Source organism: Scyliorhinus torazame, chromosome 31, assembly GCF_047496885.1.
Source record: "Scyliorhinus torazame isolate Kashiwa2021f chromosome 31, sScyTor2.1, whole genome shotgun sequence".
Taxonomy (NCBI): Eukaryota; Metazoa; Chordata; class Chondrichthyes; order Carcharhiniformes; family Scyliorhinidae; genus Scyliorhinus; species Scyliorhinus torazame.
This window is the reverse complement of record NC_092737.1, coordinates 12,853,684-12,918,239: the sequence shown is the minus strand read 5'-3', so window position 1 is coordinate 12,918,239 and position 64,556 is coordinate 12,853,684. Positions and strand designations below refer to the sequence as shown.

Sequence of the window (64,556 nt, the reverse complement as noted above, 5' to 3'; positions counted from 1 at the left end):
GGTTCCAGGCTGGCAGTGTCCAGGTGCCAGGGGGGGATGCCAGGGCATCACCCTGCCCTGTCCCCCCCGCCCAACCCCACCGAGATGCCATCATGTACGGTCCACATTTGTGGAAAGCGGTGCTAAACGGCGCCCAGTCGAGGCCCCGCAGTCACAGCCCTGGAGCTGGATTCTCCGCTCCCGACGGGCCGAGTTCCCGACGGTGTGGTTCTAACCACGCATGGCCGGTCGGGACTCTCGCGCGGCGGCTGCGGGCTCAGACCACGGCCGCCCTGGTTGGAGGGGGGGGGGGCGGGGGGGATCGAGCACCGGGTGGGGCCTTACGGGCGGGGCAGCAATTGGGCCGGTCCGATGCAGCGGCGCGCGGCCGGACCAGGGGGGGCCTAGATTGTTCATGTTGGTCTGCGGTCTGAGTCCACCAAGGCGCTTGGCGCGTCAGCTGGAGGCCACTGCCGTGTGCATACGCGGATTCGGAACCGGAAATGCGGGAGCTCATGTCCGCAGCCAAAGCTGCGTGGAGCTCCCCGCGTCCCTGCTAACCCACTGCAGGTAAGTGAATCGCTCTTTATCTTTTGCAGGAACCTGGGGAGTGAAACTCCTGCGTTTGTACGCCGGCGAGAGGACATAGCCCCATTTTGGGAGAATCCAACCCCTTGTCTCCCAGGAGCAGGCTGAAATCGGATTCTGGGTATTTCAACAAGTCGAATGGTTTATTTAAATAAACTGATCTGGATCACGCCCAGCGATCTCATTTTTACGGTGCCTTAATTACCCTTTTGTAGCCACAGTATCTGCCTGTCTTTTAAACCAGAATTTTTCTAAAAACCTTACTTTTGTTCTTTTTTATAAATTTAGAGCACCCAGTTCATCTTTTCCAATTAAGGGGCAATTTAGCGTGGCAAATCCACCTAGCCTGCATATCTTTGGGGGAGATTTTCCAGCATTTTCTCTTTCGTTTCTGCATATCTTTGGGTTGTGGGGGCGAAACCCACGCAGACACAGGGTGAACGTGCAAACTCCACACAGACAGTGACCCAGAATCGAACCTAGGACCTTGGCGCCGTGAGGCAGCAGAGCTAACCCATTGCTCTTAAGTTCCTTACTGACGCAGATTTACACACACACGCTAACCCGGGCTTTGAACCGTTACTGAACCAGATACACAATATCTACCTGAAATTCCGACATTTAACTACATTTGCTCCACATTCCTGCTCTCAAAAGCTGTCAACATTTTACATGATAGCCTTGAAATACAATCTGCAAAGTCGGATACAGTTACCACTCACAGAGTCACAGGGAGCTACACCACCAAAAGAGGCCCCTTCAGCCCATCCCACTGGCCATCAAGCCCATTTCCCAGCACTTGGTGCTTGGCCTTGTTTGCTGCGGAGTTCCAATCGCTCATCTAAATGCTTCTTAAATGTTCTGAGGGTTCCCGCCTCTCCCACCCTTTCAGGCAGCGAGTTCCAGACTCCCAGCATCCTCTGGGGGAAAAGGTTTTCCCTCAAATCCTCTCCAAATCTCCTGCCCTTGACCTTAAATCTCTGCCCCCTGGTTATTGACCCTCTACGAAGGGGGAAAGGTCCTTACCATCTACCCTATCTATGTCCCTCATAATTCCGTACGCGCCAGTGACAAACTCAGGCAATAGCCCATAAGACCATAAGACATAGGAGTGGAAGTAAGGCCATTCGGCCCATCGAGTCCACTCCACCATTCAATCGTGGCTCATTTCAACTCCATTTACCCGCTCTCTCTCCATGGCCCTTAATTCCTCGAGAAATCAAGAATTTATCAACTTCTGTCTTAAAGACATTCAACGTCCCGGCCTCCACCGCCCTCTGCGGCAATGAATTCCACAGACCCACCACTCTCTGGCTGAAGAAATTTCTCCTCATCTCTGTTCTAAAGTGACTCCTTTTTATTCTAAGGCTGTGCCCCCGGGTCCTAGTCTCCCCTGCTAATGGAAACAACTTCCCTACGTCCACCCTATCTAAGCCATTCATTATCTTGTAAGTTTCTATTAGATCTCCCCTCAACCTCCTAAACTCCAATGAATATAATCCCAGGATCCTCAGACGTTCATCGTATGTTAGGCCTACCATTCCTGGGATCATCCGGGTGAATCTCCGCTGGACCCGCTCCAGTGCCAGTATGTCCTTCCTGAGGTGTGGGGCCCAAAATTGCTCACAGTATTCTAAATGGGGCCTAACTAATGCTTTATAAAGCTTCAGAAGTACATCCCTGCTTTTATATTCCAAGCCTCTTGAGATAAATGATAACATTGCATTTGCTTTCTTAACTATGGACTCAACCTGCAAGTTTACCTTTAGAGAATCCTGGACTAGGACTCCCAAGTCCCTTTGCACTTCAGCATTATGAATTCTGTCACCGTTTAGAAAATAGTCCATGCCTCTATTCCTTTTTCCAAAGTGCAAGACCTCGCACTTGCCCACGTTGAATTTCATCAGCCATTTCTTGGACCACTCTGCTAAACTGTCTAAATCTTTCTCCACTCCCCCTCGCTAACAATTCCTTTCATTCTGCAGTAGAAGATTATCTGGAAATAAATCTGATTCAAAACAATGGTCTATTTTTCAGACTAGATTTCCCAAGCAATAATCTGACAAAATTATTCCCATTTCACGAGGAAAAGCTTTGTTAAAACTCCAGCAGGGTTCTTGAGTGCCCCCTGGTGGTCGAGTGATTGGGATTTATTGAGACTTTATTGAAATGTCGATTTGCGGGTGATTGGATTGGATTTTGTTTATTGTCACGTGTACCGAGGTACAGTGAAAAGTATTTTTTTTTTCTGCGAGCAGTTCAGCAGATCATTAAGTACATGGGAATAAAAGAAAATACAAAATAGGGAAACCAACATACACAATGTAACTACAAAAGCACTGGCATCGGATGAAGCATACAGGGTGTAGTGTTAATGAGGTCAGGCCATAGGGTCGTTTAGGAGCCTGGTGACAGCGGGGAAGAAGCTGTTTTTGAGTCTGTTCGTGCGTGTTCTCAGACTTCTGTATCTCCTGCCCGATGGAAGAGGTTGGAAGAGTGAGTAAGCCGGGTGGGAGGGATCTTTGATTATGCTGCCCGCTTTCCCCAGGCAGCGGGAGGTGTAGATGGAGTCAATGGATGGGAGGCAGGTTCGTGTGATGGACTGGGCGGTGTTCACGACTCTCTGAAGTTTCTTGCGGTCCTTGGCCGAGCAGTTGCCATACCAGGCTGTGATGCAGCCCGATAGGATGCTTTCTATGGTGCATCTGTAAAAGTTGGTAAGAGTCAATGTGGACATGCCGAATTTCCTTAGTTTCCTGAGGAAGTATAGGCGCTGTTGTGCTTTCTTGGTGGTAGCGTCGACGTGGGTGGACCAGGACAGATTTTTGGTGATGTGCACCCCTAGGAATTTGAAACTGCTAACCATCTCCACCTCGGCCCCGTTGATGCTGACAGGGGTGTGTACAGTACTTTGCTTCCTGAAGTCAATTACCAGCTCTTTAGTTTTGCTGGCATTGAGGGAGAGATTGTTGTCGCTACACAACTCCACTAGGTTCTCTATCTTCCTCCTGTATTCGGACTCATCGTTATTCGAGATCCGGCCCACTATGGTCGTATCGTCAGCAAACTTGTAGATGGAGTTGGAACCAAATTTTGCCACACAGTCAGTGCGTGTACAGGGAGTATAGTAAGGGGGCTACGTATGCAGCCTTGCGGGACACCGGTGTTGAGGACTATTGTGGAGGAGGTGTTGTTGTTCATTCTTACAGATTGTGGTCTGTGGGTCAGAAAGTCGAGGATCCAGTTGCAGAGGGAGGAGCCAAGTCCTAGGTTTTGGAGCTTTGATATGAGCTTGGCTGGGATTATGACTGATTAACTTACTTACCTTGCAGGTCAGCTGTTTAGTTCGGGAGTGAGAGCTGGGACCTTAGAAACAGCGCGGGAGCTGCGAGGCAGAGGGGACCGTTTAAAAGGTCGCTGCCTGGGGTGAGGTAAGTACTGATTAACTTACTTACCTTGCAGGTCAGCTGTTTAGTTCGGGAGTGAGAGCTGGGACCTTAGAAACAGCTCGGGAGCTGCGAGGCAGAGGGGACCGTTTAAAAGGTCGCTGCCTGGGGTGAGGTAAGTACTGATTAACAACTTACTTACCTTGCAGGCCAAGTCGATTTCAGCAGGAGCGGACAGTGCGGAAGTGATTTCTGGGAGGTAAGTCTCTCCTTTAAATTTTTTTTTTTTAAATTTTAGTGTTTAAGGTGGGAACAGGAAGTCGACCCGCGGACTTCTGGGAAGACCCTCACCAATAAATTCTGGTGGAGAGGAAACCCATTGGTGTGAGGTAAGTACCATATTTTATTATTGTTATTAATATTTTTTTTTATATAAAAATTTAATTTAGTTGTTAGCCAGATCTTGGTAGAAATTAGAGGGATGGCAGGGAAGGGAGTGCAATGTTCCTCCTGCAGGATGTTTGAGGTGAGGGATGCCGTTAGTGTCCCTGCTGATTTTACCTGCAGGAAGTGCTGCCATCTCCAGCTCCTCCAAGACCGAGTTAGGGAACTAGAGCTGGAGTTGGAAGAACTTCGGATCATTCGGGAGGCAGAGGGGATCATAGATAGCAGCTTCAGGGAATTAGTTACACCAAAGATTGGAGATAGATGGGTAACTGTAAGAGGGACTGGGAAAAAACAGTCAGTGCAGGGATCCCCTGCGGTCGTTCCCCTGAGAAACAAGTATACCGCTTTGGATACTTGTGGGGGGGGGGGGACTTACCAGGGGTAAGCCATGGGGTACGGGCCTCTGGCACGGAGTCTGTCCCTGTTGCTCAGAAGGGAAGGGGGGAGAGGAGCAGAGCATTAGTAATTGGGGACTCGATAGTCAGGGGCACAGATAGGAGATTTTGTGGGAGCGTGAGAGACTCACGTTTGGTATGTTGCCTCCCAGGTGCAAGGGTACGTGATGTCTCGGATCGTGTTTTCCGGGTTCTTAAGGGGGAGGGGGAGCAGCCCCAAGTCGTGGTCCACATTGGCACTAACGACATAGGTAGGAAAGGGGATAAGGATGTCAGGCAGGCTTTCAGGGAGCTAGGATGGAAGCTCAGAACTAGAACAAACAGAGTTGTTATCTCTGGGTTGTTGCCCGTGCCACGTGATAGTGAGATGAGGAATAGGGAGAGAGAGCAATTAAACACGTGGCTACAGGGATGGTGCAGGCGGGAGGGATTCAGATTTCTGGATAACTGGGGCTCTTTCTGGGGAAGGTGGGACCTCTACAGACAGGATGGTCTACATCTGAACCTGCGGGGCACAAATATCCTGGGGGGAAGATTTGTTAGTGCTCTTTGGGGGGGTTTAAACTAATGCAGCAAGGGCATGGGAACCTGGATTGTAGTTTTAAGGTAAGGGAGAATGAGAGTATAGAGGTCAGGAGCTCAGATTTGACGTCACAGGAGGGGGCCAGTGTTCAGGTAGGTGGTTTGAAGTGTGTCTACTTCAATGCCAGGAGTATACGAAATAAGGTAGGGGAACTGGCAGCATGGGTTGGTACCTGGGACTTCGATGTTTTGGCCATTTCGGAGACATGGATAGAGCAGGGACAGGAATGGATGTTGCAGGTTCCGGGGTTTAGGTGTTTTAGTAAGCTCAGAGAAGGAGGCAAAAGAGGGGGAGGTGTGGCGCTGCTAGTCAAGAGCAGTATTACGGTGGCGGAGAGGATGCTAGATGGGGACTCATCTTCCGAGGTAGTATGGGCTGAGGTTAGAAACATGAAAGGAGAGGTCACACTGTTGGGAGTCTTCTATAGGCCTCCAAATAGTTCTAGGGATGTAGAGGAAAGGATGGCGAGGATGATCCTGGATAAGAGCGAAAGTAACAGGGTAGTTATTATGGGAGACTTTAACTTTCCAAATATTGACTGGAAAAGATATAGTTTGAGTACATTAGATGGGTCGTTTTTTGTACAGTGTGTGCAGGAGGGTTTCCTGACACAGTTTGTTGACAGGCCAACAAGAGGCGAGGCCACATTGGATTTGGTTTTGGGTAATTAACCAGGCCAGGTGTTGGATTTGGAGGTAGGTGAGCACTTTGGGGACAGTGACCACAATTCGGTGACGTTTACGTTAAGGATGGAAAGGGATAAGTATACACCGCAGGGCAAGAGTTATAGAAGGGAAATTATGATGCCATTAGACGTGACTTGGGGGGGATAAGGTGGAGAAGTAGGCTGCAAGTGTTGGACACACTGGATAAATGGAGCTTGTTCAAGGATCAGCTACTGCGTGTTCTTGATTAGTATGTACCGGTCAGGCAGGGAGGAAGGTGCCGAGCGAGGGAACCGTGGTTTACCAAAGAAGTGGAATCTCTTGTTAAGAGGAAGAAGGAGGCCTATGTGAAGATGAGGTGTGAAGTTTCAGTTGGGGCGATGGATAGTTACAAGGTAGCGAGGAAGGATCTAAAGAGAGAGCTAAGACGAGCAAGGAGGGGACATGAGAAGTATTTGGCAGGAAGGATCAAGGAAAACCCAAAAGCTTTCTATAGGTATGTCAGGAATAAGCGAATGACTAGGGAAAGAGTAGGACCAGTCAAGGACAGGGATGGGAAGTTGTGTGTAGAGTCTGAAGGGATAGGCGAGATACTAAATGAATATTTTTCGTCAGTATTCACTCAGGAAAAAGATAATGTTGTGGAGCTCCAGGTAAATAGATTAGATGGCATTGAGGTACGTAGGGAAGAGGTGTTGGCAATTCTGGACAGGCTGAAAATAGATAAGTCCCCGGGACCTGATGGGATTTATCCTAGGATTCTCTGGGAGGCCAGGGAAGAGCTGGACCATTGGCTTTGATTTTTATGTCATCATTGGCTACAGGAATAATGCCAGAGGACTGGAGGATAGCAAATGTGGTCCCTTTGTTCAAAAAGGGGAGCAGAGACAACCCCGGCAACTATAGACCGGTGAGCCTCACGTCTGTAGTGGGTAAAGTCTTGGAGGGGATTATAAGAGCCAAGATTTATAATCATCTAGATAGGAATAATATGATCAGGGATAGTCAGCATGGCTTTGTGAAGGGTAGGTCATGCCTCACAAACCTTATCGAGTTCTTTGAGAAGGTGACTGAACAGGTAGACGAGGGTAGAGCAGTTGATGTGGTGTATATGGATTTCAGCAAAGCGTTTGATAAGGTTCCCCACGGTAGGCTATTGCAGAAAATACGGAGGCTGGGGATTGAGGGTGATTTAGAGATGTGGATCAGAAATTGGCTAGCTGAAAGAAGACAGAGGGTGGTGGTTGATGGGAAATGTTCAGAATGGAGTTCAGTCACAAGTGGAGTACCACAAGGATCTGTTCTGGGGCCGTTGCAGTTTGTCATTTTTATCAATGACCTAGAGGAAGGCGCAGAAGGGTGGGTGAGTAAATTTGCAGACGATACTAAAGTCAGTGGTGTTGTCGATAGTGTGGAAGGAAGTAGCAGGTTACAGAGGGATATAGATAAGCTGCAGAGCTGGGCTGAGAGGTGGCAAATGGAGTTTAATGTAGAGAAGTGTGAGGTGATTCACTTTGGAAGGAATAACAGGAATGTGGAATATTTGGCTAATGGAAAAGTTCTTGAAAGTGTGGATGAGCAGAGGGATCTAGGTGTCCATGTACATAGATCCCTGAAAGTTGCCACCCAGGTTGCTAGGGTTGTGAAGAAGGCCTATGGACTGTTGGCCTTTATTGGTAGAGGGATTGAGTTCCGGAGTCAGGAGGTCATGTTGCAGCTGTATAGTACTCTGGTACGGCCGCATTTGGAGTATTGCGTACAGTTCTGGTCACCGCATTATAGGAAGGACGTGGAGGCTTTGGAGCGGGTGCAGAGGAGATTTACCAGGATGTTGCCTGGTATGGAGGGAAAATCTTACGAGGAAAGGCTGATGGACTTGAGGTTGTTTTCATTGGAGAGAAGAAGGTTAAGAGGAGACTTAATAGAGGCATACAAAATGATTAGGGGGTTGGATAGGGTGGACAGTGAGAGCCTTCTCCCGCGAATGGAAATGGCTGGCACGAGGGGAGCTAACTTTAAACTGAGGGGTAATAGATATAGGACAGAGGTCAGAGGTAGGTTCTTTACGCAAAGAGTAGTGAGGCCGTGGAATGCCCTACCTGCTACAGTAGTGAACTCGCCAACATTGAGGGCATTTAAAAGTTTATTGGATAAACATATGGATGATAATGGTATAGTGTAGGTTAGATGGCTTTTGTTTCGGTGCAACATCGTGGGCCGAAGGGCCTGTACTGCGCTGTATTGTTCTATGTTCTATGTTCTATGTTCTATGGTGTTGAAGGCGGAGCTGTAGTCGAGTCCGATGTAGGAGTCCTTGTTGTCGAGATGCTCTTGGGATGAGTGTAAGACCAGGGAAATGCCGTCTGCTGTGGACCGGTTGCAGCGGTATGCGAATTGCAGTGGATCAAGGCGTTCTGGGAGTATGGAGGTGATGCGCTTCATGATCAACCTCTCGAAGCACTTCATTACGATTGAAGTCAGGGCCACTGGACCATAGTCATTGAGGCACGTTGCCTGGTTCTTCTTTGGTACCGGTATGATGGTGGTCTTCTTGAAGCAGGTGGGGACCTCAGAGTGGACAAGGGACAGGTTAAAGATGTCCGCGAATACCTCTACCAGCTGGTCCACGCAGGCTCTGAGTGCACGACCAGGGATCCCGTCCGGGCCCGTCGCCTTCCGAGAGTTCACTTTCAGGAAGGCTGATCTGTCTTCGGAAGCTGTGATGGTGGGTATGGGTGTGTTGTGGGCTGCTGGGGCACTCGACAGCTGTTTCCTGCTCGAACCGAGCATAGGATGCATTGAGTTCATCGGGGAGGGGTGCGCTGCTGCCAGAGATACTGTTCGACTTCGCTTTGTAGCCCGTTATGTTGTTTAGGCCTTGCCACAACCGCCGAGAGTCTGTCTGTGACTCTAGCTTGGTTTTATATTCCCTCTTGGCATCTCGGATGGCTTTGCGGAGGTCGTACCTGGATTCCCCCGATTAAGAGCGGGAATGTGGGGCAGGTTCAGTGAAATGTTGGCGGAATAATTCCGAGCTGGGGTTTATACAGACAAGGAGCTGTAAGAGATGGGTCGCAGTCACAGGAGTTTCCATAGTGTAGTGGCTATCACGTTCGCCTCACCACGAAAGGTCCCCAGTTCGATCCTGGGTGGGAACATTAAGTAAAAATGCTCCATTTCCCACTCGAGCCACCCCTTCGATGCTCGACGACTGTTTTGCTGTCATGACAACCACATCGCCCATCCAGATTCCTGAAATACGAAGTGTGCAATGAGACGGCAGCTAGAGTTCGCTGGCCACAAACCACTTCTGAGAACGGGGGTGGATGTGGTGTAGGTTCCGCTCCACCTGATAACGTTACTTTCTGTTTGACTGCACAAACACGGCCTGGATTCTCTCTGGCCCTCACGCAATATACCTTAGAATAGGACTTCAGTTCGGATCAGTACCCAACTGTTTTTTTCTCCCCGCCTGGGAACCTGCCTCCGCTACTCCCCACTATTGACTCTGACCAACTCCTTCCCTTGCAAGTTGCTCTGGGGAGAGTGAAAATTCAGAGCGCCCCGCAGTCCCATCAATTCAATGAGTGATGCTGTTGGAGGAAGTGGTCGCAGGTTTAAGTGTAAATGTATCCTTACTTCCCTCTGAATTTAAGAAAATGCCCCTTGTTCTACCCTGCCCCATCAGCAGAAATTACCCCCATCGCTCCTCAGACAACTTTCCAAACCTCGCTCCAATTGCCGCCCAGCCTTGCATTTCCTGGAGTATCGAACAGTGTTTCACAAACTTTTTTCCCGGGGACCCATTTTTACCAACTGACCAACTTTCGTGACCCACGCCAGCCAACCTTCGTGACCCACGCCAGCCAACCTTCGCGACCCACGCCGGCCGACCTTTGCAACCCAAGCCAGCCAACCTTCGCGACCCACGCCGGCCGACCTTCGCGGCCCACGCCGGCCGACCTTTGCAACCCAAGCCAGCCGACCTGCGCGACCCGCCATTTCCTCTTGCCTTGTTTGCTGCTGACAAAAATGGAGGAAATGGTTTTGGGTCCCTTTGGCCCTCGTATGCGCTCCTCCAACGGAACCTGTTGGATGATGGTGAAGCCTTCCGGTGTCGGAAAGTATGGAGTCTCCAACTGTCCCGGCCTACACCAGCATCAGACCTGCCTCAGTTACCCTGCTTCATACGCTTGAGCCACCTTCCAGATTAGCCTGAGGGCTCACCTTTCCAAATAAGGAGATGGTGAGGCCACAGAGAGGAACAACCTCTCTCTAAATGCTGGAAAGACCAAGGAACTGATCGTCAACTTCAGGAAGCGTAGCACGGCCCACACTCCCGTCTACATCAATGGCTCCGAAGTGGAGATGGTCGATAGCTTTGAGTTCCCAGGGGTCACCATCACCAACAGTCTGTCCTGGGTCGCTCACGTTGATGCAACAGTCAAGAAAGCCCAACAATGTCTCTGCTTCCTGCGGAAGCTAAAGAAATTCGGCATGTCTGCATCGACTCTCACAAACGTCTACAGATGTGCGATAGAGAGCATCCTATCCGGCTGCATCACAGCCTGGTATGGCAACTGCTCATCCCAAGGTCGCAAGAAACTGCAGACTGTGGTGAACACAGCCCGACGCATCACACAAGCTTGCCACCCCCACATTGATTCTGTCTACACCTCCCGCTGCCTCAGGAAGGCAGACAGCATTGTCAGAGACTCCTCCCACCCAGGCATTGCCTTCTTCCAGACCCTTCCATCAGGCAGAAGGTACAGAAGTCTGAAGACTCGCACATCCAGACATAGGAACAGTTTCTTCCCCACATCTACCAGACTCCTCAACGACTCCCCCTCGGACTGATCTGTTCCCTGTAAGAACACTATTCACAACGCCCTATGCTGCTCTTGCTCATGTATTTGCTTTGTTTGGCCCCTTGTTCCGCACTGTAACCAATCACTGTTTGTTGATGCACCACTGTCAATGTACTGTCGATTATTCTTTTGTCTACTATGTACGTACTGTGCACGTTCCCTTGGCCGCAGAAAAATACTTTTCACTGTACTTCGGTACATGTGACAATAAATATCAATCAATCAATCTTTTTATTTTCCTGTTGGCCATTCGAGTGCTTTTTTGCCCCTATGCTGTGAGACTCACTTGCTGCTATTGCCCAATTGGCTCTCACCCGCATTTGCAGATATATCTCTGCGGACAGACAGGACAAAAGACCTCATTGTAATAAACGATCGAGGGAAACTGGTACTTCATAGAACGTAAAACATTTCAGTGCAGTACAGGCCCTTCAGCCCTCGATGTTGCGCCGACCTGTGAACCCATCTACACTATTCCATTATCGTCCATATGTCTATCCAATGACCATTTGAATGCCCTTAGTGTTGGCGAGTCCACTACTTTTGCAGGCAGGGCATTCCACAGCCTTACTACTCTCTGAGTAAAGAACCTACCTCTGACATCTGTCCTATATCTATCTCCCCTCAATTTAAAGCTATGCCCCTCGTGCTAGACATCACCATCTGAGGAAAAAGGCTCTCACCGTCCACCCTACCCAATCCTCTGATCATCTTGTATGCCTCAATTAAGTCACCTCTTAACCTTCTTCTCTCCAACGAAAACAGCCTCAAGTCCCTCAGCCTTTCCTCAAAAGATCTTCCCTCCATACCAGGCAACAGTCTGGTAAATCTCCTCTGCACCCTTTCCAATGCTTCCACATCCTTCCTATAATGCGGCGACCAGAATTGCACGCAATATTCCAAATGCAGCCGCACCAGAGTTTTGTACAGCTGCAACATGACCTCATGGCTCCGAAACTCAATCCTTCTACCAATAAAAGCTAACACACCGTACGCCTTCTTAACAACACTCTCAACCTGGGTGGCAACTTTCAGGGATCTATGTACATGGACACCGAGATCTCTCTGCTCATCCACACTGCCAGGAATCTTACCATTAGCCCAGTACTCTGTATTCCTGTTATTCGTTCCAAAATGAATCACCTCACACCTTTCTGCATTAAACTCCATTTGCCACCTCTCAGCCCAGCGCTGCAGCTTATCTATGTCCCTCTGTAACTTGTTACATCCGTCCGCACTGTCCATAACTCCACCGACTTTAGTGTCATCTGCATATTTACTCACCCATCCTTCTACGCCCTCCTCCAGGTCATTTATAAAAATGACAAACAGCAGTGACCCCAAAACAGATCCTCGTGGTACACCACTAGTAACTGGACTCCAGTCTGAACATTTCCCATCAACCACCACCCTTTGTCTTCTTCCAGCTAGCCAATATCTGATCCAAACTGCTAAATCACCCTGAATCCCATGCCTCTGTATTTTCTGCAGTAGCCTACCGTGGGGAACCTTATCAGACGCTTTACTGAAATCCATATACACCACATCAACTGCTTTACCCTCATCCAGCTGTTTGGTCACCTTCTCAAAGAACTCAATAAGGTTTGTGAGGCACGACCTACCCTTCACAAATCCGTGTTGACTATCCCTAATCAAATTATTCCTTTCCAGGTGATTATACATCCTATCTCTTATAAACCTTTCCAAGATTTTGCCCACAACAGAAGTAAGGCTCACTGGTCTATAGTTACCGGGGTTGTCTCTACTCCCCTTCTTGAACAAGGGGACAACATTTACAATCCTCCAGTCTTCTGGCACTATTCGTGTCGACAATGATGACTTAAAGATCAAAGCCAAAGGCTCAGCAATCTCCTCCCTAGCTTCCCAGAGAATCCTAGGATAAATCCCATCCGGCCCAGGGGACTTATCTATTTTCACCCTTTCCAGAATTGCTAACACCTCCTCCTTATGAACCTCAAGCCCTTCTAGTCTAGTAGCCTGAATCTCAGTCTTCTCCTCGACAACATTGTCTTTTTTCCTGTGTGAATACTGACGAAAAATATTCATTTAGCACCTCTCCTATCTCCTCGGACTCCACGCACAACTTCCCACTACTGTCCTTGACTGGCCCTACACTTACCCTAGTCATTCTTTTATTCCTGACATATTGATAGAACGCTTTAGGGTTATCCTTGATCCTACCTGCCAAAGGCTTCTCATGTCCACTCCTGGCTCTTCTTAGCTCTCTCTCTAGGTCCTTCCTCGCTAACTTGTATGTCTGCTTCACTCAATTGGTTGGAACCTAAAACTCTCACTGACTGGGTTTTGGGTTTGAACTCCATGTGAGGTCAATGCTGCCTTTCACGTGCAAACAATCATCTTTCCAACGGATAGCTCCAGCTCCCCATCTCCCTGTTGCTTTACTAAACCGGTTTAGCCCAGTTGACTTGTCAGCTGGTCCGTGACGGGGAGCGAGGACACGGGCAGCGGGTTCAATCCCCGTAGCGGCTGACGTTATCCGTGAAGGCCCCGCCACGGGATTTCCCATTGTGTCACTAGAACAATAGAACATTACAGCGCAGTACAGGCCCTTCGGCCCTCGATGTTGCGCCGGCCTGTGAAACCACTCTAAAGCCCATCTCCACTATTCCCTTATCGTCCATATGTCTATCCAATGACCATTTGAATGCCCTTAATGTTGGCGAGTCCACTACTTTTGCAGGCAGGGCATTCCACGCCCTTACTACTCTCTGAGTAAAGAACCTACCTCTGACATCTGTCCTATATCTATCTCCCCTCAATTTAAAGCTATGTCCCCTCGTGCTAGACGTCACCATCCGAGGAAAAAGGCTCTCACTGTCCACCCTATCCAATCCTCTGATCATCTTGTATGCCTCAATTAAGTCACCTCTTAACCTTCTTCTCTCCAACGAAAACAGCCTCAAGTCCCTCAGCCTTTCCTCATAAGATCTTCCCTCCATACCAGGCAACATTCTGGTAAATCTCCTCTGCACCCTTTCCAATACTTCCACATCCTTCCTATAATGCGGCGACCAGAATTGCACGCAATACTCCAAATGCGGCCGCACCAGAGTTTTGTACAGCTGCAACATGACCTCATGGCTCCGAAACTCAATCCCTCTACCAATGAAAGCTGACACACCTGCACCCCCCCCCCCCCACCCCCCAAACGCCGCGTGTCTCTCCCTCCCTCGCCTGTACGGCCCAGGCTATGCGGAAAGGTTCCCAGCTGCACATTCTGACTGTTTGCCGTTGAGATTATCGCGCGATTCACTGAAAGCAGCGGCTCGGCGAACAACAGCCGCAAGAGGCGGAGAAAAAAGGGCATCAATTCTTAACTCCACGGCCTGAGACTAACCCCACCAGCGTGGGTTGGTGAAGGGGTTAATTCCATTCCGTGCTTGCAGCAGCTCGTTTCCTGCTTGCGAAACAGGACAGTGTGCAGCCGATGGGATGATCTCAGGTTACACTTTGACTCTCTGTGCACTGTTGTCGAGAGGGAGGGACTGGTCTCGGCCAAACAGCGCTGAGGGGAGCAGAGCTGCGGCTCCCGGGGAGCGTCCCGCCCGTTAACCAGTCCGACAGGCCCGTGTGGGGGAAGAGGAAGAGGGTCCCGCCCTGAGGCCGGACTCCCTCCTCAGACAGACCCCGCTGACAGGGCCGGACAAGGCAAGTGTGTGGTTTATTCCGGATCTGATGAATGGACATGAAACCCTGAAGCATTCGATCGGTTTCACTTTCCACCAGCAATTTCCCTTTCTGATTGCAGCCCCAAGCTTAGGTGGAGTGGCCGTGCTAAAATTGCCCCTTAGTGTCCAAAGACATGCAGGTAAGGTGGGGCTAGGGGTATAGGGTGGGGAAGGGGGGTCTAGGTAGGGTGCACACGCGACGGGCCGAATGGCCTCCTTCTGCATTGTAGGGATTCCCTGGATGGATTCCCAGCATCCGCAGGTTTTTGCTTTTGTTGATATATTCCCTCCCGAGCCACGCCTGCGTTCCACGCTACTTCTGAGATTGGGGCCCACATTCGGGCCTCTTGCGACATGGTAAGAGTCGGCCTCTGGGCCTGGAGTCACGTGCAGGCCAGGCCGGGTGAAGACAGCAGGTTTCCTCCCCCAGGGCGGCATTGGGGAACCCGGTGGTTATTTTACAACGACCGACGATGGTCCTCGCAGTCGCCATTACTGAGACTGGTTTTCAAGTCCAGGCTTAGCCTGGAGTCCCCCCTGATTACCGATCCGGTCACCTGGTCACCGTGCGCCCTAAACTCCAGCGCTCCCCCCGCCCCCCCCCCTTAAACTCTCCACCTCTCTATCTGCCTCTCGTCTGAGATACTCTTAAAATGTACATCTTTCACCAAACATCTGATGGTCCCATCTGATGTCCCCGCTACCGCAGCTCGCTAAAACTCCTTTGACTCTATCTTGGGACGTGGGTATTGCTGGCTGGGCCGGCATTTATTGACCGTCCCTAATTGCCCTTGGACAGAGGTCTTGCGACACAGTGGGCAGCACCCCACCCCCTCCCCACCCTGCCTCTCAGTCGGAAGCTCCGGGTCCGAGGCCCACCCCAAGATCTGGCGGCCGAGGAATGTGCGTCGACAACGCGGTCGAACAGCTTGAGTGTGGCAGCCTGCAAAATCCTTCGAACCGCGCCATTGGCTGCCGGTAAGAGCGGGACAGATCGGACACCAATGATGCGGAGTGCCGCCCCCTCACGCTATAAGCCCCAGGCGACGGACACGCGGACCCCTTCCAGGAATAACGCGCGACGGAATCAGACCAAGGTCCGCCTGAGTGCATCAATCGATGTGGGATGAGAGTTGGAAAACTGTCCTTGAACGGAATGCCCAGTTCAGAGGGATTGTAAGAGTCACCCACGCACTGAGCTAAAGGCGATGTTCAAATACCAGCTCCTTCTGCCCCGCTAGCAAAAACAATAAGGCAACGATACTCGACGGGACAATGTGTCGCGATACACCGCAGGTTTTCTGATTGAACGTGTTGTCCCGGGTTACCACGGAATTTGTCGGCTTTCACTGTGATTCTGAGCCGGACGACCAACACCAGAAGAGAGGGGTCAGCACTGCTGCCTTCGCAGCGCCAGGGACCCGGGTTCGATTCCGGCCTCGGGCGACTGCCTGTGCGGAGTCTGCACCTTCTCCCCACCGTGTCTGCGTGGGTTCCTTCCCGGGGGGGGGGGGGGCTCCGGTTTCCTCCCGCGGTCCAAAGATGCGCAGGTTAGGGCGGATTGGCCGCGCTAAATTTACCCCTTGGCGTCCAAAGGTGTGCAAGTTTGGTGGAGTAGTTGGGATGGTGTGCGGGACATGTGCCGAGGTGGGGTGTCCTTTCCGAGGCTCGGTGCAGAACCGATGGGCCGAATGGCCTCCTTCTGCACTGTAAGGATTCTATGAAACAGTGTCGCGGGGCTGAATGGCCTCCTTCTGCTCCTGTCAGTACCGTTATAGATGATACTCAGGCTGCATCATTGTAGGGCGTGTCATTGTAAACGGGGAGGCTTGCGAGAAAAAAAGGTAAGCGAGCTGTGCGGGCTGCTGTCACGCCTTAGTTTACACATGGGAAGCTGTACAGGCCCCAGCGTTAGAGGAAATGCATCAGACGAGATGATTTGCACTTCCCTCTTCCCTATTTCACACTGGAAAACAAGCAGTCACGAGCAGTGCACATTTTGTCTTCCAGATTTAGGGGATCGTCAGCGTCGGTCTGTGATGCCCTCCCCGGTAGAAAATCAACTCTTTCGCTCGAATGAGCCAAGCTACATGAGGATTTGAGCAGGAGCGGCTGCCTGGTGTTCGTCCTCGGATCCAATCTCCTTTGCACCGGAATAAGGTCAGCTTGAGAGGACTTGTAGTTAAATGGGGCGCATTTAATATTGACGTTTAATGTCTGTGTGTCTCAAAGGTTATTATTGAATTGGAGAGTGGGATAGCAAAGGGAGGCCATTCAGCCAGTCGCGCTTTGGAATGGTGGCCTCCTAGTTCCCACTCCCCACCCCCCTCCCCCCCCCCCCCGCCTGTTCTTTCCCCCGTTGACCCCTTTTACAAGTATGCATCCCTTTTGAAAGTTCCTGTTGAATCTGCCCCCGCCGCCCTGTCAAGCAGCGCCTTCCAGCCCACAACAGATTCTCCCTCAGCCCCCGCCCCGATTCTCTTCAATCTCTGTCCCTCTGCTTGCCCACCCACCTCCCTGGGGAAACAGTCCTGAGTTACTCTGTCGAAACACTCGGGCTAGGAGAAGGAGGCCACTCGGCCCCTCGAGCTCCCTCCCCCAGTCAATACGATCATGGCCGATCTGGTTGTAACCTCGAGCGGCAGAGACCCGGGTTCGATTCCCGCCTCGGGTGACTGACCGTGTGGAGTTTCCACCCCTGTGCGTGCGTGGGTTTCCTCCGGGTGCTCCGCACAGTCCCAAGAAGTGCAGGTTAGGTGGGTTGGCCGTGCTAACCTGCCCCTAGGTGGAGCTGCAGGGATAGTGTGGGGTTTGGCCTTGGGTAGGGTGCTCCTTCGGAGAGTCGGTGTTGACTCGATGGGCTGAATGGCCTCCTTCTGCACTGTAGGGATTCGACGATAGATGATGTTGGCCGCCTCGATTAAATCTCCTCTTAACCTGCTCTGCTCCAAGAATAACAGCCTCTCCAGTCTGTCCATGTAATTGAAGCCCCTCATTAACGATATCATTTTACTAACTCTCCTCGTGTGGATACAGCAGGATATAGATAGGTTGGAGACCTGGGCAGAGAAATGGCAAATGCAGTTTAATCCCGACAAATGTGAGGTAATGCATTTTGGGAGGTCTAACATAGACAGGAAATATACCGTAAATTCTGAGGAATATAGAAAGTGAGAGAGATCTGGACGTGCAGGTCCACAGATCTTTGAAGGTGGCAACACAAGTGGACAAGGTAGTTAAGAAAGCATATGGAATGTTTGCCTTCATTGGACGGGGCATCGAGTATAGAAACTGGCAAGTCATGCTGCAGCTGTATAGAACCTTGGTAAGGCCGCACTTGGAATATTGAGCACAATTCTGGTCGCCATACAACCAGAAGGATGTGGAGGCTTTGGAGAGGGTGCAGAGGAGGTCTACCTGGATGTTGCCTGGTCTGGAGGGTGTTAGCTATGTGGAGAGGCTGAATAGACTCGGACTGTTTTCATTAGAAAGACGGAGGTTGAGGGGTGACCTGATAGAGGTCTACAAGATTATGAGGGGCATGGATAGAGTGGATGGGCAGGTTCTTTCCCAGGGTGGAGGGGTCAGTCACCAGGGGGCATAGGTTCAAGGTCCGTGGGGCAAAGTTTAAAGGAGATGTGCGAGGCAGGTGTTTTACGCAGAGGGTGGTGAGTGCCTGGAACGCGTTGCCAGGGGAGGCTGTGGAAGCAGATACATTAATGGCGTTCAAAAGGCATCGTGACAAACACATGGATAGGATGGGTATAGAGGGATACGGCACAAGGAAGTGCTGAGGATTTTGGCAAAGGTTGGTACCATGACCGGTACAGGCTTGGAGGGCCGAAGGGCCTGTCATGTGTTGCATTGTTCTGTGTTCTGTGTTCTTTATTCTTTGTTCTTTGTTCTGTGTTATTTATTCTTTATTCTTTATTCTGTGTTCTGTGTTCTGTGTTCTGTGTTCTGTGTTCTGTGTTCTGTGTTCTGTGTTCTGTGTTCTGTGTTCTGTGTTCTGTGTTCTGTGTTCTGTGTTCTTTGTTCTTTGTTCTTTGTTCTGTGTTCTGTGTTCTTTGTTCTTTGTTCTGTGTTCTTTGTTCTGTGTTCTTTGTTCTTTGTTCTGTGTTCTTTGTTCTTTATTCTGTGTCCTGTGTCCTGTGTTCTGTGTTCTTTGTTCTTTATTCTGTGTTCTGTGTTCTGTGTCCTGTGTTCTTTGTTCTTTGTTCTTTGTTCTTTGTTCTTTATTCTGTGTCCTGTGTCCTGTGTTCTGTGTTCTTTGTTCTTTATTCTGTGTTCTGTGTCCTGTGTTCTTTGTTCTTTGTTCTTTGTTCTATGTTCTGTGTTCTGTGTTCTGTGTTCTTTGTTCTGTGTTCTTTGTTCTGTGTTCTTTGTTCTTTGTTCTTTGTCCTGTGTCCTGTGTTCTGTGTTCTTTGTTCTTTATTCTGTGTTCTGTGTCCTGTGTTCTTTGTTCTTTGTTCTTTGTTCTATGTTCTGTGTTCTGTGTTCTGTGTTCTTTGTTCTGTGTTCTTTGTTCTGTGTTCTTTGTTCTGTGTTCTGTGTTCTTTGTTCTTTGTTCTTTGTTCTGTGTTATTTGTTCTTTGTTCTTTGTTCTGTGTTCTTTGTTCTTTCTTCTTTGTTCTGTGTTCTTTGTTCTTTGTTCTTTGTTCTGTGTTCTGTGTTCTGTGTTCTTTGTTCTTTGTTCTGTGTTATTTGTTCTTTGTTCTTTGTTCTGTGTTCTTTGTTCTTTCTTCTTTGTTCTTTCTTCTTTGTTCTTTGTTCTTTGTTCTTTGTGCTTTGTTCTTTGTTCTTTCAAATGGCACACTGATTCATTGGCGTCTGCTCTTTGATGTCTAGACTATGGAGATGCAAGACACTCTGCCCCCGCCGGAGAGTGAATCGCAGGGCTCCGACTCTGGCATTCACCATCAGCAGTTGGATGGCGCTGAGCTTCAGGCCTTAATGCCTTTCCTCAACTTCGACTTGACTAAGTTTGTGGAGGACATCGAGAGGGGCAACGAGGCCATTTCCCGGCAGAGGAAGAGGGGCTTCAACCACGGGATGCGGAGCGAGCTGAAGAGACTGAAGTCGTTCGAGAGCCTCGAGCCCTTTGCGAGCTGGAGCCCCGAGGAGATGGCGAGCGAGGGCTTCTACTTCACCGGGCTGAAGGCCAGCGTGCAGTGCTTCTGCTGCGGGGGGGTCTTCCACAGCATGGGCGTCACCAAATCCCCCCGATCAGAGCACCAACTGTTCGAGCCTGATTGTGGCTTCGTGAAAGCTTTGGAGGTTGGCAACATTCCCAAATACGCCGTGCGGCTCCTGCCTCCCGAGAATATTCCGCCGAACCGACGGGAGCAGCTGAGAGAGGAGCGGCCCAGACTGGAGACCTTTAAAGATTGGCCTTCCTACGTAAAGATGGAGCCCGATCTGTTGGTAGGGGCAGGATTCTTCTACACAGGTAATGATCAGAGAGCAATGCCTTCAGAGATCAGAACCCTTGGGATTTGGGGAAAAGGGCCAAGCCCTATGTTAATTCTCAGTGCATGGGCGTCGCTTGCAATGCCAACATTTATCGCCCATCACTAATTGCCCCTTGAGAAGGTGGTGGAGAGCCGCCATCTTGAATCCAATGGCAGACCCCTTCGGCGCCGGGGTGGGGGGGGGGGGCTTTTAAAACAATTCGATTGTCGCCATTATTGGTGTGAGCAATCTAATTCCAAACGCGGCGGGATTCAATCTCAAATCTTTCACGTATTAGTCCGTTTCTGTAAGCCCAGGACTGAGGCAGCCCGTTGCTTGGGAGGAGCAGGTGTTCCTCAGCCGACTGCTTCCAGAGCCCTCCACCGACGGGAGAACGCTTCGCCCAGTTGGAGACACATTGATCGAGATTGTACCGATGAGTCAATGACGTCATTACCATGTGACTATCGGCGCAGAATGAACGTGATGAAACTCAGTCCGTTCCGCTCCAGGTTTGCTCTTCGATCCCAGCGTTTCCTTGGAGAGTACAGTCCCGTCGTCAATCCCTCTTTGCCGCTCCAACACACCCGAACCTCTCCTTGTTTCCAATTCATTAATGTATAAAATCACACAGCGTCTACAGCAGCGAAAACAGGCCATTGGGCCCACACTATGAGTACCGGCTCCACTCAGCTCTCCTTCCCCATCTCACCCCGTCAACCAATCCTTCTATTCCTCTCCCTCCCCGGTGTGCTTCCCCTACAAATCATCGCACTCGGGGGATTTCCTTTTGATCAGGAAGTTTGTGGAAGTGAATGGGTCGGGGGACTGGAGTAAAGGGTGACAATCTCAAACCAGGTGTATTGAGAGTGAGTGGAGTGTTGGTCGGATGGCATTCCAGGTGCTTCACCTCCAGCTTGCTCATCCAACAGGGATCAAGGATAAAGTCCAGTGCTTTTCCTGCGATGGGAGCTTAGGAAACTGGGAAGAAGATGACGATCCATGGAAGGAACATTCCAAATGGTTTCCAGGGTAAGTCGACTTTTTCTTCCCTCGCAACTCCATTTTGGAGTTGGGGACCAAGGGCAATGTGTCCAAGGTTGCAGACGACACTAAGATGAGTGGTAAAGCAAAAAGTGCAGAGGATACTGGAAGTCTGCAGAGGGATTTGGATAGGCTAAGTGAATGGGCTAGGGTCTGGCAGATGGAATACAATGTTGACAAATGTGAGGTTATCCATTTTGGTAGGAATAACAGCAAAAGGGATTATTATTTAAATGATAAAATATTAAAACATGCTGCCGTGCAGAGAGACCTGGGTGTGCTAGTGCATGAGTCGCAAAAAGTTGGTTTACAGGTGCAACAGGTGATTAAGAAGGCGAATGGAATTTTGTCCTTCATTGCTAGAGGGATGGAGTCTAAGACTAGGGAGGTTATGCTGCAATTGTATAAGGTGTTAGTGAGGCCACACCTGGAGTATTGTGTTCAGTTTTGGTCTCCTTACCTGAGAAAGGACGTACTGACGCTGGAGGGTGCCCAGAGGAGATTCACTAGGTTAACCCCAGAGCTGAAGGGGTTGGATTACGAGGAGAGGTTGAGTAGACTGGGACTGTACTCGTTGCAATTTAGAAGGATGAGGGGGGATCTTATAGAAACATATAAAATTATGAAGGGAATAGATAGGATAGATGCGGGCAGGTTGTTTCCACTGGCGGGTGAAAGCAGAACTAGGGGGCATAGCCTCAAAATAAGGGGAAGTAGATTTAGGACTGAGTTTAGGAGGACTTCTTCACCCAAAGGGTTGTGAATCTATGGAATTCCTTGCCCAGTGAAGCAGTTGAGGCTCCTTCATTAAATGTTTTTAAGATAAAGATAGAAAGTTTTTTGAAGAATAAAGGGATTAAGGGGAATGGTGTTCGGGCCGGAAAGTGGAGCTGAGTCCACAAAGATCAGCCATGATCTCATTGAATGGCGGAGCAGGCTCGAGGGGCCAGATGGCCTACTCCTGCTCCTAGTTTCGTATGTTCTTATGTATCGGCTGATGGAAAGTTCCAGAATGTTTCATTTCACCGGGAGAAACAGCAGCCCGTTTAACGGCGTACGTCGGCAGTCTCTCTGGAGATGGTGTATATTCCCTCGTAACAACTGGTTCACTGAACGTTGGGGCAACAGCTCGGATTATTCCTGGACTCGGGAGTGTGAGTGTGAATGTTCCTGAACGCGCGGGGGGGGGGGGGGGGGGGGGTGCGATTGCTGTGGCTCTATGGTCGTGCTCTGCGTGTGAAGTATGTGTGTTCATGTCTCACTGTTGAGTGTTACAATCTGTCTGATGCTCCTGTGCCACGCGTTGTCCCTCTTCCCAGGTGTACGTACCTTCAGAGTGTGAAATCAGCAGCGGAAATAGACCTGCACAGTCGCAGCTATGTTGGATTTCATGGGAATACGGTAAGCTTGTTTTTAGAAATACAGCGGAGGCCATTCTGCCCATTGGGGCTGCGATGGCTGGTTTGAAACAAGCTGTTCCAATTCTGAAACCTGAGACCTCTCCCACCTAGATGGGCAGCAGAGACATGGAACAGCACCATCCGCCCTTACCCCCTGCCCCTTAATAACCTGGGGTGGGATTTCAACTCTTGCTGCCCACCGCACCACAAGACCTTCGACAGCACACCAGCCCCACGCCCTGGGCGGGATTCTCTGATCCTGAGGCTAAATGTTGCCGCCGCCGTCAACAGGGCCTCCGGATCGGCAATTCTGGCTCCACCAGGGGGCCAGCACGGCACTGGAGCAGTTCACGGGGATTCTCCGGTCCTGCCCCGGGCTGAGAGTATCCCGCCCCCCCCCCCCCCCCCCCGTACCTGGAACAGTGGGATGCGAATCTACGTCGGCCGAACCCTCATTAACGATCCCAGCGAGGTGCCGGTCGGGTCGACTGAGGGCTAACAGACAAAGCGAAATAAAGCGATTGAGCAATGTTAGAGTTGGGAGATATTTCAGACAATTTCTGTGTGAAAATATGCACGTTCTTTCTCCGCAGGCTGTCCACTTTGCAACCGCGTCTGCTGAGGGTTACTGCAGCGAAGGATCTGATTCCTGTAGGTTTATTTGTTCTTTTCCTTCCAAGCTTTTGGGGAGGGTGGAAGCGGTTTCCTGTTGCCCTGTGTGGGTGTGTGTGTGTGTGGGCGTCGTTGGCAAGATAGGTCCTTGAGGGGACGCGACCGTTCTGATGTGACGGGGCCACTTGCGATGTCCTGTCCGCCATATTGCCGGAACTTTACCCAACGCAATCGGAACCCACCTGACTATACCCCGGCTCCCTTTAAATTAGTTACCGTTTCGTCCATCCTGGAGGTATGTCCGGGAGCATTCCTTCGTGCAAACAGGAGTAATATTGCCAAACCCTTGTCCACAAAATGCAGAAGGTGCGCACGAACATGCGGATTGTGAGCAGGAACTTGGGAATCAGGAGCAGAAATCGGCAATCCAGCCCTTCGATTCTGCTCCGCCATTCAATCAGATCCTGGCTGATCTCTCCCTGGTCTCAAATCCATCTCCCTGCCTGTTCCCCATATCCCTTTAACCCGTCAGACTACAAGGCAGCGAGTTCCCCAAATTCACCACCCTCAGCGAGAAGTAGTTCCTCCTCATCTCAGTTCCAAATCTACCGCCTACGGTGGATGGTCTACGTTTACTTTGCCGATCCCTTTTAGTAACTAGGCCACTCGGCCCCACGATCCTGCTTCCCCCCCCATTCAATAGGATCGGGGCTGACCTGATTGGGACCTCAACCCCACATTCCTGCCGACCCCCCCCCCGATAACCTTTCACCCCCGTTAACCTTTCACCCCGTTAACCTTTCACCCCCCTCGTTAATCGAGAATCTATCCACTCGGCCTTAAAAAATATTCCGAGATCCTGCTTCCGCCGCCTTTCGAGGAAGAGAGTTCCGGAGACTCCGCCCCCCTCTGAGAGAAAATATTTCTCCTCATCTCCGTCTTAAAGGGGCCACCCCCTTATTTTTACAGTACGAAGTCTTACAACACCAGGTTAAAGTCCAACAGGTTTGTTTCGATGTCACTAGCTTTCGGAGCGCTGCTCCTTCATTCACCTGAGGAAGGAGCGGCGCTCCGAAAGCTAGTGACATCGAAACAAACCTGTTGGACTTTAACCTGGTGTTGTAAGACTTCGTACTGTGCTCACCCCAGTCCAACGCCGGCATCTCCACATCATGGCCCTTATTTTTAAACAGTGCCCCCCCCCCCCCCCCCCCCTGTTCTAGATTCTCCCACAAGAGGAAACATCCTCGCCACATCCCCCATGTCGACACCCCCTCAGGATCTTAAAGGTTTCGATCGAGTCGCCTCCCACTCTTCAAAGTCCAGCGGATACAAACCCAACCTCTCCAACCTTTCCTCATCAGACACCCCGCCCGCTCCTGGTATTAGTCGTGCAAACCCTCTCTGAACGGTTTCTAACACATTGACATATTCCCTTAATGACACCTTCCCTCAATTCGCTCAATTGATCATACCAAATCTCAGATGGATCGATGGTTGCCAGTCATGGGTACGGAGCCAGGGAGAGAGTGCGTTGGTGACAATGTCACCAGGCTGGCATTCCAGAGGCCGAGGATTTAGTTCTCTGGAGGAACCTGGGGCGTCATTCTCCGATCCCCCACCGGATATTCGGCGGGGGGCGGGAATCAGGCCGCGCCGGTTGGCGGGCCCCCCCCGCTCGATTCTCAGGCCCGGATGGGCCGAAGTCCCGCCGATAAATTGCCTGTCCCGCTGGCGTAAATTAGAGTACCTATTTACCGGCGGGACAAGGTGGCGTGGGCGGGCTCCGGGGTCCTGGGGGGGGCGCGGGGCGATCTGACCCCGGGGGGGTGCCCCCACGGTGGCGTGGCCCGCGATCTGGGCCCACCGATCCGCGGACGGGCCTGTGCTGTGGAAGCACTCTTTCCCTTCCGCCTCCGCAACGGTCTCCACCATGGCGGAGGCGGAAGAGACTCTCCCCACTGCGCATGCGCGGGAAACTGTCAGCGGCCGCTGACGCTCCCGCGCATGCGCCGCCCGGAGATGCCATTTCCGCGCCAGCTGGCGGGGCACCAAAGGCCTTTTCCGCCAGCTGGCGGGGCGGAAATCCCTCCGGCGCAGGCCTAGCCCCTCAATGTTGGGGCTCGGCCCCCAAAGATGCGGAGCATTCCGCACCTTTGGGGTGGCGCGATGCCCGTCTGATTGGTGCCGTTTTGGGCGCCAGTCGGCGGACATCGCGCCGTTTGGGGAGAATTTCGCGCCTGGTTTCGAATCCCACCACGGCACCTGGTAAAATAAAAATTCAACAAATGAAGTCCGGAACTGAGAGAAAGTCTCAGTAACGATGACCAGGACGATCAAAGAACAAAGAAAAGTACAGCACAGGAACAGGCCCTTCGGCCCTCCAAGCCCGTGCCGACCATGCTGCCCGACTAAACTACAATCTTCCACACTTCCTGGGTCCGTATCCCTCTATTCCAATCCTATTCATGTATTTGTCAAGATGCCCCTTAAATGTCACTATCGTCCCTGCTTCCACCACCTCCTCCGGCAGCGAGTTCCAGGCACCCACTACCCTCTGTGTAAAAAAACTTGCCTCGCACATCTCCTCTAAACCTTGCCCCTCGCACCTTAAACCTATGCCCCCTCGTAATTGACCCCTCGACCAGGGGGAAAAACCTATCATCGATTGTTGTTTATAAACCATGATGTGGCGATGCCGGCGTTGGACTGGGATGGACACAGTAAGAAGTCTTACAACACCAGATTAAAGTCCAACAGGTTTGTGTCAAACGCTAGCTTTCGGAGCGCTGCTCCTTCCTCAGGTGAATGAACAGACATTGGGCGACAATCGCCAGGCAGGAATGTTCCCTTCCAGTCGGGGAACACTTCAGCAGTCGAGGGCATTCAGCCTCTGATCTCCGGGTAAGCGTTCTCCAAGGCGGCCTTCAGGACGCGCGACAACGCAGAATCGCCGAGCAGAACCTTATAGCCAAGTTCCGCACACATGAGTGCGGCCTCAACCGGGACCTGGGATTCATGTCGCATTACATTCATCCCCCACCATCTGGCCTGCGAAATCCTACCAACTGTCCTGGCTTGGTACAATTCACACCTCTTTAACCTGGGGCTACCCCATCTCTGGATCTGTAAAGATTTAATCACCTGCTAATTGTCCTGCAGCTTTGACTTTGTCTATATATCTGTTTCTGGAACCTACCTCTTCATTCACCTGAGGAAGGAGCAGCGCTCCAAAAGCTAGTGTTTGAAACTTTAACCTGGTGTTGTAAGACTTCTTATTGTTTATAAACCCACCTGGGCTCACTGATGTCCTGTACGGAGGGAAATTCGCCGTGTCTACCTGGTCTGGGCCTCCACGTGACTCCAGACCCCGCATCCGATGTGGTCGGTTCCCAGCCGCCCCTCTGGAATGGCCAAGCGAGCCGCGCAGTTCGAGGGCAATTCGGGATGCGTCATAAACACTGACCCCGGCCCAGCGACGCCCACATCCTGTCGAAAGAACCAAAGGAGAAAGGGAAGATGGAGGGGGTTGTGCAGATCCGCCAGGTCTCAGTGGATGACAGAACGGGCCGGGGGTTGTGGGGGGGGGGGGGGAACGGCCGCCTCCCACTGCTCCGCAGTGAGAGTGGCCAATGGTTGTCAGCTGAGGCGAGCAGTTTGTCCACCATATTCTGTCACGGCCTTGTACACACCTCCCCTCCCCCCCCCCAATCTCCCTTACTCCCAAGAACCCCAGCTTCAGCAGCCTAACCCTCGTGGGTCAGATTCCTCACCCCCGGGACCATTCTGGTAAATCTCTGGAAGTACACCATTCAGCCCATCAAAGCTGTTCTGCATTTCAACGAGATCACGGTTGACCTGGGCGTGATCATCCTCAACACTTTCCCGTCTTTGCCCCTTGACCTTCCATTCCCTCGCTGAAGAACAAATGTCTATCTCAGCCTTGAAAGTACTTAAGGACCCAGCCTCTGTCCAACTCTCTGCAGTACACAATGGATCTTGTTATTGAATTGGACCAGTTAAGGGGGAATTCATTAAGGGTTATACATAGATTAATGTAGTTGTGTGGGGTATTTCATAGATTTCATAGAATTTTCAGTGCAGAAGGAGGCCATTCGGCCCATCGGGTCTGCACTGGCTCTTGGAAAGAGCACCCTACCCAACCCTACACCTTCACTCTATCCCCATATTCCAGTAACTCCAACCTACGCGAAGGGCAATTTTGGTCACTAAGGGCAATTTATCACGGCCAATCCACCTAACCTGCACATCTTTGGACTGCGGGAGGAAACTGGAGCACCCGGAGGAAACCCACGCACACACGGGGAGAACGTGCAGACCCCGCACAGAGTGACCCAGCGGGGAATCGAACCTGGGACCCCGGCGCTGTGAAGCCACAGTGCTATCCACTTGTGCTAACGTGCTGCCCACCGGCATCCCTCTATTCCCGTCCTATCCACGTGGTTGTCAAGATGCCTTTTGAACGCCGTTAATGTATCTGCTTCCACAGCCTCCCCTGACAACGCGTTCCAGACACTCACCACCCTCTGTGTAAAAATCAGCCTCGCACATCTCCTCTAAACTTTGCCCCACGGACCTTAAACCTATGCCCCCTGGTGACTGAGCCCTCCACCCTGAGAAAGAACCTGCCCATCCACTCTATCCATGCCCCACATAATCTTGTAGACCTCTATCAGGTCGTCCCTCAACCTCCGTCTTTCTAATGAAAACAGTCCGAGTCTATTCAGCCTCTCCGCACAGCTAACACCCTCCAGACCAGGCAACATCCTGGTTAAACCTCCTCTGCACCCTCTCCAAAGCCCCCACATCCTTCTGATAGTGTGGCGACCAGAATTGTGCGCAATATTCCAAGTGCGGCCTTACCAAGGTTCCATATAACTGCAGCCTGACTTGCCAATTTTTATACTTTTTAGGCTCCCTTCAATATCTTGTCCCAAGCTACACGGCTGTGGCTAAGTTTTTAAGCTTGGCTATGAAGCTAAAATCAATTGGCTGACAGGCAATTGTAGCCTCCATTGGAAATCATGTCCGACTCAATAATGTGGAATGACAAAGAGTTTACAGCAGAGAAACAGACCATTCGGCCCATCTACTCCGTGCTGCTGTTTTGGCTCCGAACGAGCCTCATCTCGCCTCCCCCCCCCTCTCCATCTTCCCCATATCCTTCCATTCCACTCTCCCTCATGTGTTTATCCAACTCCTCCCCCCCCCTGAAATATCTCGTCACTATTCACCTCGACCACTCCACGTGGGAACGAGTCCCACATGCTCCCCACTCCCCGTGGGAGCGAGTACCACATTCTCCCCACTCCCTGTGGGAGTGAATTCCACATTCTCCCCTCTCCCTGTGGGAACGAGTCCCACATTCTCCCCACTCCCCGTGGGAGCGAGTGCCACATTCTCCCCACTCCCCATGGGAGCGAGTCCCACATTCTCCCCACTCCCCGTGGGAGCGAGTCCCACATTCTCCCCACTCCCCATGGGAGCGAGTCCCACATTGTCTCCACACCCCGTGGGAGCGAGTCCCACATTCTCCCCACTCCCCGTGGGAGCGAGTCCCACATTGTCTCCACACCCCGTGGGAGCGAGTCCCACATTCTCCCCACTCCCCATGGGAGCAAGTCCCACATTCTCCCCACTCCCCATGGGAGAGAGTCCCACATTCCCCCCACTCCCTGTGGGAGCGAGTCCCACATTCTCCCCACTCCCCTGTGGGAGCGAGTCCCACATTCTCCCCACTCCCCGTGGGAGCGAGACCCACATTGTCTCCACACCCCGTGGGAGCGAGTCCCACATTCTCCCCAACTCCCCGTGGGAGCGAGTTCCACATTCTCCCCACTCCCCGTGGGAGCGAGTGCCACATTCTCCCCCACTCCCCGTGGGAGCGAGTCCCACATTCTCCCCCACTCCCCGTGGGAGCGAGTCCCACATTCTCCCCACTCCCTGTGGGAGCGAGTGCCACATTCTCCCCACTCCCTGTGGGAGCGAGTCCCACATTCTCCCCACTCCCTGTGGGAGCGAGTGCCACATTCTCCCCACTCCCTGTGGGAGCGAGTCCCACATTCTCCCCACTCCCCTGTGGGAGCGAGTCCCACATTCTCCCCACTCCCTGTGGGAGCGAGTCCCACATTCTCCCCACTCCCCGTGGGAGCGAGACCCACATTGTCTCCACTCCCCGTGGGAGCGAGTCCCACATTCTCCCCACTCCCCGTGGGAGCGAGTTCCACATTCTCCCCACTCCCCCGTGGGGAGCGAGTGCCACATTCTCCCCACTCCCTGTGGGGGCGAGTCCCACATTCTCCCCACTCCCCCGTGGGAGCGAGTCCCCACATTCTCCCCACTCCCCGTGGGAGCGAAGTCCCACATTCTCCCCACTCCCCGTGGGAGCGAGTGCCACATTCTCCCCACTCCCCCGTGGGAGCGAGTGCCACATTCTCCCCACTCCCTGTGGGGAGCAAGTCCCACATTCTCCCCACTTCCCTGTGGGAGCGAGTCCCACATTCTCCCCACTCCCTGTAGGAGCGAGTCCCACATTCTCCCCACTCCCTGTGGGAGCGAGTCCCACATTCTCCCCACTCCCTGTGGGAGCGAGTCCCACATTCTCCTAACTCCCCGTGGGAGCGAGTCCCACATTCTCCCCACTCCCCGTGGGAGCGAGTCCCACATTCTCCCCACTCCCCGTGGGAGCGAGTGCCACATTCTCCCCACTCCCCGTGGGAGCGAGTCCCATATTCTCCCCACTCCCCTGTGGAGCGAGTCCCACATTCTCCCCACTCCCCGTGGGAGCGAGTCCCACATTCTCCCCACTCCCCTTGGGAGCGAGTCCACATTCTCCCCACTCCCTGTGGGAGCGAGTCCCACATTCTCCCCACTCCCCGTGGGAGCGAGTCCCACATTCTCCCCACTCCCCGTGGGGAGCGAGTCCCACATTCTCCCCACTCCCCGTGGGAGCGAGTCCCACATTCTCCCCACTCCCGGTTTATTAGTGAACATCTAACATTTATCTTATCTCCGTTATAACATCTTACGGTTTTCTGTTGTGGAAAGGAAACCTCGATAGTCTGGAGCCGCACCCGAGGCGTTGTGTCGACAGTGCACCTTTGGAAGGTTCTAGAGCAAGAGAGAGAGAGAGAGAGAGGGAGGAAGAGCGAGAAAGATTAGCGAGGACGGTTCCGAGGGTGAGGGTGGATTCGGGAACTGAAATTGTTCTCCTCGGGGAAGCGAAGGCCGAGAGGAGATTGGATCGAGGTGTACAAAGGTCATGAGGGGGTCCAGGATGGAGTCGAGGGAGAGAATCTGTTCCCATTGGGTGGGGAGGGGGCTTCGAGGAGCAGAGGGACTCAGGTTTGAGGTGATGGCAAAGTGAACAGTGACCAGCTGAGGAACGCCCAGCGCGGGGCTGGAGCTAACCCGGACAGGATGGGCCGAATGTCCTCCTCCCATGCTGGAACCAGTCCACCGCACGATAAAAGCTGGCGTGGCCTTGACGTGATTGGAACGCACCCCATTCTCACCTGGGCCCCTCCTGTGCCGGTACGGACAATGCCCCGTGGGTGCCGGCCGGTTTCTCTGCGTCTTTGCGGGGTGGGGGGGGGGGGGTTGGTGATCCGGATGTTTCCGTGCCCTCACGAGGTGGCCTCTCTCTCTTTGCCCCATTTGCCAGGGTCGGATCGGGAAGGCGGTGGGAACGTATTCGCGGACGAGAAATCCCGGCAGGAGTCGTTCCGCACCTGGCCACCAGGGGTCAGCGCAAGCCCGGCCGCCCTTGCCGAAGCCGGATTCTTCTATCGAGGTGAGTCCTGCCTTTGCCTAGGCCGTCGCAGATCCGAACGCTCCCTCCCCCCAGTGACTTTCCCAGCGAGCGCCCCCCACCCTCCCATTTTTCGGATCCCTCCCATTAGATCGGCGCCTCCTCGATTCTATCGAGAACCAAAAAAAAACAAATCGAATCGATGAAGTCCATTCCCCAATCAAGGTGATGTTTACAGAAGGGGTGGGGGTTGTTGGTGGGGGGGTGGGGGTTGTTGGTGGGGGGGGGGGGGGGGTGGAGGGGAGGGCGCCTCAGGTTTTGTGGCCGATCTACGAATGGCGGACAGGCTCGATGGGCCGAATGGTCTACCACCCCCCACCCCCAACCCCCCCTGGGCTCCCAATTTTTGCCCGTCCCACTTGACCCCTACCTGACCTCAGAAATGTCTGTCAGAACATGAAGCTGCCCTTTCGTTCCTTCCAGCCGCCGGAATGGACAATCCCCGGGGGGTGCGGGCCAGCGAGAGGACATCGTCCTGATCCCGACATTGACCCTGACTCCTGGCTCGGCCTTCAACCCCAAAGAGAGACTGGCGGGAGCGCCGGCGGGGGAAGGGCGGGCGTCAGCCAGGTTTCCAAGCCATGCAGTGGGACCTCCCCGAGGTTTTCATAGATACATGGAAGAGAGGAGCAGGAGGAGGCCTTTTGGCCCTTCGAGCCTGCTCCACCATTCATCACGATCATGGCTGATCATCCAACTCAATAGCCGAATCCTGCTTTCTCCCTGTAGCCTTTGATCCCGTTCGTCCCAAGTGCTGTATGGAGCCTCCTCTTGAATATATTTAAAGTTTTTGCATCAACTACTTCCTGTGGTAATGAATTCCACAGGCTCACCACTCTCTGGGTGAAGAAATGTCTCCTTATCTCTGTCCGAAATGGTTTACCCTGAATCCTCAGGCTGTGACCCCAGGGGCGAGATTCTCCGACCCCCCGCCGGGTCGGAGAATCGCCGGGGGCTGGCGTGAATCCCGCCCCCGCCGGTTTGCCGAAGTCTCCGGCACCGGATATTCGGCGGGGGCGGGAATCGCGCCGCGCCGGTTGGCGGGCCCCCCCCCCCGCGATTCTCCGGCCCAGATGGGCCGAAGTCCCGCCGCTGAAATGCCTGTCCCGCCGGCGTAGATTAAACCACCTACCTTACCGGCGGGACAAGGCGGCGCGGGCGGGCTCCGGGGTCCTGGGGGGGGGGCGCGGGGCGATCCGGCCCCGGGGGGGGTGCCCCCACGGTGGCCTGGCCCGCGATTGGGGCCCACCGATCCGCGGGCGGGCCTGTGCCGTGGGGGCACTCTTTCCCTTCCGCCTCCGCCACGGCCTCCACCATGGCGGAGGCAGAAGAGACTCCCTCCAACGCGCATGCGCGGGAATGCCGTCAGCGGCCGCTGACGCTCCCACGCATGCGCCGCCCGGAGATATCATTTCCGCGCCAGCTGGCGGGGCACCAAAGGCCTTTCCCGCCAGCTGGCGGGGCGGAAATTCGTCCGGCGCCGACCTAGCCCCTCAAGGTTGGGGCTCGGCCCCCAAAGATGCGGAGGATTCCGCACCTTTGGGGCGGCGCGATGCCCGTCTGATTTGCGCCGTTTTGGGCGCCAGTCGGGGGACATCGCGCCGTTTCCGGAGAATTTCGCCCCTGGTTCTGGACACATCCATCATTGGTAACATCTTCCCTGCATCTACCCTGTCTAGTCCTGTCAGAATTTTATAAGTCTCTATGAGATCCCCCCTCATTCTTCTAAACTCCAGCGAAAACAATCCCAACCTCGCCAATCTCTCCTCATATGACAGTCCCGCCATCCCTGGAATCAGTCTGGTAAACCTTCGCTGCACTCCCTCGAGAGCAAGAACATCCTTCCTCAGAGAAGGAGACCAAAACTGCACACAATACTCCAGATGTGGCCTCACCAAGGCCCTGTATAATCGCAGCAACACATCCCCGCTTCTGTACTCGAAATTCTCGCAATGAAGGCCAACATACCATTCGCCTTCTTTACCGCCTGTCGCACCGACATGCTTACCTTCAGCGACTGGTGAACAAGGACACTCAGGTCCCGCTGCACACTCCCCTCTCCCAATTTACAACCGTTCAGGTAGCAATCCGCCTTCCTGTTTTTGCTTCCAAAGTGAATAACCTCACACTTACCCGTGGCAAGGGTCACCGCCTCAAACCTCTTTCCTTTTGCGTTTTCAGGCATGGGCGACCACACTCAGTGTTTCTGCTGTGGCGTTCAATTATGCCACTGGGAGGAAGGAGATATCGCGTGGACGGAGCACGACAGGCATTCCCCGGAGTAAGGATCCCTATAAAGCTGTATCTACCAGAGGGGGGCGCCAGGACTGTGCTTGCACGCGAGCAGAGGCTGCGTCAACCACAAAAACTTAGCGACGCTTTTCAATGGAGCCCTTATAACTCATTGTACCGTTTGCGACAACACAGAGAGCCTCAATGAAAAGGGGTCGTCGCTGGGTAAATTAAAACACAGCCACGTCAGGACTGGTCTGCTTGTCATGCGAACCCCACATTCCTGCCGGCCCCCGATAACCTTTCACCCCCCCCCCCCGACCCCCGATATAACCTTTCACCCCCTCCTCGTTAATCAAGGATCCTTCCAGCTCCGCCCCTAAAAATATTCCAAGACGGGCGGCGCAGTGGTTAGCCCTACTGCCTCACGGCTCCGAGGGCCCGGGTTCGATCCCGGCCCCGGGTCACTGTCCGTGTGGAGTTTGCACGTTCTCCCCGTGTCTGCGTGGGTCTCGTCCCCACAACCCCAAAGATGTGCAGGGTAGGTGGACTGGCCGCGCTAAATTACCCCTTAATTGAGAAAAACATAAATGGACACTTTAAATAAATAAATAAATAATATTCCAAGATTCTGCTACACCGCCATTTTGAGGAAGAGCGTTCCAGAGACTCCGCCCCCCTCTGAGAGAAAATATTTCTCCTCATTTCCGTCTTAAAGGGGCCACCCCCCCCCCCGTATTTTTAAACAGTGACCCCCCCCCCCCCCCCCCCCCCGGTTCTAGATTCTCCCACAAGAGGAAACATTCTCTCCACATCCCCCCCCTGTCGACACCCCCTCAGGATCTTAAGGGTTTCGATCAAGTCGCCCCTCACTCTTCAAACTCCAGTGGATACAAACCCAACCTCCCCAACCTTTCCTCATCAGACACCCCGCCCGTTCCTGGTAAATTTCCAACACAGGACTCCAGCACATCAGCGGTACAGTGAGGTATTTTTGATTGGATGGAATTGCAGAATGTGTTTGAGAATGACTTCGAAGTCACCGGCCTACTTCGTTTTGTGTTATTTGTTTAACGCTTAACGCTTTCCACAAAAGAATGTCTGCGGAATTCACTGTCCGCCGGGATCCTGCCCTGTATTTTTCAGGAGTCCGCCCGGCCCGCCTTGTCCGCCGGCAAGAGAGGTGGTTTAATCCATGCCGGCATTCCAGCATCCGGGCCGGAGAATCGCCGGGGGGGGGGGGGGGGGCGCCAACCAGCGCGGCGCGATTCCCGCCCCCGCCGAATATCCGGTGCCGGAGAATTCGGCAACCGGCGGGGGCGGGGTTCACGCCAGCTCCCGCCGATTCTCCGACCCGGGGGGGGGGGGGGGGGGGGGGGGGGGGGCCGGAGAATCCCGCCCCAGATTCCCGTTTAATCGCGGGATCGTTCTCTGCGCCGATAAGATCCTGAAGGGGTTGGACTGGGTGGAAGCGAAGAGGATGCTTCGACGTGTGTGGGGGGGCAGAGGAGACGTTGCAACAAAGCGTCTTTACTCGCTACGACAGTTCAGTGTTCAAATAGAAAATTTAAAAAATATTCAATGAGAAAAATTATCGACAATATTATCGAGAGCTCCGTAGCCTGACAAATGGGTGAGGCAGGCGGTGCAGGAGTTGGGGTTTGCCTAACGTTAACCATGCCCCGGCCTCGTAGCGACCATCAGCCGTGTTCTAGGCCGAGCTGAGAATCGTGCGTTTTCCGTAAACTCTGACATGGTTGAGAAACACAACAGAATCAAATTCCGAAACGTTGTTATTTTGTTTGGCAGATGCCCATATCTCCTCAGGAGACGGCAGGCCGGAGGTGGAGATGCCGCACGGGAGCAGTTTCAGGAATTGTCCATCACGGCGCCGGTAACATAGGCTCGGGCCTTGGCCCGACGGGGGCCACTTCTTACAGGGGATGGGTGACAACAGACGGCAATAGGGCCGCGGGAGATTCACTCTGAGTTTGGGTTAGGCCCACCGCAGTGAGGGTCGCCAAGGTTGTGAGTGACCAGCCTCCACCCCTTTTCCCCCCCCCTGCCCCCAACCCCCACTCAACGTTTGCCAAATTCGCTCCCAGGACGTCCGATGGCCGGCAAGGTCAGCAACCCCCTTGTTGGGTCACTTCAGCTGGAGGTTCAGGGCCAACTAGCCTTGCCGTGCGCCTGGGCAATAAGGATGAGCATCGCACCGTGCCAACCCAGTTCGCAGCCAAATGGGGTCCTGTTCCCTAGCCGGCAACACAGCAGCCAATGCGTACACAGCAAGATCCCACAAGGACCAGCAAGGTGACCACCGGGTAGTCAGCGGTCGGGCGGGCCGAGACACCAGGGCGAACTCCCCTGTGCTTATCCCGATCGCGCCCATGAGGTCCTATCGCCTCCACACGAGGGGGGTGTCAGTTCAGACCCTCAGGTGAGGGACGGCACCTCAGTCGGCGCCAGCCCCGACGTCGTGCAGTGGTCTCAGGAACGGGTCGCGAGCCCACAACCTCCGGGCGGGACGGTGCGGGTACTGCCCGCAGAGCCACAACCACCACCCACCCCCCCTCCCCCACCCCTCCCCCAGTACAGGCCTGGGCAGGTAAGGGTGTCAGGTGTCCATCCCTGGAGCACAGTACGGAACAAGTTACCAGTGGCGTTGAGGTAGAAACTTTGTTTTTTAACAAACATTTTATTAAGGCATTTATGTTTTTGTAACGACAAATACAAATGTAAACATAATTCAGTGCGTAACGCCCCTCCCCCCCCCACCAACAACCGTACCCCGCCAACATGGCTTATAGACACCCTGCATCTCTTCTCGCTGTACCCGCCTAATCTAAACTAAACTAACTCCCTCTGCCCCCCCCCCCCCGTTATTCCCTAACCCCCCTCCTTATTGTATCCGCTAACAGTTTAGTTTTTCCCGAAGAAATTGATAAACAGCTGCCACCTCCGAACGAACCCTAACATCGATCCTCTCAGGGCGAATTTAATTTTGTCCCGCCTGAGGAGCCCGGCCATGTCGCTAACCCCCACCCCACCCCAGATTTCGGGGGCTCCGAGTCCCTCCACGCCAATAAGACCCGTCTCCGGGCTACCAAGGAGGCAAAACGTCAGCCTCTCTCGCCCCCTGCGCTCCCCGGGTCTTCCGACGCTCCGCAAATCGCCACCCCCGGACTCGGCGCCAGCCCCGTTTTCGGCACCGTGGGCACAGCATCGGCAAATCCCTGCCAGAATCCCCTAAGCTTCGGACGTGCCCAAATCATGCCCCCCCCGCACGCCACCCACAGCTGTCGTCTACCCCAACAAACCTGCTCATCCGGGCCACTGTCATGTCTGCCCGGTGAACCAGCTTGAGTTGTGTCGGGCTAAGCCTGGCACATGATGAGGACGTGTTGACGCTGCTCAGGGCTTCCTCCCACAGACCCGCCTCTAACTCCTTACCCAATCTCATCCTCCGATTTACACTTTAACGCCCCGATCTGGGTTCCCACTTGTGTGGACCGAAACTCCTCCCAGTGCGCCATGTGGAGGCCTTTGCTTCATTGTCCTGCAGTGCGGCCGCGTAGGAATTGACTGCGCTCTGAGAGTTGAGAATCTTCTTTGTTGAATAGGTTGAGGAACACAGGGAGAGCGAAGGATCTGCTGGCAGAGGTAGGTTTATCTACCCAGAAGTCATCAGTGCTATAGAAATGCGAATCTTTTCACGTGAATCCCTTGGAACGCAGTGTTTCGTCTAAGACATGTTCTATTTATTTTACAGAGACACCATCTGGCGAGAATAGTTGGACTCGAACAGCAGAAGGAATGAGGGGGCGCTTAAGAAATCTCTACAGCTCATCCGCGTTCTGCACGACCTCCTTCAACGAGTGCGTGTCCATCGATCTCCGCGCGCTCCACGCGGAGCTGCAGCTGCTCTTGAAGGACATCAAGGACAAAGCCCAGCGGCGGGTCACCCTGCCGGAACTGCTCCGCGACCTCGGCCGCGTGACCGTCCTGGAGGGCGAGGTGGGCAGCGGCAAGTCCGCCCTCCTGAGGAAGGTGGCCAATCTCTGGGCATCGGGCCACTGCCCCCTTCTGGCCAGGTTCAGGCTGGTGCTGTACCTGTCGCTGCGCTCCGTCAGGCCAGGCACGGGCGTGGCCGATGCGGTCAGGGGCCAACTACTGGGGGAAGGCTTCGCGTTGAGCGACCAATCCCTGAAAGAAGTCGTCTACGGCTTGAGGAACCGGGTCCTGATCTTGTTGGATGAATACGGCGAGGTTGACTCCTGGACTCCCCAATTTATTGGGGAGGAGTTGATTCGCAAGAACCATTTGACCGATGCAGCAGTTGTACTTGGGCTCCAGACCAATAGGACCGCAAGTGTCAGGCAGTATGCTAACGCTGTCATCTCCATCGCAGAGTTCCCTCTCTACAGCTCCATCCACATATTGAAGACTCTCTTCTCGCACGATGCGCCTCGCCTCCGGAAGTTAATTTACAACCTCGGCTGGTCTGGCACTTTGAGAGGCATCTTGAAGACACCGCTCTTCACTCTCGCCGTTTGCCAACTGTGGGTACAATACCCACAGGAGGACTCGTTGAACTGCCTGGTCATATTCAAAGCCTTCCTGGCCTACAGCCTGTGGAAGGACGGCCAAGGGGACCGGGCCCAGTCTGCCGTGGCGTCCTGCGGCCAACTGGCATTGACGGGGGTCTTCGAGTCGCGCTTGAGTTTGCGGATGGAGACCTCGCCCGGGCTGGGGTGGATGTGGAGGACGCCCTCCGCCTCGGCTTGCTCAGCAAGTTCACTGCGCAGCGCCTGAAACCCGTCTACAGGTTCTTTCATGTCTCCTTCCAGGAATACCTGGCAGGGAGGCGGCTGGGTGAGCTGATGGAGTCAGAGGGCGCAGCCGTACCCCAGGGGGGACTGGATTACCTGCGCTGCCGTGGACACATTCCTCCAGGCGTTCACGCGCTATTACTACTTTTTGATCTATGCCGCGGGTTCATCGACCAGGGCAGCGTCGCACATTGTTTCCCACTTGCTCGGTATGACCCAGAGGCCATCATCGTTCGACAGCCAGGCCGACCCCAGCCTGTATCTAGAGCAGCACCCCGACTTAGAGCTGGACCGAGATTTATTCATCCAGATCTCCATGTTGTAGACCCCGAGGAAATGGTGGCCATGGTCACGGACCAAGTGCTGGAGTTCGCCTTACGGAGCATGGGCAACGGCCAGACCAGAGCAGCGATGGTGCCCGTGATCCTGAATTTCCTGGCAGGGAAATGCTTGCAGCTTCAAGCCTCCAATATCCGTCAGGGGAACATGTTTCAATTTGTGAAGCTCCACCCCGAGATTTTGTCCGCCCTGAGTCACCTGCAGATCACAATATCTGGGAGGAAGAGAATTGGCAAGACTAGTTATTCCAAAATGGCGGAATGCATGAGTAGCTTCGGGGTTCCAAAGGTGGAGGAGGATTACGTGAGTGCCTTCCAGTCGTTGAGAGAACAGATGGACAAAACTGAGGCCCAGGAGAAAGAGATCGACAACTTCTCCTCGATGATGGGTAGATCCATCCCAGACTCCTTTGTGGAACCTTTTGTTGCTCTACCAGATTACTACAAGGCCCCAAAACTCAAACTCAATATACACAGCATTGGTCCCTTGCAGAAGGCGAATCGAAGCATCTACAAACACTGTGTTCCCTTTCCAATTGCATCGAGCTCACACTCTGGAACAGCCGTGGGGCCCTCAGAGAGATGGAACCAGCCATCGAGCTCTACAGGGACCGATTCAAGGCAGTGATCCTGCAAGGGACCGAGTTAAGCCAAGAGGAACAGGATCTGGTCATCTCAATGAGTAAGCTGGAGTCGCTGGAGCTGCTAATCGCAGGAGATCTCTTTCCAGGTATCAACAACTTGCATTTGTGTCTCTGAGGCGCGTCGGGGAGGTGTCATCACAAGGAATTTGACACTTAGCCCCCCCGAGGGGATGTTAGGGATAGTGACCAGAAACTCGGTCAGAGAGAGAAGTTGTTTCAAAAAGCATCTCAGAGGAGGGGAGATAGAGAGAGATGGAGAGAGACGGAGAGAGACGGAGGGAGATGGAGAAAGATGAGGAGAGATGGGGAGAGATGGAGAGAGACGGAGAGAGATGGAGAGAGACGGAGAGAGATGGAAAGAAACGGAGAGAGATGGAGGGAGGTGGAGAGAGACGGAGAGAGATGAGGAGAGATGGAAAGAGACAGAGAGAGATGAGGAGAGATGGGGAGAGACGGGGAGAGATGGAGAGAGATGGGAAGAGATGGAGAGAGACGGGGAGAGGTGGAGAGAAATGGAGAGAGACGGGGAGAGGTGGAGAGATGGGGAGAGATGGGGAGAGATGGAGAGAGATGGGGAGGGATGGGGAGGGATGGAGGGAGACGGAGAGAGATGGGAAGAGATGGAGAGAGACGGGGAGAGACGGGGAGAGGTGGAGAGAGATGGAGAGAGACGGGGAGAGATGGAGAGAGATGGGGAGGGATGGGGAGGGATGGGGAGGGATGGAGGGAGACGGAGAGAGATGGGAGAGAGATGGAGAGAGATGGGGAGAGATGGAGGGAGACGGAGAGAGACGGAGAGAGATGGAGAGAGACGGGGAGAGATGGAGAGAGATGGAGAGAGATGGGGAGAGACATGGGAAGAGATGGAGAGAGACTGGGTGAGGTGGAGAGAGATGGAGAGAGACGGGGAGAGATGGAGAGAGATGGGGAGAGATGGAGGGAGACGGAGAGAGACGGAGAGAGATGGAGAGAGATGGAGAGAGACGGGGAGAGACGGGGAGAGACGGAGAGAGATGGGGAGAGATGGAGAGAGATGGGGAGGGATGGGGAGGGATGGGGAGAGACAGAGCGAGATGGAGAGAGATGGGGAGAGATGGAGAGAGATGGAGAGAGATGGGGAGAGATGGGGAGAGATGGGGAGAGATGGGGAGAGATGGGGAGAGATGGGGAGAGATGGGGAGGGATGGGGAGGGATGGGGAGAGACAGAGAGAGATGGAGAGAGATGGGGAGAGATGGGGAGAAATGGGGAGAGATGGAGAGAGATGGAGCGAAATGGAGAGAGATGGGGAGGGATGGGGAGAAATGGGGAGAGATGGAGAGAGATGGAGCAAAATGGAGAGAGATGGGGAGAGACGGAGAGAGATGGAGAGAGATGGAGCGAAATGGAGAGAGATGGGGAGAGACGGAGAGAGACGGAGAGAGACGGAGAGAGATGGGGATAGATGGAGGGAGATGGAGAGAGACGGAGAGAGATGGAGGGAGACGGAGAGAGACGGAGAAAGATGGGGAGAGATGGGGTGAGACAGAGAGAGATGGAGAGAGATGGAGAGAGATGGGGAGAGATGGAGCGAAATGGAGAGAGATGGGGAGAGATGGAGAGAGATGGGGAGAGACGGAGAGAGACGGAGAGAGACGGGGAGAGATGGAGGGAGACGGAGAGAGACAGAGAAAGATGGAGGGAGACGGAGAGAGACGGATAGAGATGGAGAGAGATAGGGAGAGATGGGGAGAGACAGAGAGAGATGGAGAGAGATGGAGAGAGATGGGGAGAGATGGAGGGAGACGGAGAGGGACGGAGAGAGATGGAGAGAGATGGAGAGATGGGGAGAGACGGAGAGAGACGGAGAGAGACGGAGAGAGACGGAGAGAGACGGAGAGAGACGGAGGGAGACGGAGGGAGACGGAGAGAGATGGGGAGAGATGGAGAGAGATGGAGAGAGATGGAGAGAGAGGGAGAGAAATGGGGAGAGATGGAGAGAGATGGGGAGAGATGGGGAGAGACGGAGATAGACGGAGAGAGATGGGGAGTGATGGAGGGAGGCGGCGAGAGATGTGGAGAGATGGAGAGAGACGGGGAGAGATGGGGAGGGACAGAGAGAGATGGGGAGAGACGGAGAGAGATGGGGAGAGATGGGGAGAGAGATGGAGAGAGATGGAGAGAGATGGGGAGAGATGGGGAGAGATGGGGAGGGATGGAGAGAGATGGGGAGAGACGGAGAGAGACGGAGAGAGACGGAGTGAGATGGGGAGAGACAGGGAGAGATGGAGGGAGACGGAGAGAGACGGAGAGAGATGGGGAGAGATGGAGGGAGACGGAGAGAGATGGAGAGAGACGGAGTGAGATGGGGAGAGACAGGGAGAGATGGAGGGAGACGGAGAGAGACGGAGAGTGATGGGGAGAGACGTAGAGAGATGGAGAGGTTTATGGTGGCTATTCCAGGGATTAAGGCTCAGAGAACTGAAGGCACGCAGCCAATCACGGAGCGATTAAAACTGAGCAAGAGGCCACAATTGGAGGATTTGTGAGGTTCTGAGGTCGGAGGACACTACAGAGATAGGGAGGAGGGAGTGAGGACCATGAAGGATTTGACAGAAAGGATGTGAATGATTTGTGGAGAGTAGGAAATGGTGAGGAGATCACGAGGATCCTTTAAGATAGATCGACACGTGAACGGTGAGGTACAGGGAGTGGGTCTCGCTATGATAATGAAGTTAACCAGGAGAACTTTGAATCGTAGAGCACCTTCTGAGGCAATTGGACAAACTGAAGCACCTGAAGGAGCTGACGGTTGATGGCGGAGCCAACTCTTCACGGAGCATCATTGACCAAATCCCCGAGAGCTTCGCCAACCTGCAGAATCTTGAAAAACTCATCCTGTCGGGAATCAACTTAGTGCAGGATTCTCCAAGATTAGGTAACTCCCGTCGCAGTCCCCCTCGGAGTGCTGAGCCGGCTCCATCAACACTCTTTCATTGGCAGGTCAGCCAGATTCTAGCCCTTAATGGTCTCAGAGGCATGGGGGTGTGGGCGTCGACAGGAGAGGCCAGCATTTATTGTCTATCCCCAATTGCCCTTGAACCGAGTGGCTGATTAAGCCATTTCCGAGGGTCAATTATTGTGGATTTGGGGTCACTCATGAGCAAAATTCATTTCAGAATTGAATAAAGTGGATTTTTACACCAATTAATTATAGGTGCACCGTCACAGAATAATACAGATGGGCCTTTACATAGTTTATATAGTGCAGAAGGAGGCCATTCAGCCCATCGAGTCTGCACCGGCTCTTGGAAAGAGCACCCTACCCAAGCCCATCCCCCCCCCCCCCATATAGTCATCTCTGCCGTTTATATAAATGACAAACAGTAGGGGGCCCAGCACAGATCCCTGTGGTACGCCCCTGGTCACTGGCTCCCAGTCACTAAAGCAGCCGTCTATCGTCACCCTCTGTCTCCGACCACTAAGCTGCCTCAGATTGAACCAATTGGATTTTTTTGCCAATTAATAATAGTGTGAGAGTACCTTTCAGAAATGAGCGTTCAAGAAATGCACCTTTAAGAAATGGGTGTGTATCAGCGATGTCAGACAGTGGGTGGAGCTGGGCTGTCTGTCAGCTTTTTACTTTCATTTTAGGCTGTTTGCTGCAGGGTGTGTTTTAGTTTCGTTTTCAGAGCTGGATAGCTGCGGTCACAGCCAGAAGGTGTATGAGTCTCTCTCTGTAATACAAAGACTGTAAATCGATCCCGGTGATTTAAAACGAATGACTGCTCTCAGTAGTGACTTTAACCTGATGTGCTCCTGTTAATATTTCTTTTTTAAGTCTTATGGATGTTAAAAGGACAGCTTAAAGGATTACTTAGTGTTGTATTCTTTGGGGGTTGTATTTGAATTGATGGTTGCTAAGATGTTCACTGTATGTTTTAAAAAGGTTAACTTGAGTTCATAGAATAAACATTGTTTTGCTTTAAAAAATACTTTTCCATTTCTGCTGTCGCACACCTGTAGAGTGGGCCATGTGCTCCCCATACCACAATCTAGTAAAAGTTGTGGGTCAGATGAACTCCATGGTACACTTTGGGGTTCTCTAAACCATGGCCTAGAACACCGTCACCTCATCACAACAATTAATAACTTCATCACCTCATTGCAACAGCTTCATTCGCGCCTCATCACTGAGGCGAGTTTGCAATTCCACATTTACCAATTGCCGGCGTGGGGTTTGAACTCACGCCCGCGGCGGTTTATCCCAGGCCGGTAGAATACGAGCCCAGCGGCTTCACCGCGACACCACGACCTCCCCTAACAGCAGCCGCCCTTGGCGGCCGATTTCTGTCACCGTGGGAAGCAAAAGTCAAGCTTTGATTGTGGAGCCAATGTTTTTTTTTGAAAAACAGAACTTGGTCGAATACGATGCGGGTTCGGGTCGAGTGAAATGTTAAATGGTTGAGGAGAAGTTCAAGGTGAAAAAGGCGAAGGGGTTTTGAATGACAATTGTGGCTCTGGTTTGATGCTGCACGTCTTTCAGCATTATTGCCAAGCCATTGGTTGTGACGGGGACCACCATTGTGAAGTCGGTGGTCCGCCCTTGAGCCCAGGCCCAAGTATCTCATCGGCGGGGGGTCTTCTGAGTCTCCTTCAATTCCTTGGTCTTCAGCTCATGTGTAAAATGTTTCATTTTCCAGCTCGCTTCCTCAGGAGCTTCCCCGCACTCCGAATATTCCGTCTGAAGTGCGGCAGGGTCCCAGAGTTTGAGGAACTCGCCAGGGCGCTAACCGCGTGTTCCAGGCTGGAGGAGCTGGTCCTGGGAGAATTTCACCTGTCACCGTCGGAAACCCGCGCCCTCGGTCAGTTAACGCATAAAACAAGTCGCGGTCGACGCTCTTTCTCCTCTTCGCTTTGGCTCTTCCTTCGCTTCCCCTTCCACTTTCCGTCTGTTACCTCCAGGGTCTAATTTTGGGACAGGGTCAGAATCACAAGCTGGGTCACCTTGCAGTGTTTTGTGTTGTCGGTCTCCACGTGTGGGTCCAAACAGTGTTTGTGGGCAATGCAGTCGAGGAGGTCGCAATGATTACCCAGTTTCTTACACTATCTCACAAACACACTCTCACACACAGACACACACACAAATACACTCACACACAAATACACTCTCACACAAATACACTCTCACACAAATACACTCTCACACAAATACACTCTCACACAAATACACTCTCACACAAATACACTCTCACACAAATACACTCTCACACAAATACACTCTCACACACAAACACTAATACACTCTCACACCCACAAACACACACACAAAGATACTCTCTCACATAGACACACTCGCAAATGCACTCTCTCACACACAGACAGGCACACAAATATACTCTCACACACAGACACTAATACACTCTCACACCCACAAACACACACACAAATACACTCTCACACACAAATATACTTTCTCACACACAGGCACACACACAAATATACTCTCTCACATCGACACGCGCACAAATACACTCTCTCACACACAAACACAAATTCACTCTCACACACACAAACACACACACAAACACACTCTCACACACAAATATACTTTCTCACACACAGGCACACACACAAATACACTCCCTCACATAGACACGCACACAAATACACTCTCATACACAGACACACACAAATACACTCTCTCACATCGACACGCGCACAAATACACTCTCTCACACACAGACATTAATACACTCTCACACACACAAACACACACACAAATACACTCTCACACACACAAATACACTCTCACACACAAATATACTTTCTCACACACAGGCACACACACAAATACACTCTCTCACATTGACACGTGCACAAATACACTCCCTCACATAGACATGCACACAAATACACTCTCTCACACACAGACACACACACAAATACACTCTCTCACATCGACACGTGCACAAATACACTCTCTCACACACAAACACACCAAACATTTACACCAGAAATACCAGACATAAATAGACAGTAATGCACACACAGAAATATACTCACACACGCACACAGACACACAAAAATATACACACAAATACACACGCATGCAAAGATACAGGCAATACGCAAACAGAAATACATGCATATAACACACTTTCACATAGATGTAAATACATACAAGCCTAAATACAAACAACATATTCTATGTTATGCTTGTGGATTTAATTTTCTTACTGAGCTTCTCCGAACCTAATCCGACACTTTAGGAAGTTCTCCGTCAGTGTCTCCCTCAAAGAATGTCGAAAAGACAGTTTCTCCCGAACCATTCCAGTGGTCTGTGCGTCAACCCTCAAACCCCCACCCCCCCTGCCTGAGAATCCGACTGAACCCTCGGCTCAGCGGAATATTCCCATCGGAAAACTCAAACTGCGTTTGCTCCCCCTTCCAGCGGCTTCGCTCGGGCAGCTCCAGAACCTCAAAATACTGGATATTCCGGAACACGGATTTTCCCAACCGGAGGAATCGGAGACTTTCGGTGAGTTGGTTTTCAGTCCTGCTCGCTGCTCTCTGTCCCCGCAGACAGGTATTTGAGGGAAATATTCCCGGCGGGAATGCTGGGGGGGGGGGGGGGGTCCGGTGAGGTCCGGCGGGGTTCCGAGGAAGCGTCGGTATTCACTCGAGGCGTTAACTCGTGTTTCCCTCCTCACGGATGCTGCCTGACCAGCTGGGCATTTCCAGAACTTTCCGTCGAGGCCAGCATTGTGTCGAAACTCACCGTTCTCCCACTAGACAGATTGCGTTGAGTTGAGGAGACGGTTTTATCATAACCAACACATCCCGGCAGGAATTACACCGGATACCCGATACAGAAACAGGCCCTTTGGCCCAACGGGTCCATGCCGGCCTTTAAGCTCCGTCCGAACGTCCTCCCCTCTTTCCTCCTCGAAATCTGTCATCGTCAAGTTCCATTCCTTTCTCCCTCTGCCTCCCCCTCAAGCGTCTCCACATTTTTCCCCCTCAACCACTCCCTGTGGGAGCCAGTCCCACAGCCTCCCCACTCCCCAGGTAAAGACGGCTCCCCTCAGCACCACCTTTTCCAGGGGCAATTAGGAGTGGGCAATAGGTCCTGACCCAGTGACGTCCACACACCCCGCGATAGAACTTATACCTTCCCCGTTCTGCTCCTCGACGCAGCGACTTCAGCGAAGCATTCAGAGAATCTCTCAGTCCCTACAGTGCAGAGAAGGAGGCCATTCGACCCATCGCGTCTGCACCGACCCTCCGAAGGAGCAACCCCCCCCCCCTCGGCCCACTCCCCCGCCCTATCCCCGTAACCCTGCAACCCCAATTGTGGACACTAAGGGGCAATTTATCACGGCCAATCCGCCTAACCTGCACATCTTCGGACTGTGGGAAGAAACCGGAGCACCCGGAGGAAACCCACGCAGACACGGGGAGGACGTGCTGACTCCGCACAGAGGCCGGAATCGAACCCGGGTTCCTGATGCTGTGCGGCAGCAGTGCTAACCCACTGTGCCACCTTGTGGGAAAGATTTGCAGAATAAGCCAAGGTTTTGACTGAGGGGAGTTTTTTCTCATCGGTTCCTTCATGGGACCTGGCCACCCCATCTCCAATTGCCCCCTCCCTAATTACCCCCACCCCTAATTGCCCCATCCCTAATTACCCCCACCCCTAATTGCCCCCTCGATCGGAGAGACTAGCTAAGGGCCATTTCAGGGGGCAGGTGTCAGTCAACGTGCCTTGCATTGCTGTGGGGCGGGAGTCACGTGTCGACCAGGCAGAGTGAGGACGGCCCATTTCCCGTCAAGACCCCGAGAAGTCTCACCGCCCGCGAGAATTAATTTAACTGAGGTCTGCCCTGGGTGGGGTTCGAACCCAGGTTCCCAGAGCATTAACCGCTGGATAACTGGTCCGGGTGGCATGGCCCGCACTTGAAGGATAAATCACATCACAGAAGGTTGAACTAAAATGAACTGGAAAAGAGACGGCAATAAAGTAATGGAGGCGCAGTGGGTTAGCACTGCTGTCTCACGGCGCCGAGGTCCCGGGTTCGATCCCGGCTCTGGGTCACTGTCCATGTGGAGTTTGCACATTCTCCCCGTGTCTGCGTGGGTTTCGCCCCCACAACCCAAAGATGTGCAGGGTAGGTGGATTGGCCACGCTAAATTGTCCCTTAATTGGAAAAAAAGAATTGGGCACTCTAAATTTATATTAAAGAACAGTCAATAAAGTCGAGGCGGATGCGGAGGGAGCATTTTGGGACATCATTCAGTGAAAAGCAGAACTCGGGAGAATTAGGTATTGGTTATGTGGAGGGCCTTAACCCCGTTTCCAATCATCTCCCCACAGCTGATGTGCTTGGCTCTCTTGTGAGGCTGGAAGTGTTGCGCCTCTGCAAAGGTGTCGCCCCGTCCTTTTCTCAACGGCTGCAGAACCTGCAGCAGCTGAGGGTCCTCGACATCAACAAGACCATGGACGATCGGAGTCTGCTGAAATTGGGTGAGTCGCCCCCCCCCCCAGAGCCTGGAATCCCAGCAAACGCGGGGAGGCCCCCGCCGGACTGTGCGCGAGCACGTGAGGCGGGGGCGGGGGGGTTCAACTCGAGGGAGGAAGAGGGATCAGCGGAGAGGGTTCAGGGAGGGAATTCCAGACCTCGGGGGGCCCCCCCCCCCCAGGCAGCTGAAGGCACTGCCAGCAATGGCGGAGCGTTGGGAATGTGTGCCAAGCTAGACGTCAATATCGGAGACGTCCTGGAGGAGCTGGAAGAGATCGGGAGGTGGGGATTAGACCCTGAAGGGGGTCTGGAAAGAAAGATGTGAATTCTAAAATGGAGGCGTTGCCGTATCTGAAGCTGGTGGTCAGCGAGCACAGGGGCCGAGGAGACAAGTATATTCCATCTTTGCTTCTTATTTGAATTAAGGCATAAACTCCTGCCGCACTGCTCCGTAACGTAGTCGAGAGTTCTTGAAGTTGGAATCCCACCTTGTCTCTCATGAGCGACTCTCTCTTCCTCCCCCGATAGCGCAAGTGGCCAAAAGAGGCCACCTACCGAGGCTGCAGACTCTGAACCTGAGTTTGAACGAGGAGCTCAGCGACCTGGGATGGAGGGACTTCTTCCTGACCTTGGACAACATGAGCGAGCTGAGGGTGCTGCACATTTCCCGGATTTACACGAACCAGCTGAAGCCCCAGCCGGACACCTTCAAGGCCTTTGTGCAGTGCGTCTCCCGGCTCCCAGCTCTCGTCACAATCCACATGCTGAGCTGGATGTTGGACGCCATGGATTTCAACATGTTCAACGCCATGAAGGAGAAGCACCCTCAATCCGGACGCATGCGTCTGCTTTGGCAATGGACGCTCCCGTTCACCCCCATTGTGCAGGCTGATGTGTAAAATGAGCAGCAGATAGATGATAGTCAGCTAACGGATCCAATCGTGGGGGCGTTGGTCCCGTCGCTGGGTTTATGGGAGCTTTGTTTGTTCGGCATTCTGGGTGAAGGGTTGAAACCAGATTCATTTATAATAATAATCGTTAGTGTCGCAAGTAGGGCTTACCTTAACACCGCAATGAGGTTACTGTGAAAATCCCCTCGTCGCCACATTCCGCCGCCTGTTCGGGTGCACGGAGGGAGAATTCAGAATGTCCAATTCACCTGGGACCCGGGCGCTGTGAAGCACATTAACGGTAGCACAGTGGCTAGCACAGTTGCTTCACAGCTCCAGGGTCCCAGGTTCGATTCCCGGCTTGGGTCACTGCCTGTGCGGAGTCTGCACGTCCTCCCCCGTGTCTGCGTGGGGTTTCCTCCGGGTGCTCCGGTTTCCTCCCGCAGTCCAAAGATGTGCGGGTTAGGTGGATTGGCCGTGATAAATTGCCCTTAGTGTCCAAAACGGTTGGGCGGGGTTACTGGGTTACGGGGAGGGGGGGGGGGGGGAGTGTGAGCTTAAATGGGGTACCCTTTCCAAGGGCTGGTGCCGACTCGATGGGCCGAATGGCCTCCTTCTGCACTGTAAATTCTATGATTCGATGATTAACGTCACAATGTGGTACAGCACCAGAGGAGGCTGTTCGGCCCCTCAGACCTGTGCTAGCCCCTCACTGGCCCCTCATCCCCTTGCTCTTCCATTACTCCGCAAATGTGCGTCCCTTCAGCAACTCACCCCACTCCCGGGTGAACATTTTAAAATTAGTTTGCGGGATGTGGGCGTCGCTGGCCGGGCCCAGCATTCCCTATCCATCCCTAATTGCCCTTTGGGAAGGTGGTGGGTGAGCCGCCTTCTTGAGCCGCTGCGGTCCACCTGGTGTAGGTACACCCACTGCGCTGTTGGGGGGGGGGGGGGGGGAGTTCCAGGATTTTGACCCAGCGACAGTGAAGGAACGGCCGATATATTTCCCAGTCGGGGCGGTGAGCGACTCGGGGGGCACTCTCGATGGGCCGCATGGCCTCCTTCTGAAATGAAAATCGCTTATTGTCACCAGTAGGGTTCAAATGAAGTTACTGTGAAAAGCCCCTAGTCGCCAAATTCTGCCACCTGTTCGGGGAGGCTGGTACCTTCTGCACTGTATGTTCTAAGTTCTGTTTATTCCTGGTGTAAATAAACTCAAGCTGTGTTTACATTTACAAACGTGGGGAGTGTGATTATTGGATCGTCAAAAGTCAAAGACTTTGGGTATTTTTTATCCGAATTATTGGTTGATTCACTTGTGCTGTGACTTGGGGCGAGTGGGGCTGCAATTGACCGCGCTCTAGCCCAGGGTATCACAACAAGAGTCAGCCAGACATTGTTGACCTTTTTGATTGTCTCGGGGTTTATAACAATGAACATCGCGGGCCGGATTTTCCGTGCACCCCCCCCCGCGAGTTCCTCGGCAACGCGCCGTTCCCTACTCCCGTCGCTTGTCAGTGGCATTTCCCACTGGAACCACCGTGGGCTGCCGGGAAGCCCCGCGGGGTGAGGGTGCGTTGCCCCAGGAACAGAGAATCACCCCATCACTTGTTTCGGCAAAGGTCACTCACTTTTCCACACGCCAGGAATCTCTGGGAACGGAAACAGTTTCCGACAGATTTCTCCCGGCGCAACTTGGGAACGGTTTTCAGGAGGAAAGTTTCAAGTCACAATCCCAACTTGAATCGTGAAAGGAGAGGGGGAAAAGTTCCCAGAATTGAAACCGTCGAATTCTCTGTTCCATTCGCCCAGTTTAACATCGGGACAGGTCGTTTAAATTTACCCTCCTCGGTCAGGCACTCAAAATGGGGAACAGAGAAAGTAGAGATCCTGATAGGGAGTGACCCTCTGTGCTTCCCTCCAATCAGAAACAATTGTGAGTGACTGCGCTCTGTTCTGCCTCTTCACCAATCGAGGATACAGTCAGCCAATATCCCCGTGAACCACATGAACATCAATTTTGCATGCTGTTAAAATATTGGACATGTCTCCTCCAATTAAACACATGAAGATATTGACCCGAGACCTCTCCATTTCCACTGTCCCATCAAAAATCCCATGAACGGCGCAGAGGAGGTTAGATACAGAGTAAAGCTGCCTCGACACTGTCCCCATCAAACACTCCCAGGACAGGTACAGCACGGGGTTAGATACAGAGTAAAGCTGCCTCTACACTGTCCCCATCAAACACACCCAGGACAGGTACAGCACGGGGTTAGATACAGAGTAAAGCTCACTCTACACTGTCCCCATCAAACACTCCCAGGACAGGTACAGCACGGGGTTAGATACAGAGTAAAGCTCACTCTACACTGTCCCCATCAAACACTCCCAGGACAGGTGCAGCACGGGGTTAGATACAGAGTAAAGCTCCCTCTACACTGTCCCCATCAAACACTCCCAGGACAGGTACAGCACGGGGTTAGATACAGAGTAAAGCTCCCTCTACACTGTCCCCATCAAATACTCCCAGGACAGGAACAACACGGGGTAGATACTGAGTAAAGCTTCCACAACACATTCCCACCAAACACTCCCAGGACAGGTACAGCACAGGGTTAGATACAGAGTAAAGCTCCCTCGACACTGTCCCCATCAAACACTCCCAGGACAGGTACGGCACGGGGTTAGATACAGAGAAAAGCTCCCTCTACACTGTCCCCATCAAACACTCCCAGGACAGGTACGGCACGGGGCTAGATACAGAGTAAAGCTCCCTCGACACTGTCCCCATCAAACACTCCCAGGACAGGTACAGCACGGGGTTAGATACAGAGTAAAGCTCCCTCTACACTGTCCCCATCAAACACTCCCAGGACAGGTACAGCACAGGGTTAGATACAGAGTAAAGCTCCCTCTACACTGTCCCCATCAAGCACTCCCAGGACAGGTACAGCACGGGGTTAGATACAGAGTAAAGCTCCCTCTACACTGTCCCCATCAAACACTCCCAGGAAAGGTACAGCACGGGATGAGATACAGAGTAAAGCTCCCTCTACACTGTCCCCCTCAAACACTCCCAGGAAGGTACAGAACGGGGTTAGATAGAGAGTAAAGCTCCCTCTACACTGTCCCCATCAAACATTCACAGGACAGATAGAGCACGGGGTTAGATACAGAGTAAAGCTCCCTCTACACTGTCCCCATCAAACACTCCCAGGACAGGTACAGCACGGGTTTAGATACAGAGTAAAGCTCCCTCTACACTGTCCCCATCAAACACTCCCAGGACAGGTACAGCACAGGGTTAGATACAGAGTAAAGCTCCCTCTACACTGTCCCCATCAAATACTCCCAGGACAGGTACAGCACGGGGTTAGATACAGAGTAAAGCTCCCTCTACAATGTCCCCAACAAACACTCACCGGACAGGTACAGCACGGGGTTAGATACAGAGTAAAGCTCCCTCTACACTGTCCCCATCAAATACTCCCAGGACAGGTACAGCACGGGGTTAGATACAGAGTAAAGCTCCCTCTACACTGTCCCCATCAAACACTCCCAGGACAGGTACAGCACGGGGTTAGATACAGAGTAAAGCTCCCTCTACACTGTCCCCATCAAGCACTCCCAGGACAGGTACAGCACGGGGTTAGATACAGAGTAAAGCTCCCTCTACACTGTCCCCATCAAACACTCCCAGGACAGGTACAGCACGGGGTTAGATAAAGAGTAAAGCTCCCTCGACAGTGTCCCCCATCATACACTCCCAGGACAGGTACAGCACGGGATGAGATACAGAGTAAAGCTCCCTCTCCACTGTCCCCATCAAGCACTCCCAGGACAGGTACAGCACGGGGTTAGATACAGAGTAAAGCTCCCTCTACACTGTCCCCATCAAACACTCCCAGGACAGGTACAGCATGGGGTTAGATACAGAGTAAAGCTCCCTCTACAGTGTCCCCCATCATACACTCCCAGGACAGGTACAGCACGTGGTTAGATAGAGAGTAAAGATCCCTCTACACTGTCCCCATCAAACATTCACAGGACAGATACAGCACGGGGTTAGATAGAGAGTAAAGCTCCCTCTACACTGTCCCCATCAAACATTCACAGGACAGATACAGCACGGGGTTAGATACAGAGTAAAGCTTCCTCTACACTGTCCCCATCAAACACTCCCAGGACAGGTACAGCACGGGGTTAGATACAGAGTAAAGCTCCCTCTACACTGTCCCCATCAAACACTCCCAGGACAGGTACAGCACAGGGTTAGATACAGAGTAAAGCTCCCTCTACACAGTCCCCATCAAACACTCCCAGGACAGGTACAGCACGGGGTCAGATACAGAGTAAAGCTCCCTCTACACTGTCCCCATCAAACACTCACAGGACAGATACAGCACGGGGTTAGATACAGTGTAAAGCTCCCTCTACACTGACCCCATCAAACACTCCCAGGACAGGTACAGCACGGGGTTAGATACAGAGTAAAGCTCCCTCTACACTGTCCCCATCAAACACTCCCAGGACCGGTACAGCACAGGGTTAGATACAGAGTAAAGCTCCCTCTACACTGTCCCCATCAAACACTCCCAGGACAGGTACAGCACAGGGTTAGATTCAGAGTAAAGCTCCCTCGACACTGTCCCCATCAAACACTCCCAGGACAGGTACAGCACGGGGTTAGATACAGAGTAAAGCTCCATCTACACTGTCCCCATCAAACACTCCCAGGACAGGTACAGCACAGGGTTAGATACAGAGTAAAGCTCCCTCTACACTGTCCCCATCAAACACTCCCAGGACAGGTACAGCACAGGGTTAGATTCAGAGTAAAGCTCCCTCGACACTGTCCCCATCAAACACTCCCAGGACAGGTACAGCACGGGGTTAGATACAGAGTAAAGCTCCCTCTACACTGTCCCCATCAAACACTCCTAGGACAGGTACAGCACAGGGTTAGATACAGAGTAAAGCTCCCTCTACACTGTCCCCACCAAATTCTCCCAGGACAGGAACAACACGGGGTAGATACTGAGTAAAGCTCCCACTACACTGTCCCCATCAAACACTCGCAGGACAGGTACAGCACAGGGTTAGATTCAGAGTAAAGCTCCCTCGACACTGTCCCCATCAAACACTCCCAGGACAGGTACGGCACGTGGTTAGATACAGAGAAAAGCTCCCTCGACACTGTCCTCATCAAACACTCCCAGGACAGGTACGGCACGGGGTTAGATACAGAGAAAAGCTCCCTCTACACTGTCCCCATCAAGCACTCCCAGGACAGGTACAGCACGGGGTTAGATACAGAGTAAAGCTCCCTCTACACTGTCCCCATCAAACACTCCCAGGAAAGGTACAGCACGGGATGAGATACAGAGTAAAGCTCCCTCTACACTGTCCCCCATCATACACTCCCAGGACAGGTGCAGCACGGGGTTAGATACAGAGTAAAGCTCCCTCTACACTGTCCCCATCAAACACTCCCAGGACAGATACAGCACGGGGTTAGATACAGAGTAAAGCTCCCTCTACACTGTCCCCATCAAACACTCCCGGGACAGGTACAGCACGGGGTTAGATACAGAGTAAAGCTCCCTCTACACTGTCCCCATCAAATACTCCCAGGACAGGTACAGCACGGGGTTAGATACAGAGTAAAGCTCCCTCTACACTGTCCCCATCAAACACTCCCAGGACAGATACAGCACGGGGTTAGATACAGAGTAAAGCTCCCTCTACACTGTCCCCATCAAACACTCCCGGGACAGGTACAGCACGGGGTTAGATACAGAGTAAAGCTCCCTCTACACTGTCCCCATCAAATACTCCCAGGACAGGTACAGCACGGGGTTAGATACAGAGTAAAGCTCCCTCTACACTGTCCCCATCAAACACTCCCAGGACAGGGACAGCACGGGGTTAGATACAGAGTAAATCTCCCTCTCCACTGTCCCCATCAAACACTCCCAGGACAGGTACAGCACGGGGTTAGATAGAGAGTAAAGCTCCCTCTACACTGTCCCCATCAAACACTCCCAGGACAGGTACAGCACGGGATTAGATACAGAGTAAAGCTCCCTCTACACTGTCCCCATCAAACACTCCCAGGACAGGTACAGCACGGGGTTAGATACAGAGTAAAGCTCCCTCTACACTGCCCCCATTAAACACTCCCAGGACAGGTACAGCACGGCGTTAGATACAGAGTAAAGCTCCCTCTACACTGTCCCCATCAAACACTCCCAGGGCAGGTACAGCACGGGGTTAGATACAGAGTAAAGCTCCCTCTACACTGTCCCCATCAAACACTGCCAGGACAGGTACAGCATGGGGTTAGATACAGAGTAAAGCTCCCTCTACACTGTCCCCATCAAACACTCCCAGGGCAGGTACAGCACGGGGTTAGATACAGAGTAAAGCTCCCTCTACACTGTCCCCATCAAACACTGCCAGGACAGGTACAGCATGGGGTTAGATACAGAGTAAAGCTCCCTCTACACTGTCCCCATCAAACACTGCCAGGACAGGAACAGCACGGGGTTAGGTACAGAGTAAAGCTCCCTCGACACTGTCCCCATCAAACACTCCCAGGACAGGTACAGAAACACAGATACAGAGAGAGTGAAAGACACAGACACAGCTAGACACATACATAGATCCAGGGAACTGCAGACACACACAGACAGTCCAAAGACACACATCAAAACATGTACATATTAATAAGCACACACACACCTATCTTCAGGCGCCTCCCTCTACCAAATTCTCTCTGTATGGCACACACACACTCTCACCCTCAGCAATCTCCCTCTGTTGGACTCACTCTGTATCACAGTCTCAACCTCAGCAATCTCCCTCTGCTGGACTCTCTCTGTATCACAGTCTCACCCTCAGCAATCACCCTCTGCTGGACTCTCTATCACACACTCTCACCCTCAGCAATCTCCCTCTGCTGGACTCTCTCTGTATCACAGTCTCAACCTCAGCAATCTCCCTCTGCTGGACTCTCTCTGTATCACACTCTCAACCTCAGCAATCTCCCTCTGCTGGACTCTCCACACACTCTCACCCTCAGCAATCTCCCTCTGTGGACTCTCTCTGTATCACAGTCTCACCCTCAGCTGGACTCTGTATCACACACTCTCACCATCAGCAGTCTCCCTCTGTGGACCTTGTCTGTATCACACAGTATCGCCCTCAGCAATCTCCCTCTGCTGGACTCTCTCTGTATCACAGTCTCAACCTCAGCAATCTCCCTCTGCTGGACTCTCTCTGTATCACAGTCTCACCCTCAGCAATCACCCTCTGCTGGACTCTCTATCACACACTCATTGGATTTCGGCGGCAGCGGTGCGCAGGGGCCTTCTTGGAGGTGAGTAGTGAGTTTAAAAGCTCTTACCTTTACAGGAGCAGCCCATTGGATTTCGGCGGCAGCGGTGCGCAGGGGCCTTCTTGGAGGTGAGTAGTGAGTTTAAAAGCACTTACCTTTACAGGAGCAGCCCATTGGATTTCGGCGGCAGCGGTGCGCAGGGGCCTTCTTGGAGGTGAGTAGTGAGTTTAAAAACCTTACCTTTACAGGAGCAGCCCATTGGATTTCGGCGGCAGCGGTGCGCAGGGGCCTTCTGGGAGGTGAGTAGTTAGTTTAAAAGCTCTTACCTTTACAGGAGCAGCCCATTGGATTTCGGCGGCAGCGGTGCGCAGGGGCCTTCTGGGAGGTGAGTAGTTAGTTTAAAAACCTTACCTTTACAGGAGCAGCCCTTTGGATTTCGGCGGGAACCGGAAGTTCGACCTCTGGCAAGTCCCCCCCCCCCCCCCCCCCAATAAATTCTGGTGGAGAGGAAACCCGAGACACTACACGTGTAGTGTCTCCCACCCACCCTCCTCCTCTAACCTAATAATAAGACCCATTGGTGTAAGGTAAGTGCCATATTATATTATATATTATTAGCATTGTGCAGGCCAAGGATTGGAGGTGGAGGAGCAGTCTCTGTCAGCGAGAGAACCTGAGAACATCTCAGAAGGTAAGCAAGTGATTTTTACTTTTATACCTTTTTTCAAATTGTGTGTGTCGGGGGGGACAGAAAAGCTGTGACCTGAGTGGCTGGTTGGGATTCTAACCTAAATTTTTTTGACTATTTGGGAACTAATTAAACATAATAACTTAATTATAATTTAGAGGATATCTAAGCCAGAGATCGGAGGATATTATAGTTAGCTATCGCATTTCTATTAGAAATCTAGTGCTAGGAAACAGATAGTTGACAGTAACTTTGTAATTTAAAAAAAAAAAAGTATTTATTAAAAAAAAAAGACAAATTTTAATTTTAATTAATTGACGCAATGTCAGTTAGAGGGGTGCTGTGCTCTGACTGTGAGATGTGGCAGGTCCGGGAGGCTTCCAGCGTCCTGGATGGCTTCATCTGCAGAAAGTGCACCCAACTGCAGCTCCTCACAGACCGCATGGTTCGGTTGGAGCAGCAATTGGATGCACTTAGGAGCATGCAGGTGGCGGAAAGCGTCATAGATCGCAGTTATGTAAGTGTGGTCACACCCAAGGTGCAGGCAGAGAAATGGGTGACCACCAGAAAGGGCAGGCAGTCAGTGCAGGAATCCCCTGTGGTTGTCCCCCTCTCGAACAGGTATACCCCTTTGGATACTGTCGGGGGGGATAGCCTATCAGGGGAAAACAGCAGCAGCCAGAGCAGTGGCACCACGGCTGGCTCTGATGTTCAGAAGGGAGGGTCAAAGCGCAGAAGAGTAATAGTTATAGGGGACTCTATAGTCAGGGGAACAGATAGGCGCTTCTGTGGACGTGAAAGAGACTCCAGGATGGTATGTTGCCTCCCTGGTGCCAGGGTCCAGGATGTCTCCGAACGGGTAGAGGGAATCCTGAAGGGGGAGGGCAAACAGGCAGAGGTCGTTGTACATATTGGTACTAACGACATAGGCAGGAAGAGGCATGAGGTCCTGCAGCAGGAGTTCAGGGAGCTAGGCAGAAAGTTAAAAGACAGGACCTCGAGGGTTGTAATCTCGGGATTACTCCCTGTGCCACGTGCCAGTGAGGCTAGAAATAGGAAGATAGAGCAGACAAACACGTGGCTAAACAGCTGGTGTAGGAGGGAGGGTTTCTGTTATCTGGACCACTGGGAGCTCTTCCGGGGCAGGTGTGACCTGTATAAGATGGACGGGTTGCATCTAAACCGGAGAGGCATAAATATCCTGGCCGCGAGATTTGCTAGTGTCACACGGGAGGGTTTAAACTAGTATGGCAGGGGGGTGGGCACGGGAGCAATAGGTCAGAAGGTGAGAGCGTTGAGGGAGAACTAGGGAATAGGGACAGTGTGGCTCTGAGGCAGAGCAGACGGGGAGAAGTTGCTGAACACAGCGGGTCTGGTGGCCTGAAGTGCATATGTTTTAATGCAAGGAGCATTACGGGTAAGGCAGATGAACTTAGAGCTTGGATTACTACTTGGAACTATGATGTTGTTGCCATTACAGAGACCTGGTTGAGGGAAGGGCAGGATTGGCAGCTAAACGTTCCAGGATTTAGATGTTTCAGGCGGGATAGAGGGGGATGTAAAAGGGGAGGCGGAGTTGCGCTACTTGTTCAGGAGAGTATCACAGCTATACAGCGAGAGGACACCTCAGAGGGCAGTGAGGCTATATGGGTAGAGATCAGGAATAAGAAGGGTGCAGTCACAATGTTGGGGGTATACTACAGGCCTCCCAACAGCCAGCGGGAGATAGAGGAGCAGATAGGTAGACAGATTTTGGAAAAGAGTAAAAACAACAGGGTTGTGGTGATGGGAGACTTCAACTTCCCCAATATTGACTGGGACTCACTTAGTGCCAGGGGCTTAGACGGGGCAGAGTTTGTAAGGAGCATCCAGGAGGGCTTCTTAAAACAATATGTAAACAGTCCAACTAGGGAAGAGGCGGTACTGGACCTGGTATTGGGGAATGAGCCCGGCCAGGTGGTAGATGTTTCAGTAGGGGAGCATTTCGGTAACAGTGACCACAATTCAGTAAGTTTTAAAGTACTGGTGGACAAGGATAAGAGTGGTCCGAGGATGAATGTGCTAAATTGGGGGAAGGCTAATTATAACAATATTAGGCGGGAACTGAAGAACATAGATTGGGGGCGGATGTTTGAGGGCAAATCAACATCTGACATGTGGGAGGCTTTCAAGTGTCAGTTGATAGGAATACAGGACAGGCATGTTCCTGTGAGGAAGAAAGATAAATACGGCAATTTTCGGGAACCTTGGATGACGAATGATATTGTAGGCCTCGTCAAAAAGAAAAAGGAGGCATTTGTCAGGGCTAAAAGGCTGGGAACAGACGAAGCCTGTGTGGCATATAAGGAAAGTAGGAAGGAACTTAAGCAGGGAGTCAGGAGGGCTAGAAGGGGTCATGAAAAGTCATTGGCAAATAGGGTTAAGGAAAATCCCAAGGCTTTTTACACTTACATAAAAAGCAAGAGGGTAGCCAGGGAAAGGGTTGGCCCACTGAAGGATAGGCAAGGGAATCTATGTGTGGAGCCAGAGGAAATGGGCGAGGTACTAAATGAATACTTTGCATCAGTATTCACCAAAGAGAAGGAATTGGTAGATGTTGAGTCTGGAGAAGGGGGTGTAGATAGCCTGGGTCACATTGTGATCCAAAAAGACGAGGTGTTGGGTGTCTTAAAAAATATTAAGGTAGATAAGTCCCCAGGGCCGGATGGGATCTACCCCAGAATACTGAAGGAGGCTGGAGAGGAAATTGCTGAGGCCTTGACAGAAATCTTTGGATCCTCGCTGTCTTCAGGGGATGTCCCGGAGGACTGGAGAATAGCCAATGTTGTTCCTCTGTTTAAGAAGGGTGGCAGGGATAATCCCGGGAACTACAGGCCGGTGAGCCTTACTTCAGTGGTAGGGAAATTACTGGAGAGAATTCTTCGAGACAGGATCTACTCCCATTTGGAAGCAAATGGACGTATTAGTGAGAGGCAGCACGGTTTTGTGAAGGGGAGGTCGTGTCTCACTAACTTGATAGAGTTTTTCGAGGAGGTCACTAAGATGATTGATGCAGGTAGGGCAGTAGATGTTGTCTATATGGACTTCAGTAAGGCCTTTGACAAGGTCCCTCATGGTAGACTAGTACAAAAGGTGAAGTCACACGGGATCAGGGGTGAACTGGCAAGGTGGATACAGAACTGGCTAGGCCATAGAAGGCAGAGGGTAGCAATGGAGGGATGCTTTTCTAATTGGAGGGCTGTGACCAGTGGTGTTCCACAGGGATCAGTGCTGGGACCTTTGCTCTTTGTAGTATATATAAATGATTTGGAGGAAAATGTAACTGGTCTGATTAGTAAGTTTGCAGACGACACAAAGGTTGGTGGAATTGCGGATAGCGATGAGGACTGTCTGAGGATACAGCAGGATTTGGATTGTCTGGAGACTTGGGCGGAGAGATGGCAGATGGAGTTTAACCTGGACAAATGTGAGGTAATGCATTTTGGAAGGGCTAATGCAGGTAGGGAATATACAGTGAATGGTAGAACCCTCAAGAGTATTGAAAGTCAAAGAGATCTAGGAGTACAGGTCCACAGATCACTGAAAGGGGCTACACAGGTGGAGAAGGTAGTCAAGAAGGCATACGGCATGCTTGCCTTCATTGGCCGGGGCATTGAGTATAAGAATTGGCAAGTCATGTTGCAGCTGTATAGAACCTTAGTTAGGCCACACTTGGAGTATAGTGTTCAATTCTGGTCGCCACACTACCAGAAGGATGTGGAGGCTTTAGAGAGGGTGCAGAAGAGATTTACCAGAATGTTGCCTGGTATGGAGGGCATAAGCTATGAGGAGCGATTGAATAAACTCGGTTTGTTCTCACTGGAACGAAGGAGGTTGAGGGGCGACCTGATAGAGGTATACAAAATTATGAGGGGCATAGACAGAGTGGATAGTCAGAGGCTTTTCCCCAGGGTAGAGGGGTCAATTACTAGGGGGCATAGGTTTAAGGTGCGAGGGGTAAGGTTTAGAGTAGATGTACGAGGCAAGTTTTTTACGCAGAGGGTAGTGGGTGCCTGGAACTCGCTACCGGAGGAGGTGGTGGAAGCAGGGACGATAGGGACATTTAAGGGGCATCTTGACAAATATATGAATAGGATGGGAATAGAAGGATACGGACCCAGGAAGTGTAGAAGATTGTAGTTTAGTCGGGCAGTATGGTCAGCACGGGCTTGGAGGGCCGAAGGGCCTGTTCCTGTGCTGTACATTTCTTTGTTCTCTTTGTTCTTTGTTTGTATCACAACCGCATCCTCAGCAATCTCCCTCTGCTGGACTGTCTCTGTATCACACACTCTCCCTCTCAGCAATCTCTCTCTGCTGGATTCTCTCTGTATTACAGTATCACCCTCAGCAATCTCCCTCTGCTGGACTTTCTCTGTATCACACACTCTGCCCCTCAGCAATCTCCCTCTGTGGACTGTCTCTGTATCACACATTCTCACTGTGGTGAATGGAACTACTGTTAATTCACCAGTGCACTGTGATATCATGTTACTGCTGTATCGTGTTACGTTATGTTTTTAACACTGTGGGCTCCACCTATGGGCCATTGTACTGCTTCACCCACAGAGGGATATGTCGGGGCATGTACGGGCTCACCCATGGCTCCGCCCCTTACAGGAAGTATAAATGATGTGGGGATGCCGGCGTTGGACTGGGGTGAGTACAGTCAGAAGTCTTACAACACCAGGTTAAAGTCCAACAGGTTTGTTTCGATGTCACTAGCTTTCGGAGCGCTGCTCCTTCCTCAGGTGAATGAAGAGGTCTGTTCCAGAAACATATATATAGACAAATTCAAAGATGCCAAACAATGCTTGGAATGCGAGCATTAGCAGGTGATTAAATCTTTACAGATCCAGAGATGGGGTAACCCCAGGTTAAAGAGGTGTGAATTACATCAAGCCAGGACAGTTGGTAGGATTTTGCAGGCCAGATGGTGGGGGATGAATGTAATGCGACATGAATCCCAGGTCCCGGTTGAGGCCGCACTCATGTGTGCGGAACTTGGCTATAAGTTTCTGCTCGGCGATTCTGCGTTGTCGCAGGTCCTGAAGGCCGCCTTGGAGAACGCTTACCCGGAGATCAGAGGCTGAATGCCCTTGACTGCTGAAGTGTTCCCCGACTGGAAGGGAACATTCCTGCCTGGTGATTGTTGCGCGATGTCCGTTCATTTGTTGTCGCAGCGTCTGCATGGTCTCGCCAATGTACCACGCTTCGGGACATCCTTTCCTGCAGCGTATGAGGTAGACAACGTTGGCCGAGTCGCACGAGTATGTACCGCGTACCTGGTGGGTGGTGTTCTCACGTGTAATAGTGGTATCCATGTCGATGATCTGGCACGTCTTGCAGAGATTGCCATGGCAGGGTTGTGTGGTGTCGTGGTCACTGTTCTGAAGACTGGGTAGTTTGCTGCAAACAATGGTTCGTTTGAGGTTGCGCGGTTGTTTGAAGGCAAGTAGTGGGGGTGTGGGGATGACCTTGGCAAGATGTTCATCGTCATCAATGACGTGTTGAAGGCTGTGAAGAAGATGACGTAGTTTCTCCGCTCCGGGGAAGTACTGGACGACGAAGGGTATTCTGTCGGTTGTGTCCCATGTTTGTCTTCTGAGGAGGTCGGTCCGGTTTTTTGCTGTGGCGCGTTGGAACTGTCGATCGATGAGTCGAGTGCCATATCCCGTTCGTACGAGGGCATCTTTCAACGTCTGTAGATGTCTGTTACGCTCCTCCTCCTCTGAGCAGATCCTGTGTATACGGAGCGCTTGTCCATAGGGGATGGCTTCTTTAATGTGTTTAGGGTGGAAGCTGGAGAAGTGGAGCATCATGAGGTTATCCGTGGGTTTGCGGTAAAGCGAAGTGCTGAGGTGACCGTCCTTGATGGAGACGAGTGTGTCCAAGAATGCAACTGATTTTGGAGAGTAGTCCATGGTGAGTCTGATGGTTGGATGGAACTTATTGATGTCATCGTGTAGTCGTTTCAGTGATTCTTCGCCGTGGGTCCAAAGGAAAAAAATGTCATCGATGTATCTGGTGTATAACATCGGTTGAAGGTCCTGTGCGGTGAGTAGGTCCTGTTCAAACTTGTGCATGAAGATGTTGGCGTATTGGGGTGCGAATTTGGTCCCCATGGCTGTTCCGTGCGTCTGGATGAAGAACTTGTTGTCGAAGGTGAAGACGTTGTGATCCAGAATGAAGCGGATGAGTTGCAGAATTGCGTCTGGAGATTGGCAGTTGTCGGTGTTGAGTACTGAGGCTGTTGCAGCAATGCCGTCGTCATGGGGGATGCTGGTGTAGAATGCCGAGACGTCCATTGTGACGAGGAATGTTCCTGGTTCAACTGGTCCATGGGTGCTGAGTTTCTGTAGGAAGTCCGTCGTGTCACGACAGAAGCTGGGTGTACCTTGTACGATGGGTTTCAAGATGCCCTCGATGTAGCCAGAGAGGTTCTCACACAAGGTCCCATTGCCTGAAACGATAGGGCGGCCTGGTGTGTTGGCCTTATGTATTTTTGGGAGGCAGTAGAGATCTCCAATGCGGAGAGCACGTAGGGTGCTCTGAAGATCTGGATCCAAGGTCTTGATCAGTCTGTTAAGTTGGCGGATGTGTTCCTTGGTCGGATCTGCGGGTAACTGTCTGTAGTGTTCTTGGTTGTGCAGTTGTCGGTATACTTCTTTGCAGTAGTCCGTTCTGTTCAGTACGACAGTGGCCCCCCCTTTGTCTGCTGGTTTGATGACGATGCTGTGGTTGGTCTTGAGAGCGTGGATGGCGTTGCGTTGTGCTTGGGTGACGTTCGGGGTTGTCTTGTGAATGCGACTGATGAATCTGGCATTGACGCGACTCCTGACGGCTTGAGCATGTATGTCGAGTCTAGGGCAGCGGCCTTCCGGAGGGGTCCAATTCGACTCTTTCCTCTTTGGTTGCCGCGCCGCAGATCTCTCGGTCTGCTGTTCCGGTTCATTGGTAGTCTGCTTGGGTTCGCTGTTGGCCTCTTGGGGTCTGTGGAAGAATTCCCGGAGCCTCATTCGCCTGATGAATTCCTCCGTGTCTGCCGCGAGACTGATGGGGTCCATTTTGGTGGTGGTGCAGAAATTGAGCCCTCTGCTGAGGACTTCGATTTCGTCTGGTTGAAGGGTGTAGTCCGACAAGTTGACAATGGATTTCCCTGTATTGTTTTCTACTGTGACACCGGGGGTGGCTTGGTTGCTGCCGGTGGTGATGCCAAGTTTCTCAAGCTTTCTGTTCTTGGTGTGCATATAGGTGGCATAGTATCGTTGTCTCATCTGTTTGGCGGTGTTCCACAGCTGGTCTGCCGCGTCCTGAGCGCAAGTTGAGAATATGGCCTCTATCTTGGTATCTATCAACAGCGAACCCAAGCAGACTACCAATGAACCGGAACAGCAGACCGAGAGATCTGCGGTGCGGCAACTGAAGAGGAAAGAGTCGAATTGGACCCCTCCGGAAGGCCGCTGCCTTAGACTCGACATGTATGCTCAAGCCGTCAGGAGTCGCGTCAATGCCAGATTCATCAGTCGCATTCACAAGACAGCCCCGAACGTCACCCAAGCACAACGCAATGCCATCCGCGCTCTCAAGACCAACCACAGCATCGTCATCAAACCAGCAGACAAAGGGGGGGCCACTGTCGTACTGAACAGAACGGACTACTGCAAAGAAGTATACCGACAACTGAACAACCAAGAACACTACAGACAGTTACCCGCAGATCCGACCAAGGAACACATCCGCCAACTTAACAGACTGATCAAGACCTTGGATCCAGATCTTCAGAGCACCCTACGTGCTCTCATCCCACGTACTCCCCGCATTGGAGATCTCTACTGCCTCCCAAAAATACATAAGGCCAACACACCAGGCCGCCTTATCGTTTCAGGCAATGGGACCCTGTGTGAGAACCTCTCTGGCTACATCGAGGGCATCTTGAAACCCATCGTACAAGGCACGCCCAGCTTCTGTCGCGACACGACGGACTTCCTACAGAAACTCAGCACCCATGGACCAGTTGAACCAGGAACATTCCTCGTCACAATGGACGTCTCGGCACTCTACACCAGCATCCCCCATGACGACGGCATTGCTG

General features: G+C 52.4%; 1 protein-coding gene across 1 annotated transcript; it reads left to right on the top strand.

Moving 5' to 3' along the window:
• Positions 1-14,420: 14,420 nt before the first annotated feature.
• On the top strand, positions 14,421-48,921 carry LOC140404692 (baculoviral IAP repeat-containing protein 1-like). The gene is given in 20 exon segments (XM_072493355.1): positions 14,421-14,761; positions 16,632-16,781; positions 19,470-20,070; positions 21,005-21,104; positions 22,436-22,517; positions 23,110-23,167; positions 30,813-30,941; positions 33,141-33,240; positions 35,001-35,085; positions 36,815-36,854; positions 36,964-37,908; positions 37,911-38,125; positions 38,127-38,334; positions 38,337-38,840; positions 38,843-39,091; positions 41,745-41,921; positions 43,687-43,848; positions 45,438-45,524; positions 47,361-47,510; positions 48,034-48,921. Coding segments are annotated over 18 exon segments (4,260 nt in total). The 5' UTR covers positions 14,421-14,761; positions 16,632-16,781; positions 19,470-19,472; the 3' UTR covers positions 48,405-48,921.
• Positions 48,922-64,556: the final 15,635 nt, after the last annotated feature.